Source organism: Arachis duranensis, chromosome 4, assembly GCF_000817695.3.
Source record: "Arachis duranensis cultivar V14167 chromosome 4, aradu.V14167.gnm2.J7QH, whole genome shotgun sequence".
In the NCBI taxonomy this organism is placed as follows: Eukaryota; Viridiplantae; Streptophyta; class Magnoliopsida; order Fabales; family Fabaceae; genus Arachis; species Arachis duranensis.
In genome coordinates, this window is record NC_029775.3 from 5,194,993 (window position 1) to 5,251,834 (window position 56,842).

Sequence of the window (56,842 nt, forward strand, 5' to 3'; positions counted from 1 at the left end):
AATCGATGATAGAATTTGCAGAAATTCTAAGATAAATAATGAAGTATACAAAGATTGAAAGACCGGAAAACAAAATAAAAAGAAAAAGGGCGAAAAAATTAAAAAGTAAAATAAAGGAGTATAAAAGGGAATTAAATAATCTTCAGTTCGAAATTAATGACCTTATAATAAAAAGGATAGAAATAAGAACAAATATAAACAAGTTGGAGCTAAAGTTAAAAAATTTTTAAATGCCTGGAACACCATATTATGACTTAAAAGAATTAAAGCTATTAAAAGAAAAAATGGAGAATGAAGTTGAAAAATTAAAAAGATATTTAGAAACAACAGAAAGTGTAGAAATAAAAGAAGTTTTGGAGGATTTGAAAAATTATATTAAAGAAAAAGATAAACAGATAAAAGATTTTATATACAATAATCAATATTATAAACTAAAACAAGATTGAAAAACTATAAAAATGAAATTAGAATTAGTAATAGTAGAAATGCTCAATACTTTTGATTATGAAATTACAAATTATAAAGTACCACCAACCAAATCTATACAAATTATAAACTTATTCGAAGCAAAATATGAAGAGTTAATAATTTTGGAAAAGAAATTACATTTTAAAAATTGGTATCAGAGCCAAGTTAACGATTAAGGATAACACTTTTTCTTTAAGCAACACTTTTAATGACACGCTTTTTCAGCCACAAAAGGACAAAAATCTGTACAGGCACATCTGTACACTAGATGCCCCTTATATTATTAGTAGTGTTCGTTTGTCTAGAAAATTAAACAATCAAAATAAATTAGAAATTGTAAATTTAAGGATTAAATAGTATTTTAAAATTTTGAGGAACAATTTAAATAATTGTTATAATCCTAAATACCATAAGCAACCTTTACTACGAACACATATATGATTGCTACCAAAAGCAAACAAATATGTTATGGATCATAAATTCTTCTGCGTATTATTATGTTCATTATATATATGTTTTCATATGCTATTAATTATAGCGCCGACCCTCACAAAAGAAGCGTCAAAGGCTTTAGGCTACCTCAAACTAGGCATGTGTAACATAATAACATACATTCCGTGTAAAGAACCTTATGAATATGCATATAGATCCGGGTTTATTGAATATGGGCATATCCGGGTTTAAGGAGCTATATTATAATATTAAAGTTACTTCATATATAAAAATTTTAAAATTTTCTCTTTAACTTTATATATATATTTTTTAATTTAATTTTAACGTATTATCAGTATAAAACGGTTTTACACATACATTTAATTATATAACATTATTATATTAGTAAAGATAATTATTTTTACATTAACTATGTAAATAATTATTCAAAAAAATAGTTATGATTACACACTATGTAAAATATTTTATAGTATCAATACATTAAAATTAAATTTATATATTTTTTATAACATTTTTTTAATTAAAACTTTAGCATACATGTACACATATTAGTTATAAAAAAATCATTATTTTTGTTATTTTAGTATTATATAATTAGATGCATGTATAAATTATTTTATACTATTAGTATATCAAAATTAAATTCATAAAAAAATATATAAAAAAAATATTGACAATATTATATTTATAGCAAATATACAAAATATAGAATTTATTTTTTCTAAAATTCATTATTCTAAATACTTTTATGACACTTATTTTATTTTTAAAGACATTTATTTAATAGACGAGTAAATTAAACATACTTATTATGAATTGTGAATCAAAATTAGAAAAATAATGAGTTGATTTGTTATTTATGAATTTGGATAATGATTATGTGATTAGTTTGAATTAACAAATTAAACTAGTTAGTCCATATTTAATTTTTTACTTTTTAAATAAAAAAATTCTTAAGAAAAATAAAGATCTGGATAATTTTATCTAGACATTTATATAAGTTTCATCCTACAATTCTATATTTTCATACTAAAATACGTAAATTCAGTGTTTAGTATTTATGCTTATATATCTAAAAGTTTAGTTTTAATGTATTAATATAATAAAATATTTTATATAATTATTTAATTATATTACTTTTTAATAATTATTTTCATAGTCAAAATAAAAAGTAATTATTTTTATTGATATAATATTATATAATTAAATATATTTATAAAATTATTTTAATATATTAAAATTAAATTCTATATTCAAAACAAAAAGGAACAAAAATGAACTAACTTATGTATGTTGGACTCAAACCTGCATAATTATTTGAAAGGACGCAAATTAATCAACTTCTAAACAAGTCATGTTTTTCATGGCTCAAGTCTCAGCATACTCTTTAATTAGTCAACCAAACTTTAAACATGTCTATCTATCTCTACGGGATATATTTATAAATAATTGTTGTTGTAAGTAGGGGTAGCAAATGAGTTTAAATTTGTCGGATAAGTTAAAAAATTAGGACTGTCAAAGAGCAAAAAGTTTTTTAATTCGCACCGCTTAAATTGCAGGTTTTGACAGAGTGGAGTGAGCTTTTTTCGTCGGACCTTTTTTTTGTAAGGGAATATTTTTACAATTTTTTTTGTCAAAACTCAACTTCTCCCAACCTAACTTACAAGAGTATAAAGATAAAAATTGAGTGTTTTGGATTATGGTTATGTTGCTTTGAAAATAATATTTATAATTATGTTTTGAATTATATTTATTTTTCTTTAAAGACAATATTTATAATTATGTTTTAGATGAAAATTTGATTTATAATTATATTTATTAGATATTTATAATTACAAAGATTTTGATGTTTGTGAATATAAAAAATATAATTTTTTTATGCCTTTAAAAATTATAAATTCATTAATATAGTTGTGAAATTATATATATTATTTAGTAGTTAATAATAATAAAAAAAGAGCTTTCGCAGGCTTAACTCGCCAATCTATTATCTCGCAATTAAACAGGATGGGCCAGTCCGCCAAAAAACAATTTCTGGTGGAACGGAAAGGTGCAAAAATGTAAATAGCATTTTCCGTGCAAATAATTTTATTTTAATCTATTAGAAATATGACTCTTGTTAGTTTACCATGCTATAATTTAGAGGTGTAATAATGAGTAGAGTGAGGGTATATTTTGCAAGAAAATAGACGATAGTGAGGGTTGAACCACACATCACACATTGAATTGCAAGTCTCATTTATATGCAAACATGTCAGCCCAACAATGCCATCCATCTATATCATGCACAAGATGAGAAATTTTTATTACAAAAAAAAAAAAATGTGACTACCTAACTAGTGAGCGTGTTGACTTTTGCATGAGATATTAATTTATTACACACGATGCTATATGCTATGCTCCCAAGCTTTATTTCCATTTTCAATCTTCATCGCCTTCTTTCTTCTTTTTTATTTTAGAAGAATTATTATAAAGCCAATTTTCATTACCAAAAGATATAAGTATAAAAAAGATCAATTAGTGAATTAACTTTTTTTTATTCAATATTAGCAAATTATGAATCAACTAAAGCATAAATTCTAAATTTTAAATTTTTCAAAAATAAAATTAAAAAATAATTTTAGAATAAAAAAAAGAATATTAAATCAATAAAATTTGAGTTTTCATATTTATCAAATATAAAATACAATGCATTCACCAACAAATCAATTATAATACACTACAAAATAATAATTGATAATTATAAAAGAATTCAAAGACTAATAAAATTTATTATTTTTATTAATATTTTAATGGTTAATTTAATTTTTTTAGTTTAACAATTTAATAATATATTTTTAACTTATATTTTTAAACATTATTGCTTAATTATTAACTAAAAATAATAAATTTTATTGGTTTTCAAACATCTCCAAATCAAGCATATATGCTAGTCAAAATCTAAGAGTTATCAGTTTGACTTGGCATGAAGAGCCCAAAGGTAAATAAATGGGCCTAAGGTAAAGCCCGTTGGAAAAAAGGGGAGAGTGGGACCCAGACTAGTTGACAATGAGAGTGGACCCCATGATTTAGATATACAATAAGATAATTTAAAACGTACTTTTTTTAATTAACTATCATAAAGTTTTTCAAAAAAAGGGATATAATATTCCGGTAGCAATATACATAGAAAACTTTATTTATACTAATGTCACATCCAATTACTCTCTTTATCTTAAGATATTTGTTCGGTTCAAAGTGGCAAATTATTTGACGTAGAAAGGAATAGCATTTAAAAACCAAAAACAAAAATTTTAAATCAATAATACTACTAATATTAAAAAAGAAGTTACAAATCAGCCACTGTATATAAAAGTATGTATTAAGCATTGTATAAAAACTTTTATTATACTATTATAAATAAATTTAGTTATTAGTATATTGTATATCTTATTATTATATATTTAATTATTTTAATAATTGATTATTTAATTAAAACAATATATAAATTAATATGTATAAATATATAATAATTATTTTAAATCAAGTTGGGTTAGTCTAATGGTTAGTTTGCTAGCCTGCTTAAGTAAACGTCGTGCGGGATTTCGAATCTTACCTTGTATATATAGCAATTCATTGGTCAGTGACAAACCATTAGATGGAGCTCCCATTCGTAACGGATGAATCCTTAACTTACCAAATTAGGTGAGAAACCAAAATATATAATAATTATAAATTATATAGAACTACTTATAACATTTTTTATTTTCAAATTATGTAGCATGTGAATGTACCATAAATAATAACAGTACCTTTTGAGATGTGGAAAAACTCTAAGAAGATGTGTATATATATGGAATTCTTAATTGTTTAGATGTGACTTGTCTCCTTCTCTCGGGTATAGATCGCATAGTAGTTATCTTGGTTTGGAGTCTGATTAAATTCCAAGCAGATGTGTTAATGTGTTTTGCTTGTACAGTTTTGTTTTAGTATGAGGCTATGAGCTTTGTGGAGATTCTTGAAAAACATGTCTTTAACAAGTTGAAATTTTTTATAAGAATCCTCAGACAAGATCAAGCAATGAGGCTAACTATGTTAATAAATCCCAGTGCACCCTTTTCGTTTTGGTTGAAACATTACACAAAATTTTAATACACCATGTTCATTATATTCCACCTACTTCAGAGACAAAAGGTATTGGATTTTAGTTCTCGATACAAAGTAAACAGATTGTTAAGATTTCTATTTTTATACAAAGTATTATTTAATGGATAATAAAACTACAAAGGAAAAAAAAAAGATTTAAATTGCTGTGCTGTTTCAAGAATTTAAAGTTGTCCGATAAATATGTGAGAATCACACATATTCTCTCAACCTCTTTTCCCTTCTCTGCACGAATTATCAATTAAATTTTATTTGGTATAGATAGACAATGTTTAGGGGTTGCAAAAAAAAAATTATATTATGTGTACACAAAAATTAGTTATTAGTATAAAATATATATTGGAATATAAATACATATTAAAAATAAATTAAAAAATATATATTTATACACAAATATATTGATAATTGATTTTAGTGTACAAATAGTATTTTTAGAAAAAAAAAAATTCTAATTCTAAAAATAAACATTTTGAATGTTTAGTTGTTGGCGACTTGTTAGTTGTTACTCTATCAGCAACCCCATAATAGTAGATGCTTGATTAGTGCTTGAATTTTTAATTAATTTTTTTGGGGCAACAATATTAATCTAGATGAATTTTATATGCAATCATGTGGATTTGAGGTTCTAATCACTTTCTTTTGTCCCCTCTCCATCCTCTCAATTAGGTACTCATAGGAACAAGGGAGAAAGCATCAAGAATGTATCCCCTTATGATTACCAGGATCTTGCTAGCCACTTTTGTGTGAGTTGTAAAGTTATAAAGTGATCAAATTAAATTAAGGTAAGCTAATCTAGTGCCTAAACTTTCCGTTTCATAGTTGTTGAATAATAATTTATTATTAACAACTAATGGTTTTTCCATGAAGGTTCATTAAAATATAAATGGTAGTTAATTAACCATACAAAGTGTGGAGAAAAATTGTCCAATAGGCAAACACAATACAATAACCAAAACTCATGAAATAAGAAGAAATCCGAACCTACTAATAAATAAAATAACTTGTGATGACTCTAGCTTTATCCTTTATATATTTTTTAATATTGTTAAATGTGTATTAATTTAATTATAATATAAAAAATATGACTAATTTAGCTTAATAGCTAATGTGAAAAATGCTCTTATTCTATTTTTTTCGAAAAAAATGGAATTGTAGAGCTAGGTAGCAAAATAAGCATTATTAGGCAACATGATCAAATTATCAAGCCTAAAATAGTCCTGCATAAATGGATTAGTGGACATTTCAATTTCACTCCCTCCATCATAATGCTCTTGATTTTGATTAGTTATATCTTGACATTTTCTCTCCTCATTCCATGTTAACATTTTTCCTCCTATTTGATTGAGTTGTGAAAGTGCAATTCAGGATTGTTTTCGTGGTAATAATAACTCATAAGAACAAATTAACATCTTTTATCGGTCGAGTGTCAATAAAATACTGCATGTATAAGATAAGATTCTAATTTTAACAATTTTTTTATAACCATATATAAATCGATACCTAGAATTTCCATTAATAAAAAAATAGAGCTTCTCGCAGTGTATAAAATAAACTTTGTAGCTGAATACAAACGTTTCCCATAATTTGATTGACCTATTTATTCCTTTTTTACATGCGGGAGCAGAAAACTTGAAATTAGAAAAAAATCAACACAAATCTTTATCCGGTTTCACTTTTCATGATACATTGGCTAAACTAAGAAAAAACAAAAAAGAGATAGAATTAAAATCTTTTTTTAACGAATTCACCGCCGTATGGTTGACCGGCGATTACTAGCGATTCCGGCTTCATGCAGGCGGGTTGCAGCCCAATAAAATACTGCATGTATAAGATAAGATTCTAATTTTAACAATTTTTTTATAACCATTCGATGAATCCAAATTATTTTATCTTTGACAATCTACACAAGTACCGTTAAGGTAAGTCTTCAAAAAAAACTAAAACTTAATTCACCAAAAAAAAACATCGAATACCAACTTGATGCATTTTTTTTTTTGACTTCAAACTAAATTTCAGGAATTAACTAAAGTATTAATCCTTGAAAAGAAATCATAATCCTCCTCCAAGCTAAACCAAACACACCCATTGATATTTATAGGATTCTACAGTTGTCAGGCTCAGGCGCTATTCCATAACGTGGTAAGTAGAAGAATTGAAAAAAGAGCAATTAAGAAGAGCATGTGAGAGAAGGAGCTTATGGATATAAAAAGCACCCCTGAAAGGCCGAAAGATAAGAATTGCACGATTTGTATAGTTGCGCTTATTTTATTCGATCCGAATTCGTATGCATGAGTCATTATTTATGTGACATGTAACATCACACACAACATATATAAGCTTGATGAGATTATTGACAGAAGCCCAACCCCAACCCAACTCCAACCCCCACATTGGTGAGACATAAATTCATATCATGTGGAGGTTTCAATACACTAAGGTCCACTGAACATTTACGTGTGTCATTAGCCATTTAGCCTCTTCAAATTTATATGATTGATATACACATGCAGACGTACAATATTGCTACTGAATCAATTAGCATTCTTTTCAGTCCCCCGTGAATGTCTTATAAGAAAATTGACAGAAATTCATTTATTTTTCAGCCATGTATGTGTGTTGATGTGAGTTTACTATGACCTAATGTCATAAAAGTTTATAGTTGATTTGTCACATACATTGGCAGTGGTGGAAAAGCCCTTCTCCTCCTCCCTTGACCCCATCTCCAATCCCTATAATCATTGATGGTCAACATCTATCTCCCTACAAAGATAGATATATGTGTTATTTATTCATGACATTGAAAATTCATTGAGTCCTATAATGATACTTCACGTTCTTATCTGATCAAAATGGTTAGCTACTTAGCTTCATCTATTGAAACTTCATATCTGAGTGATATTAGAGATTAAGGCAGTTATTACTGGCATATATCATTATTGAAGAAGGCCTGCTATAATAAATTTAATAAGTAGGGTAGATCAAACAGAGGGTAACTTACCTGTAGCTCAATAATTAGTAGAGATGAGAAACCTAAGATGGAAAAACCATAAGTGAAACTAGAATCATTTAAATCCTTATGGATATGATGTGCAATATAAGATTATAGGGTTATAATTTTGATTCATATGATCACCTACACCAAGTAAGAAAAAACTTATGATTTGTTGTCAATTAAAACTTTGCTTGTCCCCCTCCCCTTCCTTTTATTTTCTTCCCTAGTTCACCATTACTTATTATTCCCATATATCTTGGTTCTTTCTTTTATTACTATTCACATGAAGATGTCTTTTTACAAAAGTGATAGTTAAATATCGGTAGATAGTTTGACATATTTTACTAAGGTTTCGTTTGAAAAGTTTCAAAAGCTATTTTTTTAGGACTTTTGACTTATGAAAAGTCATATTAATAGTATTTGGTACAGTTTTTTAAATATATTTTTAATTTTTCAAGTTGTTTAAGAGCTTTTGAAAAAGTAAAAAAATTTGACTTCTCTTATTCTCAAAAGCTATTTTATCATTCCTATTTATTATACAACTTTAAAACAAATACTTCTATGATAAATTTCCAAACACAAAATAACCTATTTATAAACTACTTCTAATATAAATTCTTATATTTTAAATTCTTTTTTCAAAAAAACTTAATTAAGTTGTTATCCAAACTAGTCCTAAATTGTTTACCATAATACATGTCATTATCTAAACTATTATTTTAACACACTCAAATCATTATGTGAGTATTCTCTTGTTTTTTCCCTTCTCTTAAAATGACAATTTCAAAACCCTCTTATTCTTTTTCCTTCCTTCCTTCCTTCTATCTCTCTAATTAACAGCAATATTTTGTGTTAAAAGAAAAACTTACCTTTTCAATTGACTTATTTTGTATTAAAACTTTCCTTTCTTCAGTTATCTTTAGTTATCCACTGGCGTTATTTCAGTTTGATCTAAATAAAAGGCTAAAGGGAAACATTCTTAGTAGAAGGGTTAACATGGAATTCAATGATTAACCAATCAATATCAACCAACTCGGAAGTCAAACATTTATTCAATTATAATCATGAACATAACTTGCCGATGCTGAATGGCAGCATAAGAATTTAACATTCAACTGCTATAGTCCAAACGTTATTACAAAAACCTAGCAAGTCACAGATCAAATAAATATACTTCAAGGCCCTAAAATCCCAAATGAATCGCCAATCTCAAAACAATGTCCTTACGGAAAAGTAGATCAAGCTTGTGATTCAAGCTCCAAACGAAGGGTGTGACTAACTGCATCAGATCCCGGACCAGAGAATTGAATTGGACCTACAGTGAACATCATCATTAAAACTTGAATCTATATATTAATTCCTGCTATACTAAGTGGATCTTACTAATTGGGCTGGTTGGGTCCATTATACAATGATACGTACCTGGACTGACGTAGCAATTTTTTAGGGCCCACTCATCCCTCAAGGAGGCAAACTTTTTGAAGGGTGCCCCTGAAAGAAAATGATATATAATAATCATTAGTACCGCAAATATATAAATTAGAGCTGATGCCAGAACGGTAATAAAGGCAAAATTGTTAACGGTTTATGTCAGTTATACCTTGAAGCTCTACCATTGCCTTCTTGATCACGGGCTTGAACTTACCTGCAAAGAAATTACATTACATATTCATATAAACCATACGAAAGAAAGCATTCAAATAGTAATTGGAAAAGAAAAAGTAATGGTATGGATACGAATCCATTGTAGTGTAGCAGATATCTACCATGTCTTCTCTCTACGTCCATCAGTGAGGTGAGTGCAGTTCCACCAACAATCCAGTCTTCAACAGGTGCACAGAGATTCCTAACCTGGTCAGCATAGAGTGAATTCAAGAAATTCAGTTGACTGCTTCAATGTTACAAAACAAACAACTTCGAAAGCACACTCAATTGTCAAGACATAATAAGAGGCCACAAACTGATGATATTAATCCAGTCTTCCCACTGTGAAGGAGGGCTCCAGCACCATAACCAAGAGCATAGCAATAAGTAGCATCAAAATTAGTTGGCAATCCACATCTCCCTTCGTAACTGCATATTTCCAATAAGTATAGGTAACTATAAACTCTCAAAAAATAAGGCAAACTAGCAAATATACAGTTTAAAAACAAAACATTTTCGTAAAATCTTTGTTTTACACTCTTTTTGGCATTTCATGTTAGCATATATTCGAATTAGAATTTATATATAATTCAAAATAATGATGCCGAAATTTGATAGAATACCCGAAAAAGTGAGATTGCCCTCTAAATTCGCCTCTATATTTTCCCTCTTGCTTTCTCTTCTCCAACTCAGTTTCAGCCATTTGAATAAGCATTTTCTCTGTTTCTATCTTGGCAACCTAAACTTGGAAGATAGAACCATTGACATTGACTTGATGCATCATGGGTCAAACAAACAAATAAAAGATAGCATTATAACGCCATTAGGCACCTGAACATTTCCATGTGGATCCCTTTCAAGCATCAATTGCTCTTGAATTGCTTGAGGTAAGAATTCAAAAAGCTTCAGTGACTGATCAGTGAGTTTCTTCTTCCATAATCCACCCTCATCCACAATATCATGGGCCAGAATTTCATTTAGTTCTGCAATAAGTTGCTGGACCTGAAAATCGCAAAACAGCATGTACAACCAGTATCATCAGCAAGTATGAGCATACAAACTGATTTACACACTAATGGAAAAATCACAAGTTCACACAGAGAGAAACACTGGCAAAAAATTTCTTGTGCTGATTGCTATGTACCTCAGGAATGAAATCAATTAAACCTTCAGGGATAAGAATGACCCCATAATTGTAATTAACTGCAGCTCTTTTACAAATAACATCTACAATATAGTCTGTGACATTTTTCAGTGTCAACTTCTTGGCAGCAACCTGAAATATGTATTTACAGGTCAAATCAAGTATATTTGATAAAAAAAAAAAGGTACAGTCTGAGTAGCAAATGTTAATCACAACTTCACAAAATCAATGTGTGAGAATATCAAATTAACTTCATCACATGCTAGAATGTACAAGATGATCAAATTTATTACAAACCTCTTCTCCAATAATAGTAATGTTTGGGTGGGTTTGTAAAGCACATTCCAGTGTAATGTGTGAAGCTGCACGCCCCATAAGCCGCACAACTGCAGACAGATGATCATATGTTTTTATTGATGCTTGGAAATATAACCTCAAATCTTCCAAATTCCAAAGATACATCAATATCAAATGATATCAACAGTTATGAAGTGCAAAATTGTTTAATGGTGAAGCAAACAAAGCTGTAAGAAGTGAGAACATAGGAACCAGTACAGAATGGTGACAAATCAGTTTCTAAGGTTCTTCTAAGAGGTTGTTCAATTTAAATACTCACAATGGTAATATTTTCCTGTTGATCGGGCATCTACCATAACATTTCCAATCATTTCAGAGTATATCTGCATTAAATCAACATATACATGTGAACAGGGTCAGTTCTCCGGATCATTCAGCATGCATCCAAACAGGCACATGCTATCCAACATCTTTTGGCAATTTGCACAAATGAGGGCAACAATGGAAAATATACATGGCCAATTAAATATTTAGAAATTTTCTTTTAGGAAACAAGATTCACGAATATCATAATGCTATAGCAAATTTGCAATCATGAATAAACCAAGTGCAAATCCTGACAAAGTTGTGGAACATGACAAGTTGTGTAGAGTTCCATGGATAATGTGATGGTTCCAAACACGAATATTTTATCAAATATGTTCACAATATTGCTAGAGAAATTGAAACACAGCTGTTGCTCTGAAAAGCATCCTCAAACACTTCAACACTCCCATTCCAACACATAAAAATAAAAAAATGGTTCCTAAATATTACTACATGCTTAGAAAATTATTGGTGATCAAAAGATAAAATTACTTATTTGAAATGTTAAAAACATGTAGAACTAGACCAATTCAAAATTACAAAGGCAGATTGAAGACTTGTTATTTAGCTTCATTTACCTTGCATGCGGTATCAAAACCAAAACTGGTAGGAACTTCTTTGCACTTTAAATCACCATCAATAGTTTTAGGACATCCAATCACGCGAGTCTTCAGATTTTTGCTTCTGCATAAATCCACATCAAACAAAAAATAGTTAAATAAACAGTATCACTTCACATACTCATGAATGGAAATTGTTTCTCTTATATTCATATAGAGACAATTACAATAATTATATATAGATGGAATGGTAATATGATCTTTAATGTTAATCATGACACAACATAAAAACAGCATTTAATTAACATAGCTTCCAAGAAGTTGGATCATTTCAACAATAAAGTGACTAAGAAACCTGAAGTTCTCAGCAAGTAGGCATGCATTTGTGTTTGAGTCATCTCCACCAATAACAACAAGCCCATCCAAGTCTAGCTTCTTTGTTGTTTCTTCAGCTTGTTTGAACTATACACATAAGTAAATCAAAATATTCTTATATTCTATTGTTGTCCATACTTAAGACAAAATAAGAACTCAAATGAACTAATCACAGAGCAATTATGCACCGCACCTGCTCTGGAGTTTCAATCTTGTCCCTCCCACTGCAAATCATGTCAAAGCCACCCTGCCAACAGATATTGCAACTGTCAGATCTCAAAATTTTGGCATCACTGATATAGGAAACAGAACCACGAGCACTGCAAACCAAAATATTAAATATCTATTTAATTAAAAGTTCACGACGCTAAGCCTCACAATTCATAAATCATGATATACAGGGGAATATAAACAAAGCGAACACTATAGATAAAGCATTTTCAAAACACAGCTTAACAAATAACAAGGACATTGTTCAATTTCAGCTCCAAAAGAGTAAAATAAAAACTATAAGTATGAAAATGTACCTGATTTCTATAAGGATAAATATAGTCCGAGTTGAGTTCAACGTATCTAATTTTAACAATTTTTTTATAACCATTCGATGAATCCAAATTATTTTATCTTTGACAATCTACACAAGTACCGTTAAGGTAAGTCTTCAAAAAAAACTAAAACTTAATTCACCAAAAAAAAACATCGAATACCAACTTGATGCATTTTTTTTTTTGACTTCAAACTAAATTTCAGGAATTAACTAAAGTATTAATCCTTGAAAAGAAATCATAATCCTCCTCCAAGCTAAACCAAACACACCCATTGATATTTATAGGATTCTACAGTTGTCAGGCTCAGGCGCTATTCCATAACGTGGTAAGTAGAAGAATTGAAAAAAGAGCAATTAAGAAGAGCATGTGAGAGAAGGAGCTTATGGATATAAAAAGCACCCCTGAAAGGCCGAAAGATAAGAATTGCACGATTTGTATAGTTGCGCTTATTTTATTCGATCCGAATTCGTATGCATGAGTCATTATTTATGTGACATGTAACATCACACACAACATATATAAGCTTGATGAGATTATTGACAGAAGCCCAACCCCAACCCAACTCCAACCCCCACATTGGTGAGACATAAATTCATATCATGTGGAGGTTTCAATACACTAAGGTCCACTGAACATTTACGTGTGTCATTAGCCATTTAGCCTCTTCAAATTTATATGATTGATATACACATGCAGACGTACAATATTGCTACTGAATCAATTAGCATTCTTTTCAGTCCCCCGTGAATGTCTTATAAGAAAATTGACAGAAATTCATTTATTTTTCAGCCATGTATGTGTGTTGATGTGAGTTTACTATGACCTAATGTCATAAAAGTTTATAGTTGATTTGTCACATACATTGGCAGTGGTGGAAAAGCCCTTCTCCTCCTCCCTTGACCCCATCTCCAATCCCTATAATCATTGATGGTCAACATCTATCTCCCTACAAAGATAGATATATGTGTTATTTATTCATGACATTGAAAATTCATTGAGTCCTATAATGATACTTCACGTTCTTATCTGATCAAAATGGTTAGCTACTTAGCTTCATCTATTGAAACTTCATATCTGAGTGATATTAGAGATTAAGGCAGTTATTACTGGCATATATCATTATTGAAGAAGGCCTGCTATAATAAATTTAATAAGTAGGGTAGATCAAACAGAGGGTAACTTACCTGTAGCTCAATAATTAGTAGAGATGAGAAACCTAAGATGGAAAAACCATAAGTGAAACTAGAATCATTTAAATCCTTATGGATATGATGTGCAATATAAGATTATAGGGTTATAATTTTGATTCATATGATCACCTACACCAAGTAAGAAAAAACTTATGATTTGTTGTCAATTAAAACTTTGCTTGTCCCCCTCCCCTTCCTTTTATTTTCTTCCCTAGTTCACCATTACTTATTATTCCCATATATCTTGGTTCTTTCTTTTATTACTATTCACATGAAGATGTCTTTTTACAAAAGTGATAGTTAAATATCGGTAGATAGTTTGACATATTTTACTAAGGTTTCGTTTGAAAAGTTTCAAAAGCTATTTTTTTAGGACTTTTGACTTATGAAAAGTCATATTAATAGTATTTGGTACAGTTTTTTAAATATATTTTTAATTTTTCAAGTTGTTTAAGAGCTTTTGAAAAAGTAAAAAAATTTGACTTCTCTTATTCTCAAAAGCTATTTTATCATTCCTATTTATTATACAACTTTAAAACAAATACTTCTATGATAAATTTCCAAACACAAAATAACCTATTTATAAACTACTTCTAATATAAATTCTTATATTTTAAATTCTTTTTTCAAAAAAACTTAATTAAGTTGTTATCCAAACTAGTCCTAAATTGTTTACCATAATACATGTCATTATCTAAACTATTATTTTAACACACTCAAATCATTATGTGAGTATTCTCTTGTTTTTTCCCTTCTCTTAAAATGACAATTTCAAAACCCTCTTATTCTTTTTCCTTCCTTCCTTCCTTCTATCTCTCTAATTAACAGCAATATTTTGTGTTAAAAGAAAAACTTACCTTTTCAATTGACTTATTTTGTATTAAAACTTTCCTTTCTTCAGTTATCTTTAGTTATCCACTGGCGTTATTTCAGTTTGATCTAAATAAAAGGCTAAAGGGAAACATTCTTAGTAGAAGGGTTAACATGGAATTCAATGATTAACCAATCAATATCAACCAACTCGGAAGTCAAACATTTATTCAATTATAATCATGAACATAACTTGCCGATGCTGAATGGCAGCATAAGAATTTAACATTCAACTGCTATAGTCCAAACGTTATTACAAAAACCTAGCAAGTCACAGATCAAATAAATATACTTCAAGGCCCTAAAATCCCAAATGAATCGCCAATCTCAAAACAATGTCCTTACGGAAAAGTAGATCAAGCTTGTGATTCAAGCTCCAAACGAAGGGTGTGACTAACTGCATCAGATCCCGGACCAGAGAATTGAATTGGACCTACAGTGAACATCATCATTAAAACTTGAATCTATATATTAATTCCTGCTATACTAAGTGGATCTTACTAATTGGGCTGGTTGGGTCCATTATACAATGATACGTACCTGGACTGACGTAGCAATTTTTTAGGGCCCACTCATCCCTCAAGGAGGCAAACTTTTTGAAGGGTGCCCCTGAAAGAAAATGATATATAATAATCATTAGTACCGCAAATATATAAATTAGAGCTGATGCCAGAACGGTAATAAAGGCAAAATTGTTAACGGTTTATGTCAGTTATACCTTGAAGCTCTACCATTGCCTTCTTGATCACGGGCTTGAACTTACCTGCAAAGAAATTACATTACATATTCATATAAACCATACGAAAGAAAGCATTCAAATAGTAATTGGAAAAGAAAAAGTAATGGTATGGATACGAATCCATTGTAGTGTAGCAGATATCTACCATGTCTTCTCTCTACGTCCATCAGTGAGGTGAGTGCAGTTCCACCAACAATCCAGTCTTCAACAGGTGCACAGAGATTCCTAACCTGGTCAGCATAGAGTGAATTCAAGAAATTCAGTTGACTGCTTCAATGTTACAAAACAAACAACTTCGAAAGCACACTCAATTGTCAAGACATAATAAGAGGCCACAAACTGATGATATTAATCCAGTCTTCCCACTGTGAAGGAGGGCTCCAGCACCATAACCAAGAGCATAGCAATAAGTAGCATCAAAATTAGTTGGCAATCCACATCTCCCTTCGTAACTGCATATTTCCAATAAGTATAGGTAACTATAAACTCTCAAAAAATAAGGCAAACTAGCAAATATACAGTTTAAAAACAAAACATTTTCGTAAAATCTTTGTTTTACACTCTTTTTGGCATTTCATGTTAGCATATATTCGAATTAGAATTTATATATAATTCAAAATAATGATGCCGAAATTTGATAGAATACCCGAAAAAGTGAGATTGCCCTCTAAATTCGCCTCTATATTTTCCCTCTTGCTTTCTCTTCTCCAACTCAGTTTCAGCCATTTGAATAAGCATTTTCTCTGTTTCTATCTTGGCAACCTAAACTTGGAAGATAGAACCATTGACATTGACTTGATGCATCATGGGTCAAACAAACAAATAAAAGATAGCATTATAACGCCATTAGGCACCTGAACATTTCCATGTGGATCCCTTTCAAGCATCAATTGCTCTTGAATTGCTTGAGGTAAGAATTCAAAAAGCTTCAGTGACTGATCAGTGAGTTTCTTCTTCCATAATCCACCCTCATCCACAATATCATGGGCCAGAATTTCATTTAGTTCTGCAATAAGTTGCTGGACCTGAAAATCGCAAAACAGCATGTACAACCAGTATCATCAGCAAGTATGAGCATACAAACTGATTTACACACTAATGGAAAAATCACAAGTTCACACAGAGAGAAACACTGGCAAAAAATTTCTTGTGCTGATTGCTATGTACCTCAGGAATGAAATCAATTAAACCTTCAGGGATAAGAATGACCCCATAATTGTAATTAACTGCAGCTCTTTTACAAATAACATCTACAATATAGTCTGTGACATTTTTCAGTGTCAACTTCTTGGCAGCAACCTGAAATATGTATTTACAGGTCAAATCAAGTATATTTGATAAAAAAAAAAAGGTACAGTCTGAGTAGCAAATGTTAATCACAACTTCACAAAATCAATGTGTGAGAATATCAAATTAACTTCATCACATGCTAGAATGTACAAGATGATCAAATTTATTACAAACCTCTTCTCCAATAATAGTAATGTTTGGGTGGGTTTGTAAAGCACATTCCAGTGTAATGTGTGAAGCTGCACGCCCCATAAGCCGCACAACTGCAGACAGATGATCATATGTTTTTATTGATGCTTGGAAATATAACCTCAAATCTTCCAAATTCCAAAGATACATCAATATCAAATGATATCAACAGTTATGAAGTGCAAAATTGTTTAATGGTGAAGCAAACAAAGCTGTAAGAAGTGAGAACATAGGAACCAGTACAGAATGGTGACAAATCAGTTTCTAAGGTTCTTCTAAGAGGTTGTTCAATTTAAATACTCACAATGGTAATATTTTCCTGTTGATCGGGCATCTACCATAACATTTCCAATCATTTCAGAGTATATCTGCATTAAATCAACATATACATGTGAACAGGGTCAGTTCTCCGGATCATTCAGCATGCATCCAAACAGGCACATGCTATCCAACATCTTTTGGCAATTTGCACAAATGAGGGCAACAATGGAAAATATACATGGCCAATTAAATATTTAGAAATTTTCTTTTAGGAAACAAGATTCACGAATATCATAATGCTATAGCAAATTTGCAATCATGAATAAACCAAGTGCAAATCCTGACAAAGTTGTGGAACATGACAAGTTGTGTAGAGTTCCATGGATAATGTGATGGTTCCAAACACGAATATTTTATCAAATATGTTCACAATATTGCTAGAGAAATTGAAACACAGCTGTTGCTCTGAAAAGCATCCTCAAACACTTCAACACTCCCATTCCAACACATAAAAATAAAAAAATGGTTCCTAAATATTACTACATGCTTAGAAAATTATTGGTGATCAAAAGATAAAATTACTTATTTGAAATGTTAAAAACATGTAGAACTAGACCAATTCAAAATTACAAAGGCAGATTGAAGACTTGTTATTTAGCTTCATTTACCTTGCATGCGGTATCAAAACCAAAACTGGTAGGAACTTCTTTGCACTTTAAATCACCATCAATAGTTTTAGGACATCCAATCACGCGAGTCTTCAGATTTTTGCTTCTGCATAAATCCACATCAAACAAAAAATAGTTAAATAAACAGTATCACTTCACATACTCATGAATGGAAATTGTTTCTCTTATATTCATATAGAGACAATTACAATAATTATATATAGATGGAATGGTAATATGATCTTTAATGTTAATCATGACACAACATAAAAACAGCATTTAATTAACATAGCTTCCAAGAAGTTGGATCATTTCAACAATAAAGTGACTAAGAAACCTGAAGTTCTCAGCAAGTAGGCATGCATTTGTGTTTGAGTCATCTCCACCAATAACAACAAGCCCATCCAAGTCTAGCTTCTTTGTTGTTTCTTCAGCTTGTTTGAACTATACACATAAGTAAATCAAAATATTCTTATATTCTATTGTTGTCCATACTTAAGACAAAATAAGAACTCAAATGAACTAATCACAGAGCAATTATGCACCGCACCTGCTCTGGAGTTTCAATCTTGTCCCTCCCACTGCAAATCATGTCAAAGCCACCCTGCCAACAGATATTGCAACTGTCAGATCTCAAAATTTTGGCATCACTGATATAGGAAACAGAACCACGAGCACTGCAAACCAAAATATTAAATATCTATTTAATTAAAAGTTCACGACGCTAAGCCTCACAATTCATAAATCATGATATACAGGGGAATATAAACAAAGCGAACACTATAGATAAAGCATTTTCAAAACACAGCTTAACAAATAACAAGGACATTGTTCAATTTCAGCTCCAAAAGAGTAAAATAAAAACTATAAGTATGAAAATGTACCTGATTTCTATAAGGATAAATATAGTCCGAGTTGAGTTCAACGTATTTGCATTTCATGATGCCGGCAGGACCACCCCTGAAACCATACAATGTGCTTCCTTTTGCGCGCTCTTGCAGGTAATCTAACGCCAGGACAAAATAACAATAAAAACAAAATTTACAGTTGAAAAAGATAACAAAGAACCGATTGAGCTGAATAAGAAAAAGAATGATTCATACCAAAGATTCCAGAGATAACGTTGTGGCCTCCGGGAGCCTGACCTCCGGACAAGACCACGCCGATCTTCAACTTCTGATCCGGAAGCGGTGTCTCGCTAGGGACCAACGTCGCAGACGGTTGTCCGAACAAATGAGGAAACAGCTTAGCGATCTCATCTGCAAATGCACACACATGGAACAGATCAGAGAGACACAGAAAGAGATCAAAGAGCAGTGAATGTGGAAATGGATAGAAATGGCTTACCTGGATTGCCGGCGGCGGAGCTCCGGGGACCGTCGACGAGGGAGAAGGAGGTCTTGAGAACGGAGGGGAGTGGGAGAGAGTGGTGAACGCGGCTGCTCTGAACCTCACTGTAGACATTGGCAAAGCGGCCGGTGACTGAACTACCGGCGGAGAGGTTGCCGTTAGGTACGTAAGATGGCGCCATTGGAAGAGACTAGAGAGAAGCGTTAATCTGGTGTAGAGTTTGGAGTACAGAGAGAGTAGCGAGACTGTGGAGTAAAAAAGCGGAGAAGTAGGTTTGAAAAACAAAAAGGACAGCTGAACCTCTTGACCTAACACAACGCCCCGAATATACCTCTGGGCTTTTTGGTCAATATCTTTTCTTCCACAGTTCCGCCACTAATGCCACCTACCCAATATTCACCTCAAACAAAATGTGCACCTTTTTCTTTTATAAAATTAAGAAGTTTAAATTCGTCACCAATTAATTTTTAGTCTAGTCTGTCGAACCAGTGTCGAACTAGTAAATATCATAGACAAAAAAAATTAAAATAACTTACATTTTTAATTGACTAAATTAAATATCTATCCAATAATCATTATAATCATATATATGAATTAATAATAATGATTTAATTGATTTAAATAATAATATAAAATATCTTTTTAAATGTGTTATCACATATCTATCTACGACCGTAAATAACTGTAATAATATGCATATACGTACAAGAGTGTGAATACAAGTGAATATATAAGGCGAAATAGCTAGGAGTGTTGAAATTTCTTGACAACAGAGCGACGAAACCTTCTTTTCCCGGACCTTCTAGTTGACTTGATCACACGTCTTGGAACCAACCTCTTAAACATGCTCCAAACTTGTGTGGCGGCTCTCTTGAAAGTCATGTAGAGTGGGAACTGCATCAATGCAAATATGGTGACAGGTATAAACGCAACGCTATACAACAAATTGGCGCTCCATCTTTTTGAATTCAGGCTCCTACTTATGGTGAGCAAAATGGTTGCGGTGAAGGACATCATGGTCGTAATCAACGCGAAGAACAGCATGGTGAAGCCTATCGAGAGCCTTCGAGGGAGTGAGCTACGGAACTGCCACATGTCAAATGGAGATGAGAGTATGGAGAGGAACATCACAACTGAAGACAGAGAACTCCCAAGTGCCAAAACATCCATGATCGTGAAGAACCAGAAAACGGAAGATCCTATCAGTTTGGGGACGCCATTGTTATCAGTTCCTCCTGGAACTTGGTAAATTGCTGCAAACACAACGGTGGCCACTAACACAGCCACTGCTGAGCATGATTGAGATGTCTGCTTCAGCCATTCTTGTGCGCTCTTTAGCATAGCATCATGCTCCGTTTCAAATAGTTCTTTTCCCGTCTGGTTCTTCTCATCATTGCAATGTATGTGAAGGTACGAAGGGGTTATGTTCCTCACACGCTGCACGCATCATAAAAATGTTTTTATGTGGAATTATTTATAGATGGAAACTTAGGTGCAGACTTGAGAGCTATTTGATAAAAATTTAATCAAATCATCTAACAGCAGGTATCAACTTTACGTAAAGTCGACTGTATTTGAGTTTTCACCTTATTTATAAGAAATTTGAAATTCTAGCTAGCTTACCTCGAACCAACGGAGCTCTTCTTGTAGTTCATATACAACGCCGGCCTCGTGCTTTCTCTTATACTTCATCGGTGCAACGTAATGCAACAAGGTGCGACCCTCTCTACCGATTCGACCCGCCAATTTCTTCATCATTGAAGTGCCACAGCAAGTCTTTAGGAATCGAAAAATTTCAAGTTGTCGTGTCATGACTGTAACTTGAAGCACATACACCAACATGGTTTATGGCATCTGGGTGTACTTCGATTATTTCCTCAATGATTTCCACAATTCCGGTGCTAGCTGCTAAGAGCAATGGCGTAGGGCTATAACTGGTGGCATCTACCTTTTGCGTCCCACCCTTCTCATCCTGTCTGCTGTCCCTCTTTTTTTGGATCAATCTTTGACGAACGGAGACTTCAAAAATTGGAAAAACAGCCACCGTTCGTTGCCGTTGACTAGTAACATGAATGTTAGTTTCTCGCCATGAGTAGTCTTTTGGCACTAATGACTTGGTTAGATGCATAACTAACTTGTGCTGCTTCTTTGTCTGCCAAATGTCATGTATCACCATCCATTCTGCATCAGTGGATTCATTCAAAGTAAATACATATTAAAAATAAATTAAATTACATATATTTATATATAAATGTATTAATAATTAATTTTAATGCACACATAATTTTTTGCTTTACAAATTATTAGTAAAGAGAAATATTAGAAGGTTTTTTTGGGTAATATGTATTTAAATATCTCTTTTTTTATTAAAGATAAAAAGATTCAAATCTCCGATAACAATTGTTTATTTTAATATAAAGTTGTTAAAAAAGAAAAATATAATAAATTTTTATATATTTTTTTATGAAAAAGTTTAAAAAGCCAATTATAATTTAAACCAACTCAAGTCGATTATTTGTATTTTTTATTTTAAAATTTAAAAAATTAAGATGGTAGATAGTTATTTTTTCTTTTTTATAATAAATCTCCTGTTTTTTTAATTAGTTGAGTCTAATTGACTACTTCTTAATTAGTTTTCTAGCAGAACAAATTTTTTATTATATATAATTCATGTATGTATGTCACCATGCATGTGCAAAAATTAACAAACAACCACGTTAAATAACTAATAAAAATTTAGTTAATAATAAGTCAATAAATATTTTTAAATTGTATTTTATATTAATTAATAATGATTTAAATTTTATTTTTTAAAAGATATAAAATTAATAATTATTAGTTATACTTATATACTTTTTTATTAATAGAAAGTTAAAAATTTAATATATTAGACAACTATTAATTTTTAGAATAACAAAAAAGACTAAAAGACTATTATAATTTATTGTTATTAGCAATTAGTTAGTTATTAATATTTAAAAATATTGGGTTAAAATTATGTTGTTAAATGATTAGACTAAAAGATTAATTAATTGATAATTAAAAATAATAATAATAAATAATAAATTTTAATGCCCTAAATATTTTTCGTATTTTTATTAATAAACGAGCGTATGCCACATAAACACTGTAACTTGGATTTATCAAGAACAAATTGGAATTCAACAAAAGTTATGCAAGTGGATTAAAGCAGGCACGCATCAAATTGAATTGAATCGCGCTTGGAACAAGGTTAGCACTTAGCAGTATTTCGCACCTTCAGCAAAAAACTTCCAAATAGCACGGTTGATTCTTGTAAACACTGCAATGTAACTTGGCGTATTCATTATCAAGAATAAGAATTGAGCATGCATATGCAGCAAATCAGACAATTGGTTTTCAAAATATGGACTCTTAACACTTTTAACCATCAATTTTGTATTCCATATAAAATGAATACAGCTCTGTTTCTTCTCCAAAAAGTACCTGAGGTGTGTGCATTCCCATTTCCAATTCCATTTGATGATTCTGTCCCTTGCCTGAGAACCCGTATGCTTTCATGATCAAAATCTTGGTACTCATACTCCGGAAGCACTGTTAATCAAATTAGTAAGAACCATCAATAGATTAAAATAAACTGTATTAATGTATTAAAATCGAAATGCAGAGGGATTAAAAAAACAGCTAAATACAATAATATATGAGAGATTTGAGAGTGCTGAATTGGGAATGGCTTGGGAACACAAAAGGCATCTTGGCTAACAGTTGAAGACTCGTAAATTTGCTATCGTCCGTTTCATTAGCCAAACTACCATCCACTTCCAGCAACCAAACCGCAACATCTGCGCCAAAAAGGGGGAACATTTATATATAATATAAGATAAATGGTCGACTTCACGTAAAGATAGCTGAAAGTCGATAAATGAAAATTTAGTCAAATAAGTCAAATCATCTAATGGTCCTCAGTTATTAATTTCACATGAAGTCCACTGCACCTAAGTTTTCACCAAAGATAAATTATCATATTGTACGCATTTAATTCATAAAATAACACAAACTTACCAAAGTGTTGTCCAATTATAGCAATATGAAGAATGGAAGTTTTGTCAGCACCTCTGTAGAAATGCTTTCGTAAGTCAGCAGCGCCTACACATTTAGCAACGTGCTGGAGCATCTTGAGATTCCCTTCCTTAGAGGCCGTGAAAATCGGGGTTTCCTCATAGTCGTTTCTCAGTTCCACCAACGATATCTTCTTCTCTTTCCAATCCCCCTCTGTTTCTTCATCCTCCAGCGGCGCCTGCACCTTCTTCTCGTAGTCGAGCACCAACTCCACTGCGTTAAGCTCCTTGCAACTTGCGGCCGCCACGTGGAGAAGCGTGTCCCCATCGCCATTCGCCTTTCTCAGCGCCTGCCACCTCTCTTCCTCGCCAACCATTTCCAGCAACTCCTTCAGTAGTTCTGCGTCGCGGGTGGACTCTAAGGCCATGGCAACGTGAAAGGCCGTGTTTAAGCCCATATCCATGGGCTTAAGCAAGGCCTGGTTGTTATTTGCGAAGAATTTATTGAAATTCTCCCAGTCTCTGAATAAAGCTGCTCGTTGAGCTTCTTCCATGTCAATTACATTCAACCCTGATTCCTCACCCATTTCCCCTTAAACTAACTAACTAATTTGTTACTTTCTTCAAGTCTTGTCTTAGCTATATATATGGTGGATATAGGCTTCAATTTTACATAATCAGTTTATTTGAACCTTTACTTGCCAACTTAGCTAAGCATATAAGAAAAAGTCTAGGAGCCAGCATTTTTGTTAAAATTTGGTCAGCACTTAACCATCAAAAAGAAAATGATTAATCTTATACTATTAGTCATTTTATAATATTAAAAATATTGATGATAGCTAATTGATGGCTAAACATCACAAATTCTGCTGGTCCCTAGCACTCCTTATAATGTAAATTGAAATAAAAAATGTCAGCAAATGAATCATGCTTTTTCTTATTCTTTGCTTAAAATATTACTACATCGAATCGGAATAACAAAAAGATGGATATGCTTCATTGGTTATTCTTTGGCCCAAAATGAGAACATAATGTGTTGAAACATGAATGATGGTTAGTAGTTTGAAATAAGAGGCTTGTGATTGAAGAAAATGGTGAATAACTGTGCAAGTGAATCCAATTGTGCTATGTAATATGTATGTTCTTAAAGTTAGTTAAATAACAAGTTTTCCCGCCTGTGGCAACTGCCAGTCGCCACCTGTAGAAAATAACCAACCATACTAATACTAGTGGATCCAAAATTCCAAATCATCCAAGTATGAGATGAAAAACCATCAGGTAAAAACACTTATTCTCTTCATCCTTCCTAGCCAGTTCATACAAAATTCCAATTATGCTTCCGATTCAAACCTTCTTTTGAGTGTTCCTGTTCCCAACGCCAAACCCAGCACGCACACTTACCATTCTTATATGTTATTTGGGTATGGCATTTATTGATTGGTCATTCAAATTGGTAAATCCACAAAAATAGAGATTTTATATCCTTAGTTCGTCAGGGACAATATTGATGCAGAACCAGATTGGATCTTGAACCCAACTCTAAACTAAGTTATATCATTAACAGTACTTTACATCCTTATTACATCAAGGATGACAAATTTAAGATAAAACATACGATGCCACAACACTAAGGCTTTCCTTTCTCATACAAATTTCTTATTATATATATAGTGACGATAATAATGGCGAACATGCAAAGAAACAAGCTTCAGCTCAAGAGAGAGCTTCCTTCCTTGATAAGAACAAAGACACTACCACCGTCACCCCTGGAGATGCGAAGTTCATCGTCCAGGTAGGTGGTGAGCAACCACGACTGAGCGTTGCTGTAGGAGATCGGGAACTTCAACGGAGGCTGGCTGGAGATAGTTCTTGCGACAGAAGATGCTGTGTCTTGGACAGAGGTGAGTATGCCCTTGAAGGGTGTGAGATCAATCTTCTGCCCCAAGAATTCCACATTTTCTGGTATAACCAATGAGTCTGTCAACTGTGGAGTGCCAATGACCCCTTCCTCAAACTTGATCTATAAAAAAACACAAGGAGTTTGTCATTTTTGCATTGGGGAAGTGCTAAACTAGTAAGGATGAAAAACCAAACGCAGACCTGAACACGTTTTGGGCTGCGGACTTCAAATTTTGCATTTGTGCTGATGGAGGTGGTGGCCAAGGGACCGGCAAAGCGAACGGAGTTTTGGGCGGTGAAACTCTCGGAATCAATGGTCTGAGATATTTCCTCTACCTTCACCAATGGAAGTGTTCCGCTTGACAACAACGGGAACAACCCTGCAAAGGAGGTATACCTGAGGAGATAAAAGTAATTACACATAAGCAAGATTTGTTGCATTTGTCAACAAAAGTTGCGGCTATGATATTCACTTTGATGTGACTAAGTCCATAATAAGATCATAACTTAGATCTCCAATACAGCACTTAAAAGTTCAATTAGAAAAATAAGAATTACGCATAAAGTGACTTGCAACTTTTAACCACCAACCACTTAGCTTAGCTTAGTTCCTAGGACAGTAGGACCAGACTCTAGCGATCCACAAAGTACACAGATTATCGCTATCGCATTAATGCAACTAAAATTTTTTGTACTAGGCCAGCCTAACCTATCCAGCATTTCTTGCAATTTTTGTTTTTAGAACAAATAAGCAAAATTTTATCCGAATTGAAAAGTAATAAAAATAAGAAAAGAAAGGAAGTTAGTTAATTACGCGAGGATCCATTTTCCGTTGAGGAGAGTCAACGCATCGGTGGGAGCAGGGGTAGGATTCTTTGCCTCGAGCTGAGTGATAAGCTCAACAATCTCAGCTCTCGTGTCGCTGGAAGCCTTCAATCCACGATCAGTCCCGTAAAACGAATCCACCAGCGCCTTCTTCAGCCGCCCAGCCTCCGTCTCCTCCACAACCGCCACTCCCGAATAACCGCCCTCCTCCTCGTTCGTAACGGCTCTCACGCAGAACACCGCCCTCGGGGCATCCGAAGAGACCCCGACGATGGGCTTTCCGACGGGCTTGGTGAATACTCCGAGATGGAGAATGGAAGGAGTGGGAACGAGGCGGAAGGAGGAGGGGATAGGGGCGATGGAGCAGGAGAGGTTTCTGCATCGAAGCTGAGAAAGTGAGGAAGAAGAAGCCATTGTTGTTGTTGTTGTTGTTGTTTTGGTTGGTTTTCAGTGATGAGTTTCAATTTGGAGTGTTTATTGTTGGATGAGAAGAGATTGAAGGAAGGGAAGAGTTATAAGAAAGGGAGAGAAGGAAGAGGAGTTAAAAGAGGAAATCACAACCAACGATTTTGATTAGTATCAGACTCGGTGACGTTTGTCTGACCCCAAATAGTAGACGGAAAGTTGTCAAACCAAAAGAGCGTGTCTTTCCTCTTAAATTACATTTTTCTCCCTGCCTAATTTTCCTTTTTGCCTCATAATTTACTTGTGCAAGGTTATTCTTATTCAAGGTTTTAACCAAAAAAAAAAATTATCTACCATAAATTCGATTTATCATTTTAATTTTTAGGGAAAAAAATCGTGTATGTTATGCTAGGCAAAAGCTTTTCCCATTCACTCATAGGGTATTGGTAGTTGCGGTTGACTCACAGTGGATGGGCAAAGGAGGATAATATGGGCATTTGAATAAAAGGCAAAGAAGACAGAAAAGAGAGACGTGTATAATGCATAACAGGCCGTTTTATCGGTCACATAAATTGGTCCCTTCGTAAATGTTACAGGTGGAAGCAGAATGGTGGATATTTGAGTTATTTGAATCTGCGACAAGTGAAGAAGAGGAGGAGGCTGACAAAAACAAAACAAAAGAGAGATTGATAGGGATCATGTGTGTGACATAGGCCGCTAGTTTACGTTTTCTGTCAAATGTGCATGGACACTTAAACACACCAACGCAAAAGGATTTGTCGTCGTGCATGCCTCTGTTCTAGAATCTTCTTTCGATACTAAGGGTCTGTTTAGAAATTTTAGAAGTAATTTTTTTTAATTTTTTACTTATAAAAAATAATAATATTAATGTCTGATATAATTTTTAAAATTAAATTATAATTTTTTAAAAAGTTATTTAGAAGTTTAGAGAGAAGTTAAAAAAATTGATTTTTTTCATAATATTTTTATTTTTTATCATATTTCTATAAAATAAACATTTTTAGAATTAAAAATTCATACACAAAATAACTTATTTATAAGTTACTTTTAATAGAGTCATTTATTGTTTAAGTTATTTTATTAAAAGGAGTTTAATTAAATTGGTTATTCAAACTAGACCTAATTCACTTTTGGCTAATTTTTTAATATTAATTAAATATATGTATAATACGTTGTTATTGAAAGATGGATATTTTTCTTTGATATGACATTTTTTTTAATTGGTATTATTCAAATCGAACCGTCTGATTTGTTTGAAAAAAAACAAATTATAAATCGAAAGGTCGATTTATACTTTAAATTTTTTTTTAAATAATTTAATTTTCAAAAACACAGATCAAATTGTCCGATTTGTGATTGATTGTTTAAAAAACAAAACAATACATAAAAATTGAAGACACAGATTCATGTAACCAATAACAATTTAAAATACTTCTATTCTCACACCATTATGTGATACACGCTTCTCTCTCACATACGAAAAAAATAAACATTCACTTTTTTATTGTGCATCAATAGTGCTTTATGAAGTATGAACTGTTTTTTTTTTTTTAATTGTTACTGTATATTAGTCCTTTTGACTATTTCTAATTTTTGAATGAATACAAATGAACATTTTTTAAACATAAAAATGTGCTACTTATTTCTATATTTTTTCTACTTAAAAAAATATGCTTTTGTATCGTGGTATTTTTTATAGACGACCTAACTCTTAAGATAATATCATATAGATTTTTAATTTTTAGTTTCCCAAATTATATATCCAAGTCACTTTATATATTTAAATTGAGTAGGTCCAACCAAACTTCAGACTCATAAATGGGATTTGATTATTCAATGCAGGGGTATTTGAAATTGGTGTATATTTTCTGGTTTCAAGTGATGTACTCTTCCTCACTTGCCATTGTGAGCTGTGAGTATATAACTTAAAAAGAAATATATTCTTGCAATTTAGAGAGTAATAATATAGACCTTTGCCGCCACTTCCACATTGTTGCTTTAATTTGGTCCGACTATAATTATAGGCACATTAGTTTTTAATAGTTTCACATGTTTTACGATCATTGTTACCACTCACCACGATAGTGAGTTGACATGAAAAACTTATGAAGTACAGATACTTCGTTGAGTTATCGTGTTTATATGTTGAACACATTTTAAATACAATATTTATTGACACTCGTTCAACACGCGTTTTTTAATACAAAATAAAAATTTTTTTCGGACACGTCTAGACACATTTAAATACCATCACGTGTCAGCGTGTCCAGTCTTATTCTTATCATATATTTTTAAAATAGATTCAGATATAATATATATTATTATTTATCTAAAAAATATTTTATATTTTATATGTATACGTATCCCGGTGTCATATAAAATTTTAAAATTTGTGTGTCGACATACTCCCGTATCGTATCATGTCCCGTATCCTTGCATCGTAGAGAGAAACCGAGATTTCTGGCAAAATTAAGCAATGCTCATGTTCATCTTGTAGTAGTCTTATTAGATATTTAGACTTAGATTACACTATATCCTAGAAATTAAAGAGAAACAACAATTATGCTCAATCCAACATCAACATTCACTCCGATTCATAGCATTTCTTTTTTCCGTGTGACTCTGCTAATATTGTTTGATCCAATAAAGAAAGACTTATGCGAGATTAGACCCAAAAATCTGTTGTCAATTTCTATGAAACAGGCATTTTGGGCCCTTAAATTTGGAATCAAGCTCCTGCCAAGCCCAAGAGTCACGTGCATACCTGACATTGATCAAGGATATTCAATTATTCCCTGTCCAAAATGAAAAAAGAAATAAAGGATATTCTATTATTGGTACGTATCCAACTAAAGAAAATGGACCAAGCTTGAACAAAAAATTTTAAAAAAGGGTCAAAGTCAGATAACTAAAAAAGGGAATTTCCTTATTGATGTTCTCGCCCTAAATTTGGATTGTATTTTGTTTATCTGGTTCAGCCGAAAAAGGAGGAGAGGATAGGGGGTTTAATTTCGTTAACACAGGCCCAATATGTGAAAATTGAATCTAAAATGTTCATAATGTATACTTGTATCATGACCAAAAAAAAAATTTCATGTATAATTGTATATAGAATGAAAAGTTTTCAAATGTATCCAAAATTTCGGTATTCTAATAATCTCAATAGTTGATTTTAAATAATATATATTATGTATATTTTATAATTGAGATTAATAGTTAAAATTATTAGTACACTTAAAATTTTTTTATAATATATTACAGAGGCCTAAGATCTTTAGGTAATATATTAATTATTAAGTTATTAACATGTGATATCAAAGTTAAATTATATATAGGATTTGTTTGGATGTTATTTTTAAAAAATATTTTTTTAAAATAATATTTTTTTAAAAGATTTTTTAAAAAATAAAAATAATTTTATGTTTGGATATTTTTTGTAAAAATATTTTTTAATTTATCAATTATATTTGGATAAAAATATTTTTTTGTTCATTTATTATGTAAAAGATATTCTTTTTTTTAAGTAAAACTTTTTAAAAAAATATAAATTGTAATTTTTTAAAAAATGTTTTTTTATTCTTTTAGTATTTTTATTTTTATCATTAAAAATTTATTAAACACACTAAAAAGAAAGCTTTTGAGTGAGAACTTTTTTAAAAACCATGACCATTCTAATTGAATTGAAGTAATCCTCAAATTTTTGCACAGAAAAAAAAATACTCATTTGGTTAGAGATTTAAATGAAATTCACCATCACCTGCAAGAGTGCAAAGTTACAAGTCTTCAAGAACCGCTATAGTCAATTGCGATTTTTTCATCTTACAGTTTTTTCAAAAACTGCTACACTCAGTAACACTTTCTGTTTAGTATAAAAACCCATTAAACTGCGTTACGTTAAATTGTGAAACTACTGTACTCTGTAATAATTTTTATAGATATAAAAAAATTACAAAAACGTATACAAAATTAAAAATTTATAATCTAGTAAATTTAGTTTTCAAACAATCAAACATTTTATATACCTAACTTGTCTAATATAAAATGTACATAAAAAATAAATAAAATAATATATATTTATATTTATAAATATATAATAATTGATTTAGTTATTAATTTTTTTGTACATATAGTATTTTTGTATAATTATATACACAAATAATTAACAAAGATTAATTGTATGATCGATTATTATAACATAAATACGCTAATATGGTGACATTGCATTCTTGGAAGTGACCAGATATTGTTAATGGCGTCCACATTCTGAGCCACGTTATTGATTGGTTGGACTCCATTGACCAACTCGTGCCAATCATTGAACTTTTTTTTAAAAAAAAGGCTGCATGAAAAATAGTACTAAAATGCTATCAAACTCATAATTAACAAAATATACTTTCATTATTACGATTCAATCCAAATCAATTTTTATAATTTTAAATCTCCGCAGTATTACGTAAGCTTTTTTTTTTTTATGGAAATTGATAAGTTAAATAATTGTTGCTTTAATCACGGAGGGGATGATTGTGATGATGATGAGCGTAACATGAATGGTTAACTACTTTGATTTAGGTCTGAACACTGATCAGATAATTGGTGTGACCATGTAACGATGTAAGGACTTAGGACCTACTAGTCCCACCCACCACCAAACCACAGTTTCTATTTGTCCTCTCCTTTCATTTTCTTTTCTACATCTATGTTTCTTCTAATTTATGATATAGTTGGTTTTCCCTTTAAATGTCCAAAATATCATTCCGTTGATAATAGTTAGATTAACAAAAATGTTTGATAACTAAAAAATTCTAGTTAAAATCAATTAAAATTTATCTTATTTAATATTAAATTCTAGTTAAACTGCTACACATACAAACAAAAATTCTCTACCAGCGTTACAAGTTGGCCCAGCCCAATAACACTACACGCGCACTTATTCCCATTGAATAGAGCGTCAATGTCACGCGCGCCACTCAACCGTTACGCATCGCAAAAAAGCGCTCGTTATGGTGCACTCTTCCACTTCTCCTTCGAAGAAAACACAAACCGCCAACCTTCGAGCAACATTCCAAACTGAAGAGATAGAACTCGTCGTAAAGATTAGCAGAAACCATCAACAAAAGATAGAACTCTCCATCAACAATTTTCAGAAAAAATGAAGAAATATTATTCAAGGTACGTTACTATTTTAGTCATCTTGTAAATTTTTCACATTTCGAAATCGAAAAACTAGGTTTTACTGTTCTTCTACGTTCTTCTAGGTTTTACTGTTGTTCTTGTTCTATCTCTCATTTTACTGTTTTTAATATTCTTCTTGTTTTACGTTTTACTGTTCTTCTTGGTTCTAGGTTAGTTATCCTAGGTTTTACTGTTCTTCTTGTTTTAGTTCTTCTCGTAACTGATTTTTAGGAGTATATTGCGTAATTTGTTGGGTGCATATGACATAATTTGTTGGATGTAAATTTCTGAATTGATATAGTGTAATATAATCAACTGTTGCAACTATTCTAATATTGCTTGTCCTTGTAATATTGCTTGTCCTTGGGTGTATATGACATAATTTAGTGGGTGTATATGGAGTAATTTGTTAGGTGTATATGGCATAAATTGTTGGGTGTATCTGAATCATAACTATGGGTGTATATTACTGATATATATGGGTGTATCTGAATCATATCTATGGGTGTATATTACTGATATATATGGGTGTATCTGAATCATATCTATGGGTGTATCCTACTGATATCTATGGTTGTATCTGACTTATATCTATGGGTGTATCATATTGATATCTATGGGTGTATTTTTCATTTCAGAAAAAATGGCAGCGAGAAATCAAGCTGAAAAAAACGTAAGAACAAATATATGTCTTAGATGAAATCAGTTGTATATAATAGAAATATATCTGACTATAATTTTGTTTTTGTTTACAGCAAACCAAAGACCTTAAGTGTGCAACACATTTATTAAGTGAGAAATTCAGAAACATGAGTGAGGAGAAGAAAACGATTGTGAGGGATTTGGGATTTGGTGGCTTGATGCACATCCCACCACTAAGGGTGCATCACTAAGTATTAAGGGAGTTGGCTAACAACTTCAAATTAGGGGAGCACAGACTGAAAACCGGATACGGTTCTTTTAAAATAAGTCCAAAAATAATAGGTGATGTGCTTGGCATCAACGTATCAGGTAACTCACTAAAAATTATAGGTGTATATTAACTAATTCTTAGGTGTATTTAAGTTTATGCTTGGGTGTATTTGAACTGATTTTCATACTATGTTGTTTTTCTTTTTGTAGGGGATCTATTTCCTCAGAAAGTCAATTATAAGAAACTTTCTGAGGATGATAAAGAGATTTTTAGAAGATTTCAGGGTAAGACCCTCAAAAATCTTACAGATGAGATGATGGATATTGGCGTTGGTAACGAACAGGATCGCCTAATGTTCAAGAGGATTTTCATCCTCTATATACAGATGGCATTCCTTTTACCAACGACAATAAACAAAATCTCACATGTGCACCTGGCCCCAATTTTTGAGATGGACACCATAACAGAGCGAAATTGGGGAGGGCATGTTTTGAGTTTTATCATCAAGGGCATAACTGATTACAAGGAGAAAAAGAAAAAGACAATTGATGGCTGCCTCTTTGCCCTGATGATAATTTACTTTCATCTTTCTAAAAATAAGGACAAGAAGAGGGCAGAAAGACCTCCAAAACCATGGATTGCAAACTGGAGTAAGGAGCAGTTAGTCGAAAGAATGAGGACGGAAATAGAGGAAAATATGGTAAGTGAACATAATATGTCGGGTGTATTTTATTTACCTGTGTGCTGCTAACTAAAATTTCTAATATTTCAGAGGATTGTAAAGATGGCTGAAACAAGAAAGAAAATGAAAAGAATAGAGAAAAATAAAAAAAAACAAGAAATAAAAAAAAAACAAAAAAGGAAGGCAAGTTCAACATCGTCTTCGGAGACAGAAACAACTGATAGTAACAGTTCTACCTCTGAGTCTGAGACTCAAGAAGACTCAGAGGATTCACCAAGAAAACATCCCAGCAAAAAAGAAAAAAAATAAGTACCATACTTGGGTGTATTTTCTTTATCAAGTTGGGTGTATTTTGTTGAACCATTTGGGTGTATTTTGTTTATCAAGTTGGGTGTATGTTGTTTATTAAAATGGGTGTATTTTATTTATTGTGTTGGGTGTATATTGTGCATTCATTTGGGTATACCTTGTGCATTCATTTGGGTGTATTTTATATCTTTACTATGTTTTAAATAATGATTGTTTGCCTTCCAGAATCAACTCCAAAAAAAGAAAGAAGAGTCAAGAAGATTCTGATGCAGAATCTGAATCAACTGATGAGTAATGTTCTGAAATTATTACTCCTCTCTTTTGGCTTTATTATCAAAATTTCATGTATTAACAGAAGTGTCTCTTAATAACTTATAGAAGCGAAGAATCATCACCGGTGAAGAAGCAAAAAAAGAAGAAGAAAAAGACCCAAAGAACACAAAAAAAGTAAGCACTTCTTTCGATAATATTTTGTGATAAAATTAATTTTTTATTTCTGATTCATACTTGTTTTTTCCACCCAAAACACAATCCAAAAAGAAAAAGGTTGTTGTTGAGCATTCATCTCCTGAAGAAGATCAATCCTATCATGGGTATAGTACTTTGTAAGCTATATTACCGTCTATCATCATGATTATTTTTGTTAACATGTTCTTTTATGAATGTACTGACAGATCTGAAATAGGAAGTGAAGATCTAGATGAATTCTTAAGGGAAAACAATGAAAATTCTGCTGCATAAGGATATGTCTTCTTGGGGTGTATATTTCAGATTTTAGCATGTTTTCTTTGTTAATAACTGTTTCTTGTTTCGCATGGAGAATGAAGCTGACCTGCGATCGACGGAAGGTCACTATGTCTCCTCTGAAACGTAAGAAGCTTTATTTAATAAAATCTTGTTATCATGATTTAACTGTATGATATTTTGTCTGAATAACATGAACTCTGTTTAGAATACCGGACGTAAACTTGGGAAGTGATGATCCTTCCTCTCAAGGACACACAACACAAAGTAGCGTAAACAGACCGACAGACAGCATGTAATTTCTCTTTCAAATAATTTATTACCTTCTACTTCTAATTCTGTATATTTTTTTTAGAAAAAAGGCCCTTTATTGTTTTATTCGAGAAAAAAAAGGCAGGAAAAAAAACCAAAAACTGCAATTATGTAAGTTCTCAAAAAACAAAGCCTATTTTTCTTTTGAATTGTTCGGGTGTATTTTTGACTTTCTTTGGGTGTATTTTAGAATGAGTCTGGTTGAAGAGTCAGCCAGTGAGCCGGCTGATTTGAATATGATGGTTGTGAGGAAAGAGACACCGTCCGAAGCTCTTGCAATGTGAGTTTTTCAAGAATATTTCACTCTTATAACCTTTTTATTTTCAAAGGCATTGTTAACCTTTCATTTTTCTTCTTGTTTAGAGTTCCGATTCAAGTTTGTCTACCAGTGTCCCAAACAACCGCTGTGCCGGAATTTGAAGAAACACCTGAGACAAAATATGAACCAATCCCTATGCTACAAATTGAAGAAACTACAAAAACGTAAGAAATATTATTGGGTGTATATTGGGTTACAGTTTGGGTGTATATTGCCCCTGAATAGTTTTATTTATGTCATGATTAATTTTATGTGCCGTGCAGCACTCCTGAACCCCCCCAAGAACTTGAAGAAAGCACACCCACACTTTCCCCAGCTCCATCTAAAATGTAAGTTCATTAGAGTAAAATCAATGTTTTGGTTATCATCCGTATATTCTTATCGTTATAATATGTTATACATGATCACGCAGTAATCCAGCCCCAGAAGACGCTGCTGCGTTGATGATGATGGCACGGATAGCATCGTACGTTCCTAAAAAAGATATGTTGCCATCATTTAGCCTTGGCTTCACTGATTCGAGCCAAGAAGAAACAACAACGCAGGAGGGGGCGTTAATGCAAGATGAACACGTGGCAAAAACTCCAGAAACCCTAACACTGCTAGAACAATTAGAGAATCTAGTACATAAAATTGCAAGTGGTGGGGTGACAAAAGAAGAAAAAGTCCACAGATTCCAAAGGAGAGTGCGGCAGAGAGTTTCGAGAAGTTTGAAACATCTGTCAGGCCGAATTTAGATACTACTGACATGAAACATAAATGCTACCACTGGGCTATACGAGTGAAATCCTACTCATATGAACGAACTAATGAGTTTGACAACATTGACAGACTCCAAGCCGGAGATAGATACACTCTGTCAAAATTCCACCTTGTATCACTTGCGCCTAAAACGCATATAGAAGTTGAGGTAATATCACAACAATATTAAATTTTTATCACCAACATTAAGTACAATCCTGATTGATGTGTATTCTGTTTTTCTAGATTGTCTTTGCCATGTGCTTCATCGTAAACCAACAAAATATTCAAAGGTTTCAAGAAGAAGTATGCTGTCTCCCCCCTGATATTGTGGTAAGGGTTGCTTCAACGAATTTTGGGTGTATTTTCTGCATTCCTTAGGATATATTGTTTTTCTTAAATTGGGTGTATTCTGTTTATTCATTTGGGTGTATTTTCTGTGTTCAATTGGGTGGGAGTTGTTTATTTGTTTGGGTGTATTTTCTGGATTCATTTGGTTGTTCTCAATTTTTGCAGAACATGGTGATTGTAAATCATCCAAAGGAGGTATTCTTAAACGCTAAAACTAATAGGCCATTCAGGGTGAAAGACTACCCAATGTTTATACCCTTCTTGGACCTTAAAAAATTAGCATCACATCGTTATGTAAGTTTTCATTTCAAAAACTTCTTATTACGATTTTTTACTTATGTGCCAAATAAATTAAAACAGTGTTCAATCTGAACATATTTTGAAATTATTCATTTATTACTAATTTATTTTGTGTTTTAAGGGATACGTAATATCACGAATTAAAGTATATGCTGGGGGGCACCTCTGAAATCAAAGGACAAGGACAGGGAAATTGTAGCACCATACCTTCACATCTCGGGCCAAAAGACAAGGTATAAATCTTTCACTCTGAAAATTAAACTTTTCTATATGTAATTTATAATTTATTTTCTATTTTTAGCTATGACTGTGCTATCTACGTAATGAAGTGGCTTGAGATATTTGAGCCCGCAAACATTAAGAAGCGAAAGTATGAGTGGGACAATTGGACTCAGGTAAATATGTTTAAAACTAAATAACTCTGTATTACATTACTCAATTAACATGGTTGATTAAATAGAATATTCTTTTTTATTGTAGGACGAGGTGAACCACTTTAGAGTAGAATATGTTTCCCGGATTCTATTCCATGACATGAATCTAGACAAACATGAAGCCATTAGGGGAAGTAATGCAATAAGACTGTCCAAGCCATCCTCGTTGTTATTGAGTCCATATTGTCAGATAGATTCTGAGGATGTTGACACTGCTTAATGTAATAGATTCTCAGGATGTTGACACTGCTTAATATAAATCTTATATAGTCTTGTAACAAATGAAAGACATGTTGTAAATATTTGACAATTATAATGCATTTTATTGTGAAATTTCTTTCAATTATTAAACTCTGTGTGCTATGTTCAAAATGTATGAATTACAGGTACCATAATATGAAGGAAAATATCAAATCAAATATACACCCATAACCTGCCATTTTTTACACCCAAAGAAAGTTGAATATACACCCTTAAATCTATCCCCTCTGATGCTTTGTGCCTAAAACCTTGAACCCTAAACACTTAAAACCTAAATCCTTACCCCCTAACCTGTAAACCCTAAAACCATAAACCCTAATACCTAAAACCATTAAACCATTGTAAAAAAAAAAAAAAACAGAAGATTCTGAAGTATATATATGTATCTATATGTAAAATGTGAATCACAATAAAATTCACAAAAATACACCCAAAATAACATTGATTTTACACCCATATTCTGTAACTATACACCCAAAGAGTTGTCCCCTGCTACTGGTACCCTGAATTGATAATTCATAACATGTCCTTGATATTGGCTGGAATTTGAATGCACCATTGATGCAACATCAAACATGTTTATCTGAATATAACAAACTCACATATTAGCTAAACTATTAACGAGAAAAATAAACTCAATCACCACAAATTTAAAGAACATCACTTTTACCTCGCTTAAAATTTTCGTTTTCTTCTTCTTTGTGGCATTTGCAATCTGTTTGTCCAACTTTCAACCTAGTCTATTTTTTGGACGTCCTCTTGTTCGAATCCTTGGGGGCTTTGAAGCTCGTTAATGGATCCAAGTTGGCGTCTTCGTGAGATAAAGAAGATGTGCCCTTTCTTTTGGCTTTCAATGATTCCATCTCAGCCATGACATTATCGTACGCACGGTGCAGAATTGCAGTCAGCTCCTCCGATTCGGATGCAAATTTGCAAATATTTTGCGAACGAAAAATCAATTGGTCAAACCTCTTGCTTATTGGCTCCAACAGTGGCTCGTCGTGGCTGCTCTTGATGTGTGTGTGTCGCCTCTTTACCTTCTTGCTCCATCGTTCCAGTATATATCTAGGTGACACTTGGATTACTTGTTCAAAGCTTAACACGCTTAGTGCGTGACGACACAGTATCCCTCTCGACTCGAATAATAAGCATTGGCATTTTATCTCGGCTGCAACTGAGTCGTAAGTAACCACAAACTTGTTGAATATTGAGCTGAAAATTTGTTCTCCAACCTCATATACTGAATAGCCTAGAGCAGAATTCGTTAATCTAGTGATGCAATTCACTTTTTCTCGGAATTGCGCTTGAACTTCCCTAAACTTTTGATGAGTGTACACATCTTTAAACTGAGGTTCAATGGAGGATTTGGTTGCACACGGTATGACCGTATGAAAATTTGCAGCATCTGATTCTCTCTCTGCTTGCTCCCTGCTTCCAAGGCAATTATCATATTATTTGACAAATTGAATAAGCGAGCAGTTCTGGGTAATAAACTTGTTAAAAAATGAATGCGTGCTCTCGCTCCTTTGTGTGCTTCTCATCCCTGCCCAGAAGTGGTGATCTAGATAGATTGGAACCCATATATGACGGTCTGCATAGAGATCTGCATAATACACCCAAACACAGACTATAAATACACTGGATAAAGATTAAATTTACACCTCTGCTGCAGATTTTAACCCAACACTACCTAAAAGCCACTTGTTGTCCACAAGACCAAAATTTAGCAGAAAATCATTCCAATTCCTATCAAATGAGTCTTTGCTATGAGAGTTCCAAACAACTTCACTCATTTGTTGTTCAATATTTGCATCTCCCTTATACCCGTTTAATTTGCTTGGAATCTTCTTCATGATGTGTCAAATACACCAACGGTAAATTGTTGTTGGCATACAAGCCTCTAAATTGTTGTTGGCATACAAGCCTTTTAATTTCCTCCCATGCAACGAAGCCAACATTGAAACAACCATTTGAATGATTCAATTTCTTTGTTTTTCATCAAAGAGCATCCGAGAAGTGTTGACTGACCACGGTGATTCACCCCGACAAAAGAACCACAAACCAAATTATATCTAAAACAAATTACCATAGTGCAGAATGGAAAATCAATACGTACACCCAACAAATGCTTTGTATACACCCGAAAAACACCTAAATATATACCTCTGCGGCAGATTCATAAAACACATTAATTTAGAATCATAAAAAGGGACAGTTTGTTACCTGTTTGTATTGTACGTGATGTCAAATGAAATAACATCTCCGAAATACTCAAAGGCAGCTCTACTTCTTGCATCTGCCCAAAAAGTAAACTTAATCGATTGATCCTCCTCGAGTTCAAGCTTAAATAAGAAATTTTGATTCTTCTCTTTCATTCTTAACAAATATTTTCCGAATTCCTTTGCATCTTCTTGTTCGGAAACATTCCGCACTTCCCTGGTAATGTAATTCCTCACATCCTTTTCAATAAAATTTAACTCGCGGTGACCCCCGGCAGCTGCAACAAATGATTGGTAAGTTTTGCTTGGTCTGATACCAACCTCCTCGTTATTCTCTATTGTACGACGAATGGACATGCTTAGTTCCCTGTGCTGTTTGAGCATCTCTGCTTTACTTGGACAGCAAGGGTGTGAATGATCCACACAACCTTTGAAATGATCCAAGCATCAACATCCTTCAATGTGTGTATATAAATTCTTGCAGGACAGTTTAAACCGGCTGTCGGATTCGTCTTCTCGGTCAGAGATATTTTAGATTTCCATTTTTCCTCTCTACTACATGTAATCAATTGGTTCTTAATCTCGTTTTCCTTCCTATTTGTGCTCCGAACTCTTGTAGAAAAACCTGCAGCCTTAGCATAGTTCCTGTAAAATTTTTCAGCATCTTCAAGGGTGGTAAAGGTCATTCCAACCTTCGGAACAAACTGGTCATCAACAACAGAGAGAGGCTGCAGAAACACCATGTCAAAAACTATAAATACACCCAATCATTGCTAATATAATACACCCGAACGGCACCAACTCAACTAAAATGACAATAAAAGCCATAAGCTATAAACACACATGCTGTAGAATACACCATCACAAAAACTAAAAACACACCTAATCATGTCTGATATAATACACTCGAATGACAACAACTCAGCTAAAATAACAGAAAAAGCCATAACTGTAAATACACCCACACTACCGAAACAAATACACCCAAAAAAGTTCTGATCTACACCCGAGCATCTGCTATAAATTCCACATAATCAATCAAAACTAATACATTACATTCAATCCACAGATTTATGTTAACACGTTAGTCTCACAGTCAATGTTCACGAATTATTCAGCTACACAATACGATACAAATTACTGCAACAAAATTCAGAGTAATCGTATGTAAATCAAAGCTCAGGAACTTCGTTAAATTCAAATTCACAATCCACTTCACCCTGATTCATCTGAGAATTTGAGGTTGAATCATCCATTATCTTCAAAACGAGTTCAAACTTTGATTTCAGAAAATAAAAAATCGATAGAAAATGAAGCTGGAGTTACAAAGAGAGAAGAACGAGAAGAAGAAGAACGAGAAGAAGAACGAAGAAGGAAACAAATCTAGAAATAAGGAGAACGAAGAAGGAAACAAATCTTTTAAATTTGGTAGTTATATATACGCGTGATCTTTATATAGCGCATGTATTCAACGTAGACCTTGCAGCGCGTTTTGCGAGTTTATTCGTTAAAGAGCTTGTAAAGCATACAAGCTCTAATGGCTTGTATGCAGAGCTTTTCCCTAAAATTTATCTTATTTAATATTTATTAATTATTGTAATAATTAATGAATATAATTAATATTATTAATTATCATCATAATTAATAAATATAATTAATAAATATTAAATAAAATAAATTCTAATTTTTTTGTCTTTTTAATACTATCATTTTATTAATAAAATACCATAAATATCTAAAAAATCTATCACTAAATCATTTATATTAATTTATATATAATTATATGTATTATTTAATTTATTTTTATTATATATTTTATATAAATAATTAATTTAATTGATAACTAATTTTTAGTATACACATAAATAGTTTTGTTATTCTTATTTAATCTTATCATGAACTGGGAAATGAGAAATTCATGAAATCTTCAGGCCCAACAACAATCGATTTTACATAATTATTTTCTATATCTATGTTTATTTTAAATAGATGAAATTTTATTCGGTGTGCAAATCTAATTTGTTTGGTTTATGAAATCATTTTTTGCTGTTATATTTATAATTTCATTAAGATAAGTAATAAAAAATATAAAAATATGATTTTTTAAATTTAAATTTAAATTATTTTTTCGTAATATAAACTCCTGAAAACAACAATAGTATATTAAAGATATAAATATAAATATTTTACAAATCAAACAAGCCATAGTTGTTCTTTTCTTTCAATATATCAATATAAAGAAGTAAAAAGAAAGTATCTAATTCTGGGCAATTTACTTGAATAAAATAAAAAGAGAAAAATATTTATTGAGATGTAATAATTGCAATTTTTTTACTTGTGTGTCCTGATTTATTATTATGTAAATCGTGATAAGTAACTACGGTTTACAGTTTATACATAAACCGTTGTAGGTTGAGACGGTTTATGAGTGAGTAACAATGACCATAAACTATGGTAGGTAACCACGGTTTACGAAGACAGAAATTTGACCATAAAATTCTCTAACCTGCCACGGTTTATGAAGGGATGTGTAAACGCAGAAACCCTTGTTAGTTGCCACGGTTTATGAGGAGAAGAATTCTATATATATGAGTGAGATTCAAGCTGTTGAAGAGAGCATTATCACAATTGCAAGTGAGGAAAAGAGTTTTCTTGTCTTAGTGCATTGCTCTGGAAAAATTCAAAGAAGCAAAAAATATGATGTAAAGTTCACTAACAGAAAATCGTTGAACAAGGTTCTGAAAACCGGACCGAATCGACCGGTCAGACTGGTTCAACTGAGAACCGGCGACGCAAGCGGTCCAGTACTCCTACTATAATCACTTGGGAAAAAACCGTCCAAAAATCGGCGAACCGGCCGATCCTTAAAACGACGCCGTTTTTTACTTTAAAAAAAAACCGATAACACTCGTTCTCCAACCCCCCCTTTCCCCATTCATTCAGATTCACCTAATCACCTCACAGCTCACTCCAAGGACTCCATCGTCGCCGATCCCTAGCCCTAGGAACCCCGAACTATAGCCATCCATCGTCGCCGCTGTTTAGAGGTCGTCAGCGCCGCCGCCGTCCCCAAGTCCTCAGGAACCCAGTAAGTCAGCAGGTCCCTTCGTCTTCGCTGGCTTCTCGAACCAGGTGAGTGCTCCTCGTCTTCATCTTCTCTGAGCTTCTTCTTCAATTTTTTATCCATATTGCTTCAATTCTTCTTAGGTCTTGGCTTGAAGTTTGGTTCTTCTTCTTCTTCGGTCTTCAGTCTTCGTTCTTCGGACTTCAGTCTTCGTTCTTCGTTCTTTGTTCTTCGGTCTTCCTTGTATGTATGGTTTTGATTGTTGTGGAAATTCGTTCTTTGTTCTTCAATTCCTTGTATCTATGGTCTTTCTTGTATGTATGTTTAGATTGGTTGCTAATTCTGGAAACTGTCTCTGTTATGTGATTTGTATCTAGAACACCTAATAGGCTAATATTGCTGATTTAGTGTTTTGCTGTTTTGTAATTCTACATGTTACTCTGTTTTGGTCCAGAACACCTAATATGCTGAAAACTTACTCTATTATGTAACTGTTACTTTGTTTTAGTGTTTTGTTGTTTTGTTAATGCTGGAAACTTGTAATGTTTTGCAATATTGTTGAATGTTGTAGGCAGAATTTAGATATGGTCTTGTTAATTTCATATCTGTTTTTAATGATGAAAACTTATTCTGTTTTGTTGTTTTGTTAATGTTGAAAACTTACTCTTCTTGGGTATTGGCTCCTATTTTTAATTGCTGATGGCTCCTGCTTTAGGTTAAGAATATGATTAATCATTGTGTTGTGGCTCCTGTTTTTAATTGTTGATGGCTCCTAACTTGTTATTATTCATTATGTTGTGGGGCTGTTTTTAATTTCATATCTATTTTCATTGTGTTGTAGTTGCTGGTTTTGCTTTAATTTGTAGTTGTTGGTTGTGTTGGTTTTGCTAGCTGTGATTGTAATTGCTGGGTTGAAGGTTTAGTGTTTTGTAATTGCTGGCTTTGTTTTTTAATTGTTGGTTTTGCTTATGGCTCCTAATTTTTTTGTTCAAATTTGCTAATGGCTTTGATTTGTAGTTGCTGGTTGTGCTGGTTTTGCTGGCTTTGTTTGTAATTGCTGGGTGAAGGTTTAGTGTTTTGAATGTCTGATACTCTGATTTGTGATTTCTGAATCTGAAATTAATTAAATCATTGATTTTTTTGTTGTTGAAATTGTTGATTAAAATGGATTTGTTATGCTGCTGTTGCCGTTTTTTTTTTAATTTTTAAGTATGACGTTTTTGAATTTTGTTGAAATAGTTATTCATTCCAGGGTTTAGAATGATTATTTGTTGCTGGTATTTAACTTTTGTTGCTGTTAAGTTCTGTTAAGTTGCTACATTTAAACTTGTGCATTGGCCTATTCATCTTCACTTGCAATAACAAAAAGCTTCTTATTTGATGATCCATTAACTACCTCATTTTCTGGTACCATTCCTTTTGTTATGGCTTTAGCTGAAGAAATTGGAGGGGCTGGATGAGGAGACATTGATGCCTCAGAAGACACCACCAACATCAACATATCTTTGTTACTTGAAGGTTTCTTTAGCACAATAGTTGAAATCACAATCATAATAACATAATATGTTTAAATAATTATCCCAAAAAAAAGAAACTCACAAGAACATCTTGAGATTTTGATGATTGATAAATCTTTATGTTAACATTTAATATTTGAAATTTCTTTATATTATTTAACTTGAGTTTGTATATTAATAAGATTGTATGAATTTGATTGATGACATTTAATATAGTTTTTTAAATTTGAAAACTATTTTAATATTTATATTATACTATAATTATATTTTAGGATGTTTATTTATAATTTATTTATTTTATTTTAAAACGATTTTTTCCAGTTGAACTACCGGTTAGACCAGTTGGACCAGTGAACCAATAGCTAGAACGGTTTGATGACCGGTCCGGTTTTCTGAACCTTGCCGTTGAGTGTATTTATCAGTTCATCAAAGCACTTTGTCAGATGTAAAGAACAGCATCTTGCAGAAGCTTGGGGTATTAAGGAGCAAGTGGGTGAAGAAGCTATTCTACAAGATTTTCATCGCAATTATGTCGACCAGTGTTAAGTATGATACGTTTGTGATAGCGGCCGATGAAGATATTCGGGTTCTGTTTCATTGTGTTAGGAGTTTTTCGGAGGTCAGAATACACGAGCTGTATGCGAAGTTGGAGGTTGGTGTCGATAGTTCTGGGGCATCAGCTCCAGTTTATAGCTCGACTGCCGCAGGCTATGCGTCTAGTTCGATGCCTGCGACCGGACCATCTGTTCCGCAGGTCGCATCCCCTTCCTTTGCGACTGATTTAGATCGAACGGAGGTAGTTGCTTCTGTAGCGTTGGACAATCCTGGGGTCTGACAGCAGGCATTAGAGGTGGATACCGGTGGTGGCATGATTCATGATGTTCAAGGATTTGGGGAACCTGATCGAGTAGAGAATGAAATGTGAGACGATGACTCTTACCAGGAGCCTGTAGATATCATTGGAGACAGCGATGATGACACAGGTGCCAATCCACATACACAACATGACCCTTCAAGTTCTGGCACACAGCAGTACCCTCCACACTTCTCCACTCTAAACTTGGAGGCTTTGGGTCAACAAGCAGACGGTTGTGCTACAATTGGGGGTTCTTCTACAGAATTTTAGATTGGGCAATCATTCCAGAATAAAGATGAATCTGTTATGAGTGTGAAGGACTATAGCATCTGTCGAGGTGTTGAGTACAGAGTCTTAGAATCGGATCATCTAAAGTATCATGAAAAATGCAAGGAGTTCGGCAAGGGTTGTAGTTGGTTGATTCGCATATCGCTTCGTGCACGAAAGGGCACTTGGGAGGTTAGGCGGTACAACGGTCCACACACTTGCTTGGCCACCTCTATTTCCAGTGATCACCGGCAGGTTGATTACCACATTATCTGCGCAAGAATTTATCCGTTGGTTAGGGTAGATTCTGCAGTTACGGTAAAGGTCTTGCAACAAGCAACAGAAGCCAATTACGGGTTCAGGCCTAGTTACATGAAGGTTTGGATGGAAAAAAAGAAGGCATTAGCACAAATATACGGAGATTGGAAAGAGTCGTATACCGAGTTATCACGTTGGATGCTAGGGGTACAGTCGACCATGGCCGGGACAGTTACTGTGTTGAAGACCTCTCCTGTTCGACTTACGGATCAGGTGGATGAGTCCACGGTGTACTTTCATTGTCTTTTCTGGACATTTCCACCGTGCATCGAAGCCTTCCGGCATTGTAAGCCCGTGGTGAGTATTGACGGTACCCACTTGTATGGCAAGTATGGAGGCACGTTACTGTTGGCAATAGCGCAGGATGGGAACTCGAACATCCTCCCGATAGCCTTTGCCTTTGTGGAGGGAGAGAATGCGGAGTCATGGTCATTCTTCTTGTCCAACCTACGATCACATGTGACGCTGCATGGGGATATTCTTGTTATCTCTGACAGGCATAATGGCATCAAGGCTGCCCTTGAGGCCCCGAGAATGGTTGGCTACCTCCACGTGCTTTTCGAGCGTTTTGTATTCGTCATGTGGCCGCGAATTTTAGCCTTAGCTTCAAAGGTAAAGATGCAAGGAGGATGCTAGTGAATGCTGCCTATGCAACTCGCCAAACAACTCGCAAAACCACGCCCATGTGGGTCTTCCGTTCTCCATCAGATTCTCAAAGTCAGTCAGGCACCCACTAACGGTCTCCCCATCGATGGGCAAACCCAGTTGATATGCCACATCTTGCAAAGTGATAGTGCACTCCCCAAACAGCATGTGAAAGGTGTGGGTCTCAGGACGCTACCTCTCAACGAATGCGCTAAGTAGAGGCTCCTCAATCCAGAACCACTGACTGTTCAGCGTAGCCAAGTGATACAAGCCTGCGGTCTCTAGATACGATATAATCCGATCGTCTAAAGGCATATTCTGTTATCTCCTGACACCGCTAATAACCCTAGTAGGCTGCAACATGTGAATAAAAAAATCCTCAACATACGAGCAATATTAATAATAGCAAATATAATTTAAAAACATTATTATACACCCACATTGGTTTAGTATTTTCTCTAATACTAGTAATAACAATAATGAAACAATAACAAGAATAATAACGACACTAACAATAGCAATAATAATAATAATAATAATAATAATAATAATAATAATAATAACAATAATAACAATAATGATAATAATAATAATAAGGTAGTATAACTAACCTCTTGGTCGATGTATCCAGCCACGTGCGCAACGCCATTTAATCGGTATATGCGAGTTTCATCTTCCATAATTCCACCACTCAAATGGTTCAAAACCTCAAAGCCTCCCCCAATTCTCTCTCAACCTCCCAGCTTCAAAAATTTTGGTTTGCCACAAATGAGATCCATGATGACTTAACGCGGATTATGTATTTATATTACTCCAAGCATAAACCGTGGTAACTAATAGGGTTTTATGCTCACAAACTTTTCTCATAAAATTTCTAATGACCTTTTTCTTCCGTGATAAGCAACCGCGATTTATGTTCATTGTTTTCTGCCCGTAAATCGTACTAACCTCCCACGGTTTATGTATAAATTGAAAATTATAGTTACCTACCACGGTTTACATAATAATAAATCAGGACACTAATGTAAACGAATAACAAATGTTGTATTTGAGTAAAGAATCCTTGGAATCATTTTAATGAGTAAAACGCCCTCCAATTTTTCTTATTTCTTGTGTATCCTCCAATTAAGTAGAACAAGTATTAATTTTCTTATTTCTTGTGTATCCTCCAATTAAGTAGAACAAGTATTAATTTTTTTATTGATAGTATTTTTTAATCCGACAACTTAAAAGTTAATTTATTGTAGATCTGAATTTTATTTAAAAATTTATCACTGACTAATGAATTATTGTATGCACAAAGCAAAATTCGAATCATTCGAAATTTATTTAAGTGGACTAATAAACAAACTCAATTTAGTTAGAACAAGTATTAATTTAAATAAAAATTCAGATATAATTGTTTTAATGTAAAATTAATAATTAAAAATTATTAGATAATTTGATATATTTAACAAAATTATTATCTAATAATTTTTCGACTATTAATTTTATACAAAAATAACTATATATATTGTCTTTTTTTTTTTTTTTTCTCGTATGTATAAATATCGGTGTCATGTCAACGAAGGAGTGCTAAGGTTCACTTCTATTTAATAACGCAAGGAATATTATATAAGTAATATTGGTGCAACTAATTAATGAAGGGCGGGGTATTGGAATCTTCAAACCTAATCTTAGTTTAGGTGACATTTAGGTGCTGTTGCACTGCCTGGGATAGGATGAGAATGAACTATATATAAAGACTTCCAATTTCAATTTTTATTTCTATCTATACCTACCAATCTCTTAGAACTATACAAATTTATATACATCGTTTCCATGTTGCTTTTGGATATACATCTTCTGATCTCAAGAATAATAGAATATTTACTTAATCCTCACTTTACTTTTTTTTTTTGGAAAAATATTTATCTTCTCTCAGATTTTTCATGTTGAAAGATGTTATGATTCTTCCAAAACACCAAAGCACAGTTAACTTTTGGTAACATCAAGTTAACACAACTTTTTGTAGAGATTTCGCCAACATAATAGTAAATGTAGCTTTTAAAAATGACTAAATTGAATTTCAATTAAAGATCTCTAAAAGTTTTAGAGGATTAGATGTTCATAAAAATAATTTTTGCAATGATTAAGTTATTTCCTAATGTTACAGTTGTTTTGTTAAAATTCAAGATAAAAGAGAGTTATCTATAATATTTACATGAGTATAAGAACGAAATTGAAAAATAAGGATAACAAAAGAATCATTTATTTTTATATAAAAAAATTTATTTGATTATTTATTTTGATTTAATATATATATATATATACAAAAAAACTAATTTTTAATTGATTAAGTAATTAATTAATTCATCTACTTAAATAAATATATATTGTGTAAATTATGTGTTGTGTATATATAATAGTCTATTGGGTACACAAACTCTTAAAGTGAATATTAGATGAGTGATAAATTAGTTATTCAAATGTGAGATTGGACCTTTGGAGAATGTAGGAAAAGAATACATAAACTCAAAATAATAATACTGGAAATTAGTTATTCAAATGTTTTTTTTCTGTAAATCGGATGATTCTGAATCTATTTTCTGATTTATCATATTTTAAACATTTAGAAAGGAAAGGAGGATAAAGAGATGGAAGTTAATAGAACCAGTTACAGTTACAATAATACTAAACATATTTATTCTTAATTTAAATGTAGTAAAATATTTAATAACTAATATTTTAAATCATAAATAAATAAAACTAATTACTATATTTATAATTAATTAAATTATCATTTTTAACTGATTTAGAGTTGGTTCTATATATTTTTCCAACTCAAAATGATTATTTGTATAAAAGAAGTATGAAATAAACAAGGTGATTTAATATAATGTTTGGTTACAATTAGAAAGAAACAAAAGTGTAAGCAATAGAAGTAAGATATAAACCTAATGAGTGAGACCAGCGGAAGAGCCATTTGGCCAACCCTTGATTGTCGTGCCGGCTTTAACGGCTTTTGAGTTTGACCTGTCTCTAAGGCCGGCACACATAACCGCAGCAACCAGCAACTCTGCATAAAGCCATTAATTATGTTTTTAAAAAATGAACAACCAACACAACACATGATTTCACTATTTCAGTGTGGTAAAGATGTGAAAATTCATCTCCACTCTTAGCTTATAGTTAAAAATGTATCAAGTCAAAGATGTTTGTATTTCTCTACCAATACAATAATATAACAAATTGTGCTTCATTTTGAATTCATAATTGCTAATCTCTTCCTACAAGAAGAGTTAAAATAATGTGGTGCGTCCAGCCGTGCACTCACTCAAAGTCTCAAACTCCAAGACTTTTTCATAAATAAATATCAAAAATTAAAAGAATTAAAGAAACCCGTTCCTCATTTCTTCTATTTTGTCCTCCTCTACTCTAATCTCGTTTACTTCATTTCACTTCTGAAATCGCGCACGCTTTTTCTCTTCTTCTTTTCCACTCACTGATTCACAATTTTAAATGCTCGCTTGAATTTCAAGCTCCTCACGAGAACCCTGTGTCTATTGAACTCGATCAACAAACTACTCTTCTTCAAATGCCTCCTTCAAGAACGCTTTCTTTCTTCTTCTTGTAGCCTCCTACCCCTTGCGAGCCGCGTCCAATAATGAGTCAACTCGGCGATATTCTTCAGACGGAGCCAAGGACGATTCTCGGATTGTTGACGGAGCAAATGGACGCCGCCGCCGATGGACCGCCACGCACCAGGACCAGGCGCACCTTCAAGGACCGTTTAGGATTCATCGGCATCGGCTGTTGCGGTGCCACGTGGCGATTCCGTTCTGAGTCCATAACGGTCAGGCACGAAGACCAAGAACAACAGCAACAACCACAGCAACAGCATCAACAGCACCAACCGCTTCTTCTTGAAACGAATCAGGCTCGAGATCCGAACCGTTTTGGACCTGACTGCGTGTCTCCGACTCCTGCCAGTTCCGGTATGAACCTTGCGGCGGCGTTAGCGGCTGAGCGGCAGCTCCGGGGGACGCCGCAGGAGGCGGAGGGAGGTGAGAGAAGAGGTGCGTGGAGGGTGTCGCTGATGAGGCTGCTAGAGGAGACCGACGGCGGCGATGCAGAGGTTAGTTCGGCGGCGAAGACATCGGATGAAGATAAGATAAGTGGTAGTGGTGGTGGTGGTGTGGGAAATGATTGGGTGTGCTGCGTGTGCATGGGGAGGAAGAAAGGCGCGGCGTTCATACCATGTGGTCACACTTTTTGCAGGGTTTGTTCAAGGGAGCTGTGGCTCAACCGAGGCTCTTGTCCCCTTTGCAATCGTTCCATTCTCGAGATTCTCGACATTTTCTGAAAAAGATAAACATAATCATCTTGTTTCATATTTCATCATTCACCATACTCTATACTAGTTTCTTCTTTCATCACAATTATTAGCTTCTTCTTTTTCTTTTTCTTTTACTTCTTAATTAATTGTAACTGGTAAACCATTTGATACTTCACGTGTAATACGACTACTGCTATATGAGCCTCTCTTCATGTGTAATGCGTTGCCTCTCATTGTTTTTTCTCTTCTTTCTGTATATACTATATGCACTGTGACAGCAAACTTGATGTGGCTCCACACAATTTAATTAGTTTTCTTGTATTTTTGTAAAAATAAAATAGTATTTCAGTCAATTGTTTCCAAATCAAACTGTTGCATTATGTATACTTTATTGAATGCTACTACTATGCTACAAAAGTATTTAATTCAAGGGAAAATAATGATGCCTCAATTATTGGGATCATTCTATATATATGAAAGGTCATGCTAGGGGAAACTAATTTTGTAACATAGGGGAAAAGTAAGAATGAGAAGGTGACTAATTTATTTAAGTATTATTACTGTACTAACCCTTTTCAACATCTGAATATTAAAAATGCAATTTGTTTTCGAAATTCTGTTTATATGCCATGGTTGGTGCAGAAAATGTGTTGATGGCAGATACAAGTGATGTTGATGATTCGGAAATAAAACGTGTCGTTATGTAACAAATGTCAACATTTGTGGCAATTGGCATAGTATTCTGAACACACTAGTCAACAAAAACGTGGATCGCGTAGCATCGGTAGAAGGAGAAGACGTCAGAGTTGGTTGTTTTGGCCTTTTGGGGTGAGTTTTAGCATGAGATATAAATTTTTTATATGCATGAACAATAGTAATTTGTTTTTCAAAATATAGTTCGCACATTTAAGGGTCTGTCGCTACCAATTGATTACTGCATGCAATACATAGAATTTAAACTCCTGATACTTGCTTAAGTGAACGAGTAAGTTGATTACTTAACCAACCTAAGATGGTTAATAATTTATCTTATTAATAATATTCTAAAAATTGGTTCGAACTGGTCGGTCGAACCACAAACTAATAGAACATGCGGTTTAGACAGAAGACAACATTTGGAAGTTTAGAAAATCGGTGTTAGATCGTCAAATCGGCCAAAAATCGGTCGGTTGAACCAAACTGTAAACTAGTCCTTTTTTTCAGAAATGGCATCGTTTTCATTGTGAAACCCTAATCATTACCCAACCCTCTACTCCACAGTCCACAAACGCATACCTTAAAATTCGCGTAGTGCTAATTCAACCTCTAGTATGAAATGCTTACCCTAATATCTATAGTGAACCTATGATGCTTAGGACAGGTGATCATCTTATGATTGAAGATAAACACCGAGGTGAAGGAGTGCGGTAGCACTTCTCCTTCAGAAGTAAAAAAGAGGACTCCAACTCCATTTTGATGAGCAGCACCATCAAAATACATCTTCCATGGTGGAAGAATTTCGACATTTTCCTTCCGTTCTTTGCAGTAGGATGAATTCATGGTGGATGGTTTATCTTGTGGCGGTGGTGCCCGTCTGCGTTACATTAACGGGACAAACGTCTGTTTTATGTCCCACATCTCCCAGTCTCAGCACTCCCTCGAGCTTCTCTAGTTCTCCTTCCTCTCATCGTCATCGAAGCTACTGGCGCAACTTCCATCCAGTTGCCGTCCAACTAATGCCGTTGGAGCCTCGAAAATCGAAACCACCGTCGCTGGTCCAACATCCTGTCTCCATCACACAGCTACTTTTCGCCGGCACCAGCTTTGTTCCACTACGTCAGCCACTGTCCCCGCCAACTCTGCTGTGTTCTAGCTTTTAGCCCTAGGTATGTTTGTTGGTTGCTGCTCGTCGTTCGTGGTTGTTCTGCTCGATTCTGCCTCTCAGTCTCACTCGAGTCTCGTCTCAGTCACACTGCTGGCATCTCGTGGTTCGCCTGTCTCGCGCCGGCAGCATAAGCAACTCATGGGGTTGTCTCTTGCTTCGTCGCCTTTCGTGGGGTAGTCACCAACTCACCGTTGACCATTGGTGAGTCCCTGCACCATCGCTTCCTATTCTCTGTTTTTCAGACTTTCCTTCTCCCTGTATTGCATGTTACTGAATTGCTAATCAATAAATTTGTCTTATTGCTGATCTAAATACTGTTGTAAATTACTGTAACTAGGTTTCTTATTAAATTTGTAGTTTCTTGAATTTGCACTGTCTATGTTAATGATTCAATGTTCTTTCAGTATTTTTTTGTTGTTGTTAATTATTGTGATGAACTTTGTTAAAACAGGATTGAAAACTGTTAATCTTTCTTATTTTTTATTGTTCTAACTTCTGTTCTTATTAAAAAACTTGTAAACTCAGAAGATGCAATTTAATATTATGGCATATTTGAATTTGCTAAGGAAGATTTAAAATTTATTGTCCCTCTCTTGAATTGAATAAATTTTGTTAAAATTAAAAGATTGTATCTGAGCAATTGCAATATACATTATTATTATTACACACATCAACTAATTCAACATTGTCATTACATTCTGGTGAATGTATCTTTGTTGTAAAGAAGAAACACGGTCCAACTTTTAACATTGTCATTCTTAGTTAATTGTGATTAAATTGTAACTGTCTTAATAATTTATTGATTTGTTACCAATAATAGTATCAATAAAAAAATATTTGCTGACAATAATATATTTGTGGATAATAATTTAGTTGTTAATTTTTTTGTTTTGAATAATCCTACAAATCCTAATTCTCCTAATTCTGACCATAGTCAATCACAAGCTTCATGTTATTTCAAATAATTTGTCATTTCATATTTGGATTTTTTGTTATTTAATTTTTAAATTTATACTTTTATAAGAATATAAGACTTAGGTTGATAATATTTCATGTAATATTTTAAATTTGGAATATGTTTTAAGATTTATGTTAGATTATAATTATGTTTTAGGGTTTACTTATAATTTATTTATTATTTTGTTATAAAATAATTTTTTTGATTGAACTACAGTTGGATCAGTTGAACTAATAAACCGATAAACTAATAAACTAGTGACTAAACTGGTTTGATAACCGGTTAGAACCTTAATTTTTTTTTTTTGGTATAACCTTACTTATTAATCTTACAGGCGTTTTTTTATGGGTTGAATGTGAACTTCTTTTTTTTCTTGGGCTGAAAGTGCACTTCTGTTGAGGCTACAATATCAACAACTAAGACTTGGGCCTTAGCCTTATGGCCACAAACTACTTCTTTTCTTTGTAGGGCAGGAAACTAAGCACTGGGCCAACGGTAAATAACAGTAAAAGAAATATTGGCCTCAGAATAGCTTGATTTGGATCCAAAAAGAGGAACATACAAAATAATAAAATCAACTTTACTTACAAAAAAAAATCAACTTTGATCTCTCAAATACCAATAACAAAAAAACTTTTAAATGGTAATGCAACAATCCCCGTGTTCATTTTTTATAAATGGTTCCATTTGCCATTCATCAAAGGAAAGTTATATGCACTACTTTTGTATACATCTAACATCTCTCTTGTATATATTTTATTTTTAGTATTACAAATAATTAACAAGAAGTGGGAGAAGATAACTTTTTTTTTTACACCATAAAAAAGCTGTAAAAGAAAAGTGAATTTAAAAAATTACGCAAATATCATTTCTCTCAACAAAAACAGTGACTCAGGGATTGCAATATGCACAACTTGACCCCTAATGTGTATATGATCTACATTAAGATGACGTGAACAATCTAGTCCAAAAAAAATGACAAAAAAATATGTTCAAATTAATCTATTGAAGTAACATTGTAAATGAGATTGAATGACAAAATTAGTAGAATGCCAATTAATTTTTTAATTTATCAAATGAACGTAAAAGCTAAACGCAAAAGCTAAACGCAAAAGCTACAATTTGTTACTTCTAGTGAACGAGAGTTTAAACCCATGTTCGCGTTTAGAGAAAGAAAATTAGCCAAACAAAAATTACAGCGTTCAAAAAGATCAAATGTACTTCTTGTATTTCCAACATGTTTACCAAGTACACTCTAACTTTTCCCATGGTTCAAAATAAACTTTGAAAGTTGTAGGAAATTAATAGCTAGCAATCCATGGGGCAAGAACACATGGAGAGAGAAACATAAGAAGATAAGCATGTTAGCATGGAGGAGCATACGATTCCCCTGGTTGAGTTCTAGAGGAGTAAGTTTCCCGTTTGGTGTCAAGGAATGAATGTTTTCGAACGTGGAAGCTTTCCACTATTTTAATTATATTATCTTTCGAGTTAATGGCCTCTATCTTCTCATATTATTAGCTTCCATGCATGTTATATCGGTGTATCTAAACACGTGTGAGAGACATTCAAAGTCTTTTTGGCTCTTTCCAATTATGCGAGGTCTTTTTCCTCCACTATTTTTCTGTATACTTTCTCTTTCTAGTATTTAAAATAAGAATTTAATTCTAATGTACTATTAAAAATGTAAATTTTTTTTTTACAGTGTAAGAGTTGAAATTTTAAATTTTAAGTATAAATTCTAATTTTAAATTTTAAATCTTTCTAAAATATAAGGGTTAAATATTTTTATAATTTAACAAAATAATTAATGCTAACTAATTAAAAATTAATTACACATACTTATTCTAACTTTTAATAACTAAGGATTTTAACTTTCAACAAGGGAAGGAGGGTGCGAGAAAAAGCAACTAGCTGCTAAGTATAGGGTGTGTTTGGTTTATTTTCTATTTTTATTTTTAATTAAAAAATATGAGGTAAATTTTAGAAAATAAAATATTTTTATTTTTATTTTTTAATAAAATTATAAAAATGAAAAATAAAAACGCAAACTAAATACGCCTTAAATTTCTATTACAACAGTTATTGATTCACTATGGTGGTTTAATTATTGATGGCGCTTGTTGATATCCATTTGCATCATTGGTTACACATATGGAGATATTTTCATCTCAAGATAATAGAATAATTGAAATGTAAACATATGTTATATCAATTAATTTAATTAAATATATCAAATCATATAATAATAGAATTTGAATATCATCGTTTGGAGTTATTGCACCATTTACCAACCAAATCAAAGACGACTTATTTTAAAAGTTATTTGAAATATTGATTTAAGCTATATGAGATCTAAATTCTTTTGTATAGCAGCGTCTGATTTGTTGATGTCGAGTGCCGTCTGTCTGAATTTTTTGTGAGAAAGTGCGGGTGGTACCTATAATAGAGTGAAGAGACAACGATGTTTAAGTTAGCAAGTGTTTTAAGTAAATTTTTAATATATTAAAATTTAAGTATATCTGAGAGTGTCAGTATATTTATAAGTGATGAGTCAATAACCACCGTTAAAATAATTTCTTTATTGATGATGAATAACCACCCCTTTATCAAAACCTCTCTACTAGAAGTGGATAAGAGATATTAAAAATTAGTTATGACTCATTTAGAGGTTTTTATCTGCTTTTAAAACTTAACTTATATTTTGAGTAAGATATAAACACAACTTAACTAAATAAAATTGCATATTTTACTTAAAAGTTGATAGTTGTTGTGGGGCCGGAATAGGTATAATCCAATATATTTTACTTAAAATTTGTTTAGGTAAAAACAAATCTTGATTGATATACATGGATACTGAAGATGTACTCAAGGGAACTCTATAATGCTAATGTTAGATTTGTTTAGAACTAATGGGAATCACTTTGATCATATCAAACTTTCAATGATTCAAAGTTGGAAAATATAAAATTTCCTCCTCCTCTACATGTTCCAAAAGAATAATCTTTTCTTTAGCTTATTGGGTTTAAATATGTATCCAGTGGTCATTGTTCTACATGACCAATGGAACTACTCTTCAAAACTTTACAAATATATTCGATTCTCCTTTCATATATATTGATTTGCACGTATATGTATATATAATTATATATATTATTTAATTTATTTTAAATATATATTTTATATTAATATTTTATTTTAATAATTAATTTTAGTGTGTACCTAATATAATTGATAGATGTATTTCTGTGGAACTCTACAAAACTTGAGAAATTTGTACGATTTTGAATGCATGTCACCGTCTGAAAATATGAATATATTCTAGGTAGTGATGAATAATTGAAAAAGCAGATACATATTGTACTTAACATACAGCTAGCAACATATAGGTTCCAAAAGAGATGCGCATGTTTCCGTTTGGAATAATAATTGAGAAAGAATTTAGTGTCATTTATAGGAGTGATGCATATTAGAATCTCTTTCAAACAGTAATAATAATTTTTATATTGATCAGTCTCTGTCACGAAAAGATATTCACACTGTT

The 56,842-nt window shown here is 32.7% G+C and overlaps 6 protein-coding genes across 20 annotated transcripts; 2 read left to right on the top strand and 4 right to left on the bottom strand.

Annotated features, from left to right (window-relative positions):
* Positions 1–9,066: 9,066 nt before the first annotated feature.
* On the bottom strand, positions 9,067–19,832 carry LOC107482964 (pyrophosphate--fructose 6-phosphate 1-phosphotransferase subunit beta). Of its 14 annotated transcripts, none has more exons than XM_052260297.1 (16): positions 19,545–19,832; positions 19,301–19,456; positions 19,082–19,203; positions 12,636–12,689; positions 12,423–12,529; positions 12,086–12,191; positions 11,461–11,524; positions 11,142–11,230; positions 10,845–10,976; positions 10,532–10,702; positions 10,324–10,439; positions 10,018–10,129; positions 9,823–9,907; positions 9,657–9,701; positions 9,479–9,547; positions 9,067–9,371 (listed from the first exon to the last, which is right to left on the bottom strand). In XM_052260297.1, the coding sequence occupies exons 1-16, from the start codon at positions 19,726–19,728 to the stop codon at positions 9,295–9,297; spliced, it is 1,689 nt and encodes a 562-aa protein (XP_052116257.1). In that variant the 5' UTR covers positions 19,729–19,832; the 3' UTR covers positions 9,067–9,294. The 14 variants fall into 14 exon arrangements, with proteins under 14 accessions (XP_052116257.1, XP_052116265.1, XP_052116254.1 ...); XM_052260305.1 differs by lacking the exon at positions 12,636–12,689 and adding an exon at positions 18,748–18,801; XM_052260294.1 differs by lacking the exons at positions 12,423–12,529; positions 12,636–12,689 and adding exons at positions 18,535–18,641; positions 18,748–18,801.
* A 459-nt stretch (positions 19,833–20,291) lies between these two features.
* Positions 20,292–21,305, bottom strand: LOC107482843 (ankyrin repeat-containing protein ITN1-like). The gene is made up of 2 exons (XM_016103437.1): positions 21,171–21,305; positions 20,292–20,984 (listed from the first exon to the last, which is right to left on the bottom strand). The coding sequence occupies exons 1-2, from the start codon at positions 21,303–21,305 to the stop codon at positions 20,292–20,294; spliced, it is 828 nt and encodes a 275-aa protein (XP_015958923.1).
* On the bottom strand, positions 20,851–24,299 carry LOC107482963 (uncharacterized). 2 transcript variants are annotated; one of them, XM_052261024.1, is made up of 6 exons: positions 23,589–24,299; positions 23,219–23,368; positions 23,013–23,120; positions 22,804–22,848; positions 21,171–21,728; positions 20,851–20,984 (listed from the first exon to the last, which is right to left on the bottom strand). In XM_052261024.1, the coding sequence occupies exons 1-5, from the start codon at positions 24,169–24,171 to the stop codon at positions 21,343–21,345; spliced, it is 1,272 nt and encodes a 423-aa protein (XP_052116984.1). In that variant the 5' UTR covers positions 24,172–24,299; the 3' UTR covers positions 20,851–20,984; positions 21,171–21,342. The 2 variants fall into 2 exon arrangements, with proteins under 2 accessions (XP_052116984.1, XP_052116985.1); XM_052261025.1 differs by lacking the exon at positions 20,851–20,984 and having other exon boundaries at positions 21,474–21,699.
* A 735-nt stretch (positions 24,300–25,034) lies between these two features.
* LOC107482962 (light-induced protein, chloroplastic) lies at positions 25,035–26,894 on the bottom strand. Its single transcript, XM_016103551.3, has 3 exons — positions 26,298–26,894; positions 25,685–25,880; positions 25,035–25,604 (listed from the first exon to the last, which is right to left on the bottom strand). The coding sequence occupies exons 1-3, from the start codon at positions 26,720–26,722 to the stop codon at positions 25,293–25,295; spliced, it is 933 nt and encodes a 310-aa protein (XP_015959037.1). The 5' UTR covers positions 26,723–26,894; the 3' UTR covers positions 25,035–25,292.
* An 18,340-nt stretch (positions 26,895–45,234) lies between these two features.
* Positions 45,235–46,149, top strand: LOC127746587 (uncharacterized). Its single transcript, XM_052260420.1, has one exon. The coding sequence runs from the start codon at positions 45,235–45,237 to the stop codon at positions 46,147–46,149; it is 915 nt and encodes a 304-aa protein (XP_052116380.1).
* A 3,292-nt stretch (positions 46,150–49,441) lies between these two features.
* Positions 49,442–50,695, top strand: LOC107482961 (uncharacterized). Its single transcript, XM_016103550.3, has one exon. It carries the CDS (start codon positions 49,805–49,807, stop codon positions 50,501–50,503), a length of 699 nt encoding a protein of 232 aa, XP_015959036.1. The 5' UTR covers positions 49,442–49,804; the 3' UTR covers positions 50,504–50,695.
* The last annotated feature ends 6,147 nt before the right edge of the window (positions 50,696–56,842 follow it).

Bases quoted from the DNA above. Each gene is read 5' to 3' on its own strand.
- LOC107482963 (XM_052261024.1), bottom strand. From the start codon at position 24,171: ATGGGTGAGGAATCAGGGTTGAATGTAATTGACATGGAAGAAGCTCAA. The intron at 23,369-23,588 runs GTAAGTTTGTGT...TTTTTGGCGCAG, and splicing joins TATAATTGGACAACACTTTG to ATGTTGCGGTTTGGTTGCTG. The intron at 22,849-23,012 runs GTACTTTTTGGA...GTTACATTGCAG, and splicing joins TGGGAATGCACACACCTCAG to TGTTTACAAGAATCAACCGT.
- LOC107482843 (XM_016103437.1), bottom strand. From the start codon at position 21,305: ATGATGAAGAAATTGGCGGGTCGAATCGGTAGAGAGGGTCGCACCTTG. The intron at 20,985-21,170 runs GTAAGCTAGCTA...TGATGCGTGCAG, and splicing joins AAGAGCTCCGTTGGTTCGAG to CGTGTGAGGAACATAACCCC.
- LOC107482964 (XM_052260297.1), bottom strand. From the start codon at position 19,728: ATGGCGCCATCTTACGTACCTAACGGCAACCTCTCCGCCGGTAGTTCA. The intron at 12,530-12,635 runs GTGCGGTGCATA...TTATGTGTATAG, and splicing joins AGATTGAAACTCCAGAGCAG to TTCAAACAAGCTGAAGAAAC. The intron at 12,192-12,422 runs GTTTCTTAGTCA...GGATTTATGCAG, and splicing joins CTACTTGCTGAGAACTTCAG to AAGCAAAAATCTGAAGACTC.
- LOC107482962 (XM_016103551.3), bottom strand. From the start codon at position 26,722: ATGGCTTCTTCTTCCTCACTTTCTCAGCTTCGATGCAGAAACCTCTCC. The intron at 25,881-26,297 runs GTAATTAACTAA...TTATCTCCTCAG, and splicing joins AACGGAAAATGGATCCTCGC to GTATACCTCCTTTGCAGGGT. The intron at 25,605-25,684 runs GTCTGCGTTTGG...GTTTTTTTATAG, and splicing joins GCAGCCCAAAACGTGTTCAG to ATCAAGTTTGAGGAAGGGGT.
- LOC107482961 (XM_016103550.3), top strand. From the start codon at position 49,805: ATGAGTCAACTCGGCGATATTCTTCAGACGGAGCCAAGGACGATTCTC.
- LOC127746587 (XM_052260420.1), top strand. From the start codon at position 45,235: ATGAGTGTGAAGGACTATAGCATCTGTCGAGGTGTTGAGTACAGAGTC.